Below are 72,089 nucleotides of genomic sequence, written 5' to 3' on the forward strand. Positions count from 1 at the left end.
AGAGTCCACGCGTATTAGCACTCGGCGCTTTCCACTGACTCCCCTTTGCACCAACAATCTGACTGGCATCATAGACCTGCAAGGATCATGGGAAGATGATCTGTTTGCTAAGCGTGTCGAGGCACTTGAGGCAGAGCAGGACTCGCTCATCAGGGACCTGCTGGAGGCCAGAGCGGCTTGGGTTGCCGACCCGAGCCTCATTAACCCTATGGCCTTGTCCACCACTATAACTCGTGCCTTTGGCACTCACAGAGTGCGTCGTGTCTTTCCGGATCTACCAGACCCAGTCCTGGCCGATATCTCGGTTGACGACTTCTTTGCTGGCAAACGCGGGTCCGTGACGCTGCCAGACATTGGGGAGGCCAAGGAAGGTCTTCGCGCGACCTTGTCGGCAGTGGCCACGCAGCGGGGTCTGGCAGTGACGTGGAAGGGAGATCAACTTGAGGTGGTCGGGACCTTCGACTTGTTTAAATGTATCAACGGTCCCACCGTTGACATACCAGACTTCCCGGCCGAGTGGGTACAGCAGACTCGACGTCATAGCGAGACTGTCGGAGTCTCGCGGTCGAGAGGAGCCCTAAGCCGCCGCCGCGGGCCCCATTCGTTTGGGACCCGTTGCTCCGGCTGGTGCAGACGGCGGGGAAACATCAGGAGGGGGGCTTCCCGATCCTGCCCTTGTCGTTCAATGTCAGGGATCTTGTCGTCAAAGATCATAACTCGCTCTCTCCGGCGGAGAGCCTCAAATTCCGAGGAGGCGAAGACGGTGAGGCCGCCTGGCTGGCTCTCCCGAAGAGCAGAAGGAGAAGTTTTCAAAGGCGTTTCCGATGGGCTATTCCCGGACGGCTGAGGAGGTGGCCCTAGCTGCCATGGCCTGCCTTAAGCGGATCGGGGGCAATATCATACCCCCCGATCTCCTCGTGCCTGTCACTCCTGGCCCAGCGGGGTGCTTGGTCCCTTCGTATGTCGGTGTGGACCAAGAGGGTCGGCGGATAGTCGGCCGGACACCGGGATGGGGTTGGGGGCGATGGCGCGGCCGCGCCGGTGTCTAGGTGAACGAAGGAAGTCGGGCCCAAGGTAGCCATACGTGGTGCGCGTCGGGCTGTCCGGGGGGCCTTGCTGAGAGGGGGTTCGCGGAGAGCAGGTTTAGCCTGGTGGCCTTCGTTGACCTAGCCAGAGGGGAGACTAACCGTCACGTGCCCGGGGCGTCCCCGGCCGTAGCACCCGCCGTTCATATAAAGCTAACGCTGCCTGGTCGGAGTTCGGGTGTGAAAGCCGGTGGCGCTTCGGCCGCATTCGGAGCCCCCCTATGTCCTTATCCATGGATGCGACCTCACGCCTTCAAAACTAAAAACCGGACATGATCTCAAGTTTCAAGTTAAGAACTTCCATTCATCCTACCCCTAAGGCTAGTCTATATAGAGCTATGACTTTCATCGCTATGGGCAGGAGCCAGCTGAGTTTGTATTGCTTGGAAGGTGGAGGGGTGATGTGCTAGGGAGCTAAACCCCGTCCCTGTCTCCCATATTGTCTGCTATAATAGTTTAAAATGTCACTCAGAGAGAAGCGGGAGGGCGAGGCAATTGCCCCCCTTGCCTTGCCCTCTTCTTCCGATGCCACTAATAGGGTATGCAAACTTGGGGATTCCCTGCCATAAATAAATGCAACCCCTTATGACTGCCACTGCATACAAAGGAAAAAAAGAGAGATGTGGTTCATTTTTCTCTTAGATGTTCATATCAGAGGGGATACAAACAGTCGTGGGTAGTTGCGGCTGAGTGAGCCAGCAGTGAGTGCTGCCTAAGTGTTCGATTCGGACTCTCGTTTAATCGGCAAGAAAACAAGTACCAGACAACTATTGGAACGTATCCTGTGAATGGCTCCTGGGATTTTCGCAAATGGTCTCTTGTCTTACAAATGAATGCACTCCTATTAACTAAGGGCACTTAGCGAGCTATATATCCGAGGGTAAAAGACTAAAAACAATGGAAAAGTAACAGAAACCAACAACACTTCTACTTGTTCATTGTTTTTGGCGCTTTTTCCCTCGGAAATATGGATCACCAACTAGCCCAAGTGCATACCCTTCTACACTTAGTGAGTTGCTTCCTCCCTTCTCATACTGCTGAGTCTACATTTAAGCATTCATTCTTCACAGGAGGACCGACACGACAGATTGACCTATCCGCTGATGCGAATTGACAAAGAGGACTCAAAGGCCATAACTGCGGTGTTGGAGAACCACTTACTTGAGGTGACGGACGGATTGGGCACTTCATTGATTTGAAGTACGATATAAAGTCTGCCTTGGCTTTGGATCTCATCACAAAGTAAGAAACTTGTTCACCAGAGGGAATATGTGTGCCATTTTTGCCTTTTTTTCCCATGTCCTAACATTAAAGTGTTGGCTTATTGAGCTCTATTCTACTTTTTTTATCCTTTCTATGCTGACTTTTCATGAAAACCTATGGCCTCCGAACAGGCTCATGCTCCCTCTTTTATGTCCTTTTTCAGCTGCACTTCCACATTTCCAATGCAACCCTCCCCTTGTGAACATATACATAGCTGCTTTTAGATTTTAGGGCTACTGTTCATTGCAAAGTGCTTGAGTTGTCTCAAGTTGTATGTAGCAGCTCCCATAATAAGGACAGAAGTACTATTCCACATTACAGAGAAATCAAGGGAGGTATTGAAATTTGATACAACAGCTGCAAAAATAAAAGTACAGTGGTCGCACTTCAACAGGCTAAAAATGCCACTTGCCAGTAGAGTTTTTTTTTGTTTCAGCAAACGTTTGACTAACAAGGAGCCAATTGTACACTTCCCTTCCCCTAATTCTGTTAGCAGGCATTTACGTTACTTTTTACTGGGTGATTTTACACTCAGCACATAACACTATACTTGAGCAGAGTTCGTGTGAACCCTTCCTGGAAAGTGTGCTTAACTGTTTAATACTGAGTTTAGGCAACACTTCCAAATGGGGTTGTACTTACTCTACAAAATTCTTTAGTGCGAGTAATTAAATCCCCACTTCAAGTGTTGCCTAACTCTGTATGAAAGAGTAAAGCAGTCTCCAGGAAGGGATCATATAAACTGCTAAGTTTGCTGTTATGTAATATTAATTCTTGCTATAGAGCACACTAAACTTTTTAATACGGAGTGCAGGCACCACTTCTAAGGTTACAATAACTCTTCCTGGAGAGCGTGCTTAACTCTTTAGTACAGAGTTCAGGCAACACTTTTTCTTACATACGACAGACTGGTTGTCGCTTAAACAATTGTATTTAGGAGCAAAAAAGGGCAGTTAAAATAATGCACCAAACTCTGAAATTCAAAACCTGCAGACAGTCCTGACTCTTGCAAAACCATTTGTGTGACTATAGAAAAGTTAAGTGAGCACTCGTATGGGAGAGTAAAACATACACTAGTCGTGGAAAGGTAACGATTACCTATCCCTAGCAGGGATAGGCGGTATTTCAAATACAAGTAATTGAAATATGTATTTCAAATACTTTGTGTATTTTGAATTTCTATTTAATTACAAATTGGGTAATGCATTTGACGTGTGTATTTAAATACTAAAAGGTGGGTATTTCAAATACAATTGTAATTAAATACAATTTTATGGGCGAAAATACATCCCTCAAATTTATTGGCACTGTCCAGAGCAGAAAGAAAACTACGTTCTGCACCGAATGCAGTGTCTCTTAATCAAGCACAAGCGTTTAGTGACTTTGTGATTACGGTGCTAGTCCAGGGCAAGAATAGTGATGAAATCGACGTTCACAGGCAGACTGGCTAAATAAGCGCCTGTGACAACTTGTGATGCTTTCCAGCCTGATTTCCATCCATAATTTTGCCTGGAACATTCTAAATGCGCGTGTCGTCCAGATTTTCGTTAACTGGTGCGAGTTGCAACAATAAAAAATTCTTTAGCTAGTGCTCCGTGTCTTGGTCGTCTCGGTTCTTTGTTGGTATATACCAACATGTAATCGACAAAAAAGCTGCTTGAGGCTCTGTACTTTTTCACCTATTACGTCCAAGCTGATTACATTTTTTGTGATTATATTTCTATTACGTTACTAGAGCCTCGCAAACTTACTCCAGAGTGTGCGTAGAGATACGTAGAAACCCGTTGCAGGTGCCCTGAAGTCGCTCTCGCAAATTTTGAGGAATGTATTTAGAAAAGTATTTGGAAGAGAACAAATACATTTGGTTGTATTTGTATCTTGTATTTAAATGCTTTTTGTAGCGTGAGCTACACTGGCCGAAATTGAGCAGTTTCGCGTGGCTGGCATAATGAGCCATGCTCCGTGCTGCGCAAGTGCGAGGAGCAGTGACGTCGCACGGCGCACAGCTGGCGGGGCGGAGGCCAAGTCGCCGCGGGATCCGCCGCCACCGCGCTCGCCTCGCCAGTCTTCGCATTCCAGAGGAGTGACGTCACAGCCACGGCAGACGCACTGGCGGCGCCGCGTGCCCAGCTATGTGAATCCGTTGCGCAGTAGCCAAGTCTGACGCTGCACCGGAGCTGCTTGATAGCACCTCTCATTTTATGCGCCTAAGCTCACGCTGCGTATATCCTGGCATAGCCGAGCTAAGCCACCGCAATTTTTTTAAATGTAATTAGACTCGTAATTAAATACATTTTTGACGAAGTATTTTTGTATTTGTATTTTGATACATATTTGCATGTATTTTTCATATTCCTGGTCCCTAGAGAGAGTATAGCTTGCGATAACCCGGATTCTCTCCAAAAAGAGTACTGTCAACACCCGTCCATTCCTTTTTTAATTATTTTTTTTAAGAGTGTAGAGTTAACATAATAATCCGAAACGAAAGGTCCCCTGCGTTTGGCCGCTTCGAAATGGCGGAACATAGAAGCGGAGATCGGCGGTCCCAGTTCGCGATTTCGATGAGCCCTATCGCTGCCGAGGCCTTTATATGCACCAAGATGCAGCCAAACATCACCAGTAAAGTCTTTACCTTGTTATTTTCTGTCTTTGCAGAAGAACACAGGAGTCGCGCAGTGATAAATTTAAATAAACCTGACAAGTGCTCGAGCAACTTCAACTTGTCGCGGCAAAACGAACACGCTTAACTTTTTGTTTGCTTTATTTCTCTGCCTTTTTTCGCTCTTTCTCTCGGGACTGGAGATGTTAGCGCCCAGGACTTGCCGTGTTCTACTCCTGTCTTTACCCGCCTGGTTGAGGTTGTGCCGGCGTGTCCGTTGGGAGCCATTCATAATGTCGGCAAACCGATTGCTCGAGCGTCGCCTTGTCCTGGTTCCTAATGATTTCCGGAATTCTAGAAAAAACAATATTGCTGGCCGTGGCTCCGTTGACACCAAGTTTTACGGCTAAAACAATCACAGAGCAACTGACTGTCTTCAACCTCGAGTGGGTGCACAAAGTACCATGCAGACAAGGCCCCAAAGGACACAAAACATAGGATAACAGCAATGAATGCCTCCAACATGGATTCCAGTGGGTTTTGATCAGATCCACAAAGAGGTAGCAGCATTGAACCATGGTATTGTGCAACAACCCTATGCTGGTAACAAGTTACTGCTCCGTTCTAATTTACAACCAACTGTCTTTGACACTTTCAATCCAATCCGAGATCCAATCCGCTGTCACTCCGTGCGTGTCGCCAGCATTGCTCGCCTTGGCTGCTCTGGTTTCTCACTTTCGCTTGTTCCTTCGATAGCTTCTTGCCAACCAGTCGTTCCACTACCACCTAGAGGTTAAAAACTAATTCGTAGTGTTCACAATGATCTACGGGTACATAAAGTACATGAAAGGCGGGAAACGGGCCATTTTGCCATTTTCTCTCATCCTAAGGTTCGCGCCGAAGTCGACCGAGGACCTCACTCCTACTTTTGTGAAAGCATACTAGTAAAAGCCAAGTGAAGAAAAGGAAGGCTAATAAGATGCCAATGTGATCCAACCTGGCAGTAAGTATAGGGTGACTGAAATAACCAGGCTCGATCTAAAATGGGCCATAAAAATTGGCGCCTGCACATAGCAATCTGAACTTTGTGTCAAAGGTATATTTCACAGGTTGGTTTTTGTAAAATTACAAAGCGTAGCTCCCTTTCTGCAAAACATAGGGCTAAAAAACTTGCAAGGGTAAACAACGGATGGCGACGTAAACGACCAAGTCGAGCGGCGAGGCGCGTTTGGCGTCCGGTTTTCCACAGCTCGCCAAGGCCTGGCTTCAAGACGCGCCCGCCGCAGCTCGCAAGACTCCCTGACTACTACAAGATCATCATCCGTGCACGTGGTGGCCTCAACCTAAGCTCGATGAGCACAGGCAAGCTGCAAGACTTCGTCTTTAACACTGCCCAGACCAATTACAACGTGGCACGCGATGATAAAATTCGAATCAATGCCATTCAAAACTATACTACTCAGCACCCCCTCTGAAGGGCGAAGAGAACTATTTTCTGGCCACATATATGGCAAATCCTGCGAAGATCTCACGCGGAATCATCTTTAATGTGCCAGATTACGGTCCACCGGAGAACATCAGCCAATACCTAATCGACTGCAATCACGACCCGACTATTCTCCTTGCCCGTCGGATGTCTCTCATCACCGCCCCTCTCTACGGCAAAAGGTCCAAACCCTACGGCAAAAGGTCCAAACTCTACGGCAAAAGGTCCAAACCCTCACACAATAAATCACTGCCGTTTAGAAGGAAAATGCAGACTTACGACCCCTCCTTAAACAGAAAGGTTACCCCTCCAGCGCCAACTCCTACCCCTCCAGCGCCCACTCCTACTCCTCCCCCACTACCCGTTGCAGTTGCCATATCCTCACCTGACAGCACCGCCCAGTCTGTCAAGCGTAGAGTAATCAATACTATGGCCTCAAAATCGTAGACAAATTACACCGACTCAGCGTCAATGACCGAAATGTCTCGCATTTTCAGTGCCAGACTGCAAACCTTAGAGCAAAACGTTACAGCCGTTGTACGGCGATAGAAAACGCTGTCTCAAAGTACTCCTCCAGATTGGCCCAACTCACCAGTCAAATAAACCAACTCACCAACATCTCATCCCAGTTGGGGTCCTAAACTCCTCCACCACCCCCACCATCCATACCCTACCTCTAACAGTGCATCCCTCAATATGGCTTTACCTCTCCCACGCCCGCCACGCCTCAGTAGGCACCAAACCACTATCTGGCAATGGAATTACCACAGCTTCCGACTGAAGCGTGGCTATCTTTAACACTGCCTCCAGTCCCTCCAAACTCCCCCCGATATCATATTGATTCAGAAAACCCGCCGCGCGGTCAAACTAGCCATCTATAGAGCCTTCCAAACTCCTGACAACGAGGAACCCAATACCGCCATCCTCACTCGTAGACATCTAACCGCTTCGTACAAAAATCTTGGCGGAGTCGACGTGGAGCACGACATCGTAGAGATCCTTCCCCAAAGGAAAGGCGGCCCATGTCTCTATATACTAAACATATTTAGCCTCCCGTCGGCTTGCAAACACCGCTTTGGCGTCCTCTTCTCCCGTGCCTTGAGGGAGGAGGGTCCTCGGTAGCAGAACCATCAAACGGCACTTGAATGCAACATAGAAGTACATTCGGACAGCATTGTAGACTTTGTCCAAACGGTGAGCTAAAAATACATATTTTTCGTGTATGGCTCGTCTAATTACTATTATTAGTATTACTATTATTATTATTACATTTATTATTATTTGACCGGGGCATTCAAGACCAACAAGCTGTGCGTTGTTTCGCCGTCAACGAGTCTGAGAGCGCTGTTTGTTACGAAGCTGGCGCCGGATATTATCTGCAAGGACGACTCTTCGCGCCTGTCCTCCGTTGGAATCGACAAAGTGGAGTGCCGTCACCTAAAGACCCGTTTCGACACTTACGGCTCCTTTCATGTGGCCGCGGCTGCGGAGGATTTTGAGAAACTTGCTGATCCAGCTGTGTGGCCTAAATCCAGCCTTTTTAAACCTTTCAGAGGAACCCTTCAGAGAGACATGCTCCACGCTTCAGAGGGACATCCCACAACCGCTGACAAGTGATGCCTGGCATAGATTTATTATATCAAAACGTCCGCGGCTTACGCACAAAAGCCGATTGCTTTTTTTTGTAACGTTACAGTGTCTAATTATGCAATCTTCTGTCTAACGGAAATTTGGTTGCGTCCTAACATCGGGTCCTCCGATTACTTTCCGCCTGGTTTTGTTGTGTACCGGCACGACCGTGACTTGTTTCAAGGAGCTGGAGCGGGAGGCGGTGTGTTGGTCGCGGTCGACAGCTCAAGGAGGCGTCAAGATTTAGAAAACTTTCCTGAGAGCTTGTTCGTCGAAATTGAGTATGCAAAGAGAGAACGTGTTCTTATTGGTCTGTTCTATCTCCCCCCAGAAAAGCCACCTGGTGATTTTCAGCGTTGTCTGGTTGGGTTAGAAAAACTCAACGAGCTACAGGCGTGCAACGTTTTGACTGATAACTTTTATTGAAAGGAGAAATGCAACCATCTTTTAGACTTCTCTTCTTTTTTGAATCTGAAGCGGCTCAACAATGTTCTTAATAAGCAAGGCAATGCTTTAGATTTATGTTTTTCAAATACGAACGGTGTACGTGTGACTTGGAGTGAAATGCCAATGGTGCCTGAGGATATGTACCACCCCGCGCTTGATGTAGTGATCTCTATTTTTAATTACCCAACTCGCAGTAACTCTGATGCCTCTCCGCCGCAAGCATTGTATAACTTTTCGGCAGGAGACTACGTCGGAATGTTGCCCCTCAGCTTGAGAGGTGGTGGTTCATTCCGACTTGAGGAACACAGAAGGGATGTGGTGAAGGCCACGCATGCCACGAGAAGCAAGTCTGAGCTTGTTGACCACAGCTGGACGACTGCGCATACGTTTGACTTGGACAATGCTGCTCGTGAGCAGAGGTGAGGCCCGAGGAAGTTCGTGGAATCGTGGTTTATCCGCCGAGACCCCGAGGCGTGCAAGACGAACCGGGGCCCCCCACCGGACGTTTACGGGGACTTGTAGATTAGAGTCGACTGGTTTTGACTCTCCCAACCACCGGGCCAGTTCACACTGATGATGCCACCCGGATAGGTGGCGAAACGTCTGTGTTGTTGTTAATTTTTTGTTGTTGTGTTAAGCCACTGTAAACTTATTCCGTTATGACTACCCTGGCTTTTGGAGCATATTTGCATTCAGGAGTCGCTTCAGCAAAGTTGCGTCTGTCGCCCCACAGTGCTTTTTTAGCTTTGATGCACACGTTGTTTATATGGGTATTCCATCTTAAGTCAAGATTAAATACTACATCTAGGTACTTAAATTCTTTAACTCTTAAAGCTCAGAACCATTCATGTCATAATTATAGGCCAGCAGATTTTTTGTTTTAGTTATAGACATAAATAATGATTTTTGATATGGTGTGGAAACCCCACGATTCGTCATTTGTCGCACCAATGCCTATTTTCTTTTTTTTTCTTTTTTTGTAAATTACGGTTTAATTTGATCTGATCATCTTTTGTTTTCATTTTATTATGAACCACACAATTGTCTTCAAAAAGTTTGATTTGAACTGAAACGTCATAGGGTAGATCGTTTATAAATATCGAAAATAAAAAGAGACCCAGAACACTTCCCTGAAGTTTCCAGACCAGATCAAAAACCGCACAAGGTTTACTCCCCCTGACCTCGATATAGACCTTTCCAGCGGCAGTCTCGAACGAAGCGATTTCCAGCGCGCATCCCTGGTTTTGAGACTGTACGTCAGTGTTGCCCGACTGCGCTGAGCTGTGGGTTTTCTCGTCAGTAGGCTGTGGCAGCCTGCGTAGGAGCAATTTTGAATGCTGGTGGCGGCAAAATCGCCTCACTTTATTTTTTCTTTTGTGTTCTGTGGCGATTATAACGGCACTATACACTCAGCCGTGTCAACCTTAACTGCCTAATATATTTGACCACACCAGAGGATAGCCGAACTGCATGGGTATTGCCCCCTCACTATATGAAATTCAACGAGTCTCATAAATCGAACAACATATATTGTACGCGTACCCCACGGTGCCGCGTTATCCGGACATGATTTGAGAAAGGTCTCAAATAACACAGCATATCCAAAATACAGTGTCGACGACAGTCACTTCACGACGATCGCACGGAATCCGGCTTGTCTTGGGGTACGTTTTGAAGAGTGATGTTTTTTATACACAGCACTAGTGCGAATGAACGAACGTGTCTATTTAGTTCCCATTCCCCGGACCCTATCAGCTACTTCTCGCCAAGACCGGGAACATATCCGCGAAGGCTTTTCGGAGATTATCTCAACGGAAATAATCCTCGAAGAACGTCGAACAGCCTGCGTCGCGGGCTGCTTGACGTTCGCTTTCTTCGCCCGTTCTCTTCGCTCGTTTCTTGCGAAGGTCCAGAAGGCTATAAGTCCTGGTATTCCCAAGTTCTCACAGTGGAAGATTACAAAAACACGCAAGCATCCTGAACAGGCAAATAGAGTAAACACTTAGAAGGAAAGCCGGCAAACTCCGAACACACGATGCAGGTGGGGAGTCGCGCTGATCGGGTTTCCACAGCTCAGGCGGGTGGCAGAAATTTTTGGCTAATAGGGGTCACTCGAGTCGCAAAATGGCGGCGGCCAGCGAGCTGTTTCTGCAAAGGTCTATACTGTCTCCGTGATAAAAGATAAGAGGAAAACCATATAATAACTTTAAAAAAGAAAGATATGTACTTGTCTGTGTTTCTGACCTCTTTGGGTTTATTCTTTATGTGTTTGTAAGTCTCTATAAACAAGCTCCCTAAATTTTAATTCAAGTTGTGTGAGCTTCATGTCCTGACTCAGTACGTCCGCCCGTCACCCTGTGTTCACTCCCCGCAACTTCTTTCAAACCGTCAGCTACATCTCAATAATTAACTTTCTGCGGCTCCGTCTACGCTCCCTGGGGCTTTGCTTGCAAAAAAACGTGGCCCACGCCTCCGTGGACTTTGTGCTGGGATTCCACTCCCATACTTGGTTGTCAAGCTACAGGATCATGCAGATTTCAAGAATAGAGATATCCCAGGAACTTCGACTCATGAGAATGACTCTCCCCGGCCACGACAGCACTCCTCGATACGTTTTACGCCACAGACCCTCGTTCCTCTTCCTCAGGAGTTCTGCAGTCGGGCTCTTGGAGGCCGCAGGGGTAAAAATCCTGGGGAGGTACGCAAGTCTTGCCAGAAGGCTTCGGACTTCAACTGAAACCCCCTGTTGTACTTTTGGACAAACAGCTTTCCCCGGACACGGTGGGACTTCTGTCTCACGGGCCCAAGTTCGCCCTAGACCTTCCAGCATCGAGGGTAGACCAACTGACATCCGTTTACAAGGTAGCAGCAAGTAACCCTGAAAAGGATCGTCAGAACTTCGTAGGGACAGCTGTGCATTCCGTTTGTGCCCACCTGCCTCCTCCAGGCAAGTCATATGTATACTCAACAGTAGAGGAGCTCCGCAACGCCCAGCTAAAGCTGCTAGAGTAAGAAAAGATGGTAGTTTTCGTTGTTATGAACGAGGACATCTAAGAGGAAAAGGTGGAAGCTGCGCTCGAAAAAAGAACTGCTTTACTCAAGGAAAGACCTTCAGGGTCTTTAAGGTCTGAGGCTAGGGAGATATGCTCTCAACTGAACCTCCCCGCTCTGAGAAAGAAATGCGTTAGCTTTGCCCGCACATCAGTTCATAAGAGTGCCTTTTTTTTCTGCAAAGACCCATGCAGAAAACGCCCCGCTCCGCGGCATTGTTTCGGAGAACGGGTGCTGGCAGAAGAATGGTCTCCAACGGCCAACTCTGCCAGCAACACCAGCGGTCGAACCAACGGGAGCCCCTGGGAGACAGACGGTCTCCAACACAACCATGGCAAATCGTCACCAATGACTTCTTCCATCTCCACAGTGTCACCTACCTACTTGTAGTGGACTACTTTAGCAAGTACATTGTGATAGAGCAAAAGGGGGACACCTCTGCTATCAAAGGATCGCAACCCTAAAAAAGGAGTTTGCTTGATTCGGCATTCTAGAAGGGGTCTGTGACAACGGCCTGCCATTCAACTCTGAAGCATTCAAAGGGTATCTCAAGTGCTTGGACATGACAAATAATCCAAGTTCTCCTGATTACCCACAGTCGAATGAACTTGCAGAGAGGTCAGTTCAAAGAATGAAAACAGCTTGACCAAGGCACCGAAGGAAGGCAACGACCTGTCTCTTGTCCTTATGGAGCTTAGGGACACACCGATGGATCAGCTCCTGTCCCCATTGGAACTGCTAATGGGCCGCAGGATCACAACCCTCAAGCCAGCTGCTCCGCGTTAACTTGAGCAGCACTACAACATCAGGGAGGTTCAAGCACGCCTTCAGTTCCGTCAAAAGTGTCAGCACCGACATGGTGACGCACACAGCAAACCACTACGTCCTCTGAGTCAAGGCGAGAGAGTCTATTTCCGTCGAAACCACAAATGGGAACCCGGAATTGTGGTCCAAGTCGGACAACAGCCACGATCATACCTAATCAGAGCGGAAGACGGGGGAGGGGAGGGGGGGGGGGGCATTACAGAAGAAATCGATTCCCCATCTGACCATTCGCTTGAAACAACAACGCGATCCCTGAGGACTACTACCAACTCACGTTCAACGACCAACCTCACCAATGTCCTGCCCAGTAGTCCCGCATACCCGAAACCACTCGATCAAGCCATCAAGTTGTTCAGCCAGCAAGGTATCGCCGAATCTGTGGACTCTGAACTCTTAAAATTCGCATAAACTTTCTTTTTGCAAAATAAAAGGGAAAAAAGGATCTGTTATGTATTTAGAAAACTATGGTTGGTGGTGCCCACTTCGCAGTTTCTCACAAATCGGCGTTGATACCCACACGTGCGACTCAGCTAGCCTTACACCACAAAACAGCTATGTGCCTGGCGTCGTTCCCGTTCTCGTAATAAAGTTTGTCAACCAAAAACATTTCAGTATGAACAACGTTATCCACAAACACGGCACGTGTCAGTTCCTGGATCTCCTGGATGTTTACCTCCACTCAACCACAGTGGAGTACGAGGGCAATGTTTATATAAAGAGAGCGGAGGTGTGCATCAGGTCATGCTTTGCAACAGTTATGAGTAAGGTATGTATTTACTCGCACAATGAACGCACTCGCGTAATGAACGCACCCCCCAAGTCCGCTTCCAAAATTTTGACTTTTTTTTTCACTTGCATATTAAACCCACCCCCAACTGGGAAGTCAAAACTTTGACCCCCTCCCCTTTCCCCACACGCGCGAAATGAACGCACTTTTCTATCCTGGTGCAGCGAGGTCGCAAATGCATGGGTAGCGTGGCCGAACAAAACGCCTTGCAAAAGGCCTTAAAAATAAAAAAAGACCCATTGGAATCGTTTATCGAAACTACAGTACGAAACCAGTGTCTCCCACTTAGACTTGGTTCTTTCTAATTTAACTTCTCTTGAATCACGTCGGACAGTCGCTCGCCTTACTCTTTTTCATAACTTTTATTACAACATGCAATCATTTATGCTCACTCACTGTAAGTCTGTCTCATACATTTCTTTGCGTCATGATCATTCCTTGAAAATTGCACCTATATTTGGTCGCACAAATAGATACAAATACTCTCTTCTTGCTCTGTCCATTAAAAATGGGAATTCTCTCCCAAACGACATAGTCACTGAATAGAATGATAAAAAATATTCCGCAAAAAATTTTTGGCTTTGGTACTATGTTTTCAGCGCCATGTCTGCTTGTGTTTCCTATAAATTGTGCACTGAGTCCCCAGTTCTGTTGTGCCCGGTTTCTGTAAACTTTGTTCTGAATTCTGTATAGTTTGTTTTTAGTTTTTGTTTGTTGTTAATTTTTAACCTTAGTTAGTTCTTTTATTTCCATTATATCATTGCATTTGTTTGTATTTTTCTACCCCCCCTCATGTAATACGTTTGAACGAACGTATTTGAGGCGAATAAAACTTGAAATTGAACTTGATTCGAGTCCATTGAGCTGCGAAGGCGAATACATCGGCCATCGGAAGATGCCTAAATGCTCGCTTTAGGGAACACCATTTAGATGTTACCAAGGCATCATCGGACTCGTTCCACCCAATAGTTCTGCATGCCCGTACCTGCCACGATTGCACCCCACACTTTGAAAACACCACTTAGCTAAGTTCACACATAGATAAATGTGGGCCCGAAACAATAGAAGCGTTTAAGGTCAGATATGCCGTGAGCAATGTCTCTGGGACATCTTTGGCTTTGTCGTCAAAAAAGCTGGAATTTCTAGCGTAAAAATTATCGTAAAAAGCTTGTTGTGATCAATTAATTTTGTCTTTTCCTTTCTTTTCTTATTTATTTTCCCCCCTTTTCAGGGGTTAATTTCCTGATTATAATGCAGTTAATGTAAAGGTACAAGCGAGCTGGACAAGAACCTAGCTGTGTTTGGAGATTTGTGTTTGTCCTTTGTCCCTCTTGTTCCCATTTTCCAGGATTATTTTCGTCATTAATTTCCTTTCTTTTTTTTCTTCCTTTCCCCCTTTTTCACGAAATTTCCTTAAGTTTTTCCCTATAATTTTTTTGCTATCATTTTAATTTGGTATTTTTAAAGTTTGTGAGTAAATTGGTTTTATATTAAATTTTGAATATTTTCGTTTTCTTTCAATTCTTTGTCGTTCAAGGTCGTAGCGTAATGGGCATCTCATAAATGTTCGCTGCTCATTGAAAGAACTGTGTGTGTCTGTGTTTGTCCCTTACGTGTTTTATTCTTTCAGTGCATTCTGTCAGTTCCTCAAGGCTCTTCTCACATCATGTGGTGACATTTGCGTCCAGTGTTATATAGCCCTGTCACATGGAAGAGGTGGAGGAGACCAGCTTACTAAAAAGTATATCAGCATCACTGGTATTTCCTTTCTCGTTGGAAATGACTTCTGCCCCTTTTGTTTAATGGGAGTCCTTTGCATGTTCTTTGCTTACTTTTCAAACGGTTCAAAAGTGTGATATGGGGTAGGCAGTTATGCGACAACGGTGCATGCCCAGTATATCACGGTAGCTTAAACAAGAGACTTTGGAAGTGAACATCAGGAGAATCTCCTGTTTCATCCTTTCTAATCCAGGGTGCCAATTTCGAAACATGTTGTACAATCTTTAAATAACTTTTAGCACAAGGAAGGAAAAAGGAGAGGAGGCATTATGTCAGTTCGCTATGCAATTCTAGAGATTTTACAACAGTACAGTACAGGACACCAAGCCGGTTGGAACCAGATCATTACATCTGTCAGTGTGGCTTCTAGGTACTTTAACTAGCTTATTAGTTCGCAAAAGAGCTCAATGAATTGTGGAGGCTAAGCCTCGTAAGACTTCTGCAGACTGACTGCACTGAGCAATAAAACGAAGAATTCAGCTGGATTGTGTAACGTAGAAAGATAAACCGGGAAAAGAGCATGGGCAAAACTGGGGAGCTAAACCACGCAAGGCATTTCGTGCTATGTCTCGTCTAAACTATTTTCTTTGTTGCTGCACTTTCTGTCATCTTTAGCAGGCAGTATGCACTGATTTCACTTACATATTGGGTGGATTCGACCATAAAGCTAGACGTTTGTATTAGAAAACCAAGCGTATGTTTTATCGGAGTAATGGCACATAGAATTTGCACTCTTTTTAAGAGGGATAATTTATCTAAGCCAATTGTTTCATACTAAATTGCCAAAGATTCTGCCCCAGTTTTCAAAAACAGACTGGCAAATGCTTTCATTTATTTAGTAACATTTGATCTGTTTATTTACAGGAAACACTGCCTCTATTGCTGTCATCAACAGCCAGCTGGCTGAAATCAAGCCACCACACAGCTCCACGAGACTCCCAAGGGCACTGAGCACACGCCTATTCTGGAAGGCTTCCGAATGGCGCCACTGGCTGCTGTACCACTCGCTTCCCTGCATGTACAGGGTCCTTCTGGACCAATACTGGCCGTACATAAAGAAGCTGGTGGAGGCCGTCCATGCACTTTTGAGGGACACCGTAACTCCAGCATCCATTGATGTTGCACGCGAGTTCTCCCCCTTCGGTTTCTTTGTGTCCTGCTTCGGGCCAGCTTTAATAATGTCATATTGTGCTTTCAGAGAAACTCCTCTGGACCTTTGTGGGCATGACAGGGAGGCTGTATGGAGCTCCAGCAATGACGTTCAGCCTGCACCAGTTACTCCACCTAGCGGAAGCAGTGCAGCAACTGGGGCCATTGTGGGGCCATTCTGCTTTTGAATTTGAAAGCGGTAACGGGCAGCTTGTGAAGCTGGTGAAAGGATCAAATGCTCTTCTGGAAAGGGTAGTGAAGTATCAGCAGTTGGGATCAAACTTTGGTGTCCTCGCTTCTAAGTGACAGCGTCAAAGTGATGTGCTGTGATATTCTGGGATACACTAAACACCAAAACTTCAAGTATGCAAACGAAGTGTGCCTGCTCGGTTCCTCTTCGAAGGCATCCTTGAGCAAAGAGGAACAGAGTTGTCTTTCCGCTGGATCTGGGGCCGCCTTTGATCAGGCTACAGAGTACAAGCACTTCGCATGGAAAGGGCAGATTTGTCACAGCCGAAACTATGCCAGGAGTAAAAAGACAGACTCCTAGGTCATTCAAATAAAGGATATGTGCGATTTCACCATTTTGAGAGTGTTGCCTTTGAAAGGTGAGGTAACACTTCTGTGCAGGGAAGTTGTCTTCACTTGGCAGGTGCTTTCCCGCAGCACATCAGGCTTTGTTTTCTTTCTCACGTGAACTTGCAGGCTGTTAAACCACAGCAGCTGAAGGCACCATGCCTTTTTCTCACTTTCAGGAAGCCCTCAGCATGCTATGTCTGTGATCTGTCAAACCTTCTTGAGCGCGATTGATGTAATGTAACCAGGCGTGCCGAAGTAAAGTGGCTGTTCCCTAGGAGTTGAAATATTCAAAACAAACATCCTGTGATAATTTGTCCCTGTTTTGCCTTTGTGTCAACAAGGGAAATCTATCGAGATTGTGCCTTTCACATCTTCAGACTTCTTGTTTTGCTCCTAAGGTGTTCCTTCAGGTAACTCTACATTCATAAGTGATTTTCTTTGTTTACAATTTGTTATACTTCGTGTGCTTGATTTGCTCTTCTGAGACTAGTCGGGCTAATTTGATTATCGACCTGTGGAAGATGGCTATTGTTTGAGTAAATCAATTCCATGTCTCAGCCTCCTAATGTGTCTTTCCCTAACCTTTCCGACAAAAATGTGTGAAGCTTCTAGGGGTAGCAGTAGGGTAGGCTTGTTTTTAACTGCAAGCAGGCAAATGAGAAAATCACTCTTTTGTTATTATAATGCAAGTTGAAAAGACTGAAATAGACTTAGACCTTTCGTTATTCTGTCTACATTGCATCATAATTGAATAGCTTCAAAAACCTTCTGTATTCGTGGACCACAAAATAGGCTTTTGTTAATAGCATTTCACATATGATTTGATTGATTTTGTTTTCATACTTCTCTGTTAATTTTGACTAGTTAATTGTTTTAGTAACTATAGGTTATGTATGAGGGTTATAAGTTCTTGGCTCTCTTAATTACTGTACTGTCATTCGATGATTTGTCTCTTAACACCTACAAGTACTTGTGAAAATCTTAAACTGGCACACGTAAAACTGAACAGCAAGATAGTTACTGATGCTTGTCTAGTGAGCTTTCAAACACAAATATTAAATAGAGCGTGCACATTAGAATGTATAGCAATGTATTTCTGGGGTGGAGTTGCCCTTTGAGGTTATTACTTGAAGTAAGCATTTGTGCAAGTTGGTTTAAATTTATGTAGTGTCTAATGGCCTTTCGGTGTCTTGGGGGTTCTAGTAATATTTTTTTTCTGAGATCAATCATAGTATAGAAATAAATGTAGAGCGGATGCAGAGGATGCTAACTGCTGTTAACGAATTCCAATAAGGTAGAAATGTTTGGCGACTTCATTATAAAAAACAATTACTTTTTTTTCATTTCAATGCTTCTAAAAATGCCTTCTGCACTTGATGGGCCAGCTGCATTCTTCAAGTTGTCATGAATCTGCCTAGAACGTGCCTTTTTTAGCTCGTCTTAGCAAGACATAATAGCAGTAGGTGATGCCACTAAAAAACCTGTGTCGACATTTAGCTAAGACAGCTCTATATCAATTTCACTATCCACTAGCTGGACTGAGCATTTTCAATTCTAGGCATACTGTAAGTTTTGGTTGGCAGGAATTCCATTTGTTCTATATTATTTCCAGTTTCCACAAACTCGTATATATGCTTTACAGAATAGGCAACTCTGCCACCAAATGTAATACCTATAACTTAAATTTCCATAGCTGTTTGCACTTTGTTGGGCCAGCCTAACAACTAAAAAAACATAAACGGCATACATATCCGAGATTTTTTGTTTCGCGAAATGTTTTACCTGGATGCCTGAGGGTTTTTCAGCGAATTTCTGCTAAGTGGGTCTTTTACAATACATTCAGGTTTCTAGGAACCACATTTTGTTTTCAATATTCATTTCAATTTGCACAAACTGGCTTTGGGGATAAGTTAACAGAACAGATCCCTGAATGGAGGTTCCAAGTATAGAGCCAGATACCTAGGTGGTTTTAAAAAAACCCAGTATGTGACCACTATAGTTTCACCTCCTGGATTTGTTTTCCCACAATATGTATCACATGGCGTAACTGGATATCAATTTTCAGGTGATGGTTCCACTAACTTCATTCTGGAACTGAAAACTTCCAGAGCAGAATTCAGATTCTTCATTCTGGAACTGAAAACTTCCAGAGCAGAATTCAGATTCTTCATTCTGGAACTGACTTTTCCAGAACCAAATCCAAATTCTCCAATTAGGAACTGACGTTTCCAGAACCGAATCCAGATTCTCCAATCTGGAACCGACATTTCCAGAATTGAATCAAGATTCTCCATTCTGGATTTCGGCTTTCCAATTAGCTTCCAGAAAAAAATCAAACTGGGTTCTCAGGTAGGGAAGTATTGTTACGTGTACACTCCAGTATGTGCCTGCGAAACTTTGTAACATATATTTATATTTCAGCTTGCTTTTGAAAGGGAACTTAGGTTTGAAACCGACATTGAAGAAGACGAAAGATGCCTCAAGAAGGTTCTCCTAGAAACAGCAGAGTTGGCCACCTTCCTTTGCTGTCCCCCAGCCCTTAACACTGTCTGCAACACCAACGAACCACGGAGTCGTCACAATCTTCTGCTTTCGCACCCACACCATCTGACAATGATGCACCATGCGTGAAGGGGATCATTTTTTCAAAGGAAGAACTGTGAACAGCCGTGTCTAAGATCAAGCCATCACAATGCCCTTGTCCAGATGGTGTGGCACCTGCCTTTTATAGGATGATAACGCAGTACAGTTTGATCCCTCCCTCAGCTGTCTACTTCAAAGTATTTTCGATGAGGGAGCTGTTCCTACCACCTGGCAACACGCCTTACTCACCCCTATTCACGAAAGGAAAGAGAAGCCTACAAGTGACGTCAAGCATTAGCGTCCAACCTCAATAACATTAATCATCTACCGCACATTAGGATGCATACTGAACAGTCAGTTCCTCGATTTTTAGAGAGCACTGGATACTTATTGCAGACACAGCACAGTTTTAGGCACGCCCGCAGCTGTGGGACGGTCCTGGCGACCCCGTGTCATTTTGTAAGCAACAATCTTGGCAGTCGCAAAAAGAAAGATTTTCTACGGCTTCATCTCAGTTACGCGTTCGATGGCCTCAACATCGATCTCCTGCTACATAAAATGTCAGGCGCCAGCGTTCATGGCTTCCTTCTCAAGTGGCTGCCAAACTAACTGAAGGGAAAAATCCCACAATTTGTTTACCAAGGTGTGCACTGAGCTACGATGAACGTCCCCTCCAGTGTGCCACAGTACCGGTTTCTTGTCAATGACATGCCTCAGGATGATAGATTTTCTTTCGTTCAGTACGCAGACCACACCTCGATGCTGGCTCCACCTGGCTGCCTCCTTCTCCAGGACTACATCAAAGACATAAAGTGCCGGGTGACTAACAACTGCTAGCGGCTGCACACCACGAAAAGTGCCGTGATGCGCTTTAGCAGGCCCCACAGGGTGGGCAAATCGAGCTATCATTTGCTCAGTGAGCCCCTACCATGTATGACTCTTTGTCATGCTTAGAAATTACATTCACACAAACATTAGATTTCACAGTGCACATAGGAAGTGTTGTACCAAAGGCTCGGCGAACCATGGGGGTTGTTTCTTGTATCTCCAGGTCATGGGGACCTTCGCCATAATCTCCGGTCATAAGGTGCATAAGACAGATTTCCAGAAAGATAAGGGAGGAGCCCCAAAAGACCAGTTCGACCACTTCGAAGTTTCCAAAACTTGCTTTTACGCAAAATGGTCCAACCAGCACCACAAAACCCTCTGCCATGGCCACTGATGCTTGTGTCATCGCCAAGTTTCAAATTGAGGGAAAACAAAGCATTTGTACATGACTTATTTTTCGTGGGCTCCATTTTTCGCGAATTCGACTGAAGCTGAAGAGCTGGAATAATTACTGGTACCCATTTTTGCAATCCGCAAGGACCTCACTACAGCTTTCTGTATGTTCACATTTTAGCCAAATAGTTTGTGAGACCTATTTTTTGCAAAATGTAGACGATTCGTGAAAATTAGGTCTTCGTGAAAATTAATTTATTTCCAGTATACAGTGGTACTAGTTTACTTAATTTCTCGTGACGGGCATGAAGGGGGCCAGATGGAAGGCGGATCATTATAATAAGGGTGACGAAGTTTATGCCACAATAGGCTGGGACACATCACAACAGATATAGTAGTCGGTAAGTCAGAGTCATATAGGATCACAAGGACACTCATTGTTATCTCTGTCTCTTGTGCTCCGAAGGAAAGAGCTAGATTTTCGTCACCCAATACTGCAAGCTTAGTGGCAGTGCAGCAGCCGCCCGTCGCCCCGCCCGCCGCCTGCCTCCCCCCCCCCCCCATCCGCCGAGGGGGGGTCACGTTTCAGCTGCAAGACCGCAACTTTATGATAATGCTAAAAGCTCTGCTAGTTAATATTCGTTGTATATGATGAGTGCAAAAACAGCATAAGAGGTATATAAGGTAAAATTGTACAAAATCAGAATAGGAAGACCAGGATAAGACGGAGCGCTCTGTCCTATTCTTGCCCTGCCTTGTGGGTGAAAACGATTCAATGCAGTGGGAAAAATGAAATATTACTGCTAAAGTCAGACGTCATGTAACATCTGCTTTGTTCACACTTCATTTTGATTTCTTTTGTCTAATTTCCACGACTTACAGATCCCAATCTTTAGGTTTGAGGCTTATGCTAATTGGATTCGAATAGGTTTGGTGATCAGTTCGAAGTGCAGTTTTTTAGCTGTCTCTCATCAATGATGCTTATATTAACAGTGCCTGAACGAGGGCAGGCTGCTACAGTCGCTGCTGCTGCAGTCACTGCTGTTCCAGTCAGTGAGCCGCAGCTGTTTGAAGTCACTGATGGCAAGGTAAATTAGGAACTTTTTTTCACAAGATTAGCAATTCTAATGTTGCGATGGCAATAGTGTAGATCAACAAAAAAAAATATGAAAGACGTTTACAATTCTCTGTAATGTAAAATTAGAGCGCAGCTCTTGAGGAGGGGAGGGGAGGGTATGTCCCTGCTCCCCCTCCATACCCTTTCCTCCTCCTCTCCTGCTTCCCTCCCATTAATCAGGAAATTTCCGCTCAATTTCCCCCTAAATTAAGCGAAAATTTACCGGCTAAATAAAGCCGGGAAATATTCTTCTTAAATTCAGCGGGAAATTTACCGAAACTCTCCCGCTAAATTCAGCAGGGAAACTGAATTGGTGTTGAGGCCACGTGATGTCGATTTCCCCGTTAAATTTAGCAGAAAAATTTCCGTTACATTTTTTCTGCTAAATTGAGCTAGACTTCAAGTGTGACGTCATTACGGGAAAGGTCTCATAATGCAACACGCGTTTACGCCAATGCCGACGCCGCTCAACCCGGAAACGGGCGTCTAAAAGCTGCACTTTAAAAAAGTTACCCAAGCTTGACTATCCTGTCAAAGCCTTAGAAGCACAAAATGTGTCAAGCTCTACCATACACATGATGTGCGTGCTGTGCATATGGGGATTGCTGGGCACAATGTTCATGGCTGCTCAGCCTCATCTTCTGCCTGCCTCTTGCTTCGTGCATTCTTCACTCCCATCCGCTAAGGAAGAGTAAGAACGCATACCTACTTAAGCCTTGCACGCTCCATTTATTTCTAATCTTACGTGACATGCGATACGTAACCTTACACTACAGTAAAACCTCGTTATAACAAAATGGGATATAACAAACTAATGGATATAACAAAGCAATCATAATTCCCCTTGCTTGCTAATAGTATGGAGAAATGGACATTGGCTATAACAAACTAATGGTTATAACGAAATAACTACGACCGCTCCTTCAACTTTGTTATAACGAGGTTTTACTGTATTGGTTATCATTTTGTAATCATGCTGGCCTACTTAGCACTTGCATGATTTAATTAGGCCTGAACTTAGGTGACACATGATCCCGTAATCTCCGTGATTAGGTAACTTATGTGGTCATATAATGTTACGTGATCATGTGCCATATTCAGAAATTTGGCAGTGCTGCTAGTGCTCCCCTGAAAAAGAAAACCGTGGATATAAAACCCCGCTCTTGGAAGCGGCTATGAACTCTTGCCGATGGCAGAGTGGTTAAAGCACCGCGCTCCAAACTGTGGGCACATGGGTTTGAATTCAGTCGAGAGCTACCAATAATTTTAGTTCCAATTTATATTCAATTTAAAGGGGCATTGTGTGTAAATGGGAGGAGAAGGCTGAAAGGGGGACATGGCTGCTGGTCCCTGTGGACGGAACCTAAAGCGATATGACCGACACACTCTGCAATGGCCTCCGGTCGGTGTTGATGCAATGTGATCTCTGCCCAGTGCTCTGAATGTCAACGTGAGGAGATTCATCAAAGCGCGAATAAACGGCGGGAGTAACTATGACTCTCTTGGTGCCCCTTGTTTACGTACCGCCATACCAGGTATGGCACTGCATAGATTGTTGGCACTGGGCACGTCATCGCATCCTGCGTGCGCCGTGGCCTTGCAGCTGCCGCACATGGTCGACTTGAAAGATTGACTAGAACGGTCGTTCATCTTTAAGGGCAAGGTGCTTCGATCTAGGGGTGCTGTATCCAGGTTTTGGGCGAGAGAGTGGCACAAGAGTGCAGACGGTGCTGCCCTGAAGGAGTGCTCACGTGTACCGTCTTCGCAGGTGTGGGTTGGAAAAGGTACACGTCCGATGAATGGAAAGAGGTTCATTGATTTGGTAAAGACGAGGGCAAATGCGCTTCCTCACATGACTAGGACTAAAAGGGGTCGGGACGTCTTGACTCGTCGGGCCGGTTGTGACTCCGCGGAGTCACTGGGACACATTACGCAAAATTGCTTCTGCACGCACAGTGCCAGAATCAAACGACATGATAGTTTAGTGCAGTATGCTCCTGGTCATCTGAAAGAAAAGGGATGGGAGGTGCTGGTAGAACCCGAGTGCCACACCGCAACACAGAAATATGTGCCAGACCTCGTTATTGCAGGAGGTAGTCAGATGACTGTGGTTGATACACAGGTGGTGGGTACGTATTCCACCCCAGATGCCGCACATGAGCGGAAAGTGCAAACTATAGTGTTCCAGAGCTTCTGGATATTATTAAAGGGGCCAATAGTGTTGCACCGGTTGTGACTAGTTTGACTATCACATATATATCAAGTGTTTGGTCGCCAAAAAGTGCTGCAGCTCTTACCAATCTTGGGTTTGGTAGACAGGATTTTAAGGTATTGACTATACTTTGCCTTCGGGGGGGGTCAGGTGCTTTCGTCGGCATCAGCAGATGACCTCCGTGGTGCACGGGCGATGAAGCGCCCCGGCGGTTGTGTGTTGCCATGGGGCTATTGGTGGGTCCCTCTCCCTTGGAGAGGATAAGGACTTCCAGACTTCATGCCAAAGATCAGCCTGATGCCTCTGCGAAGGGGTGGGCGAGGAAACGATTTTTGTGCACAAGTCCTACTCGTTAAAAAAAAAAAAAAAAAAAAGCCAAATGCCTTGGGTATTTTGTGGGTAAACAGAAAGTCAGCTTCGTTTCGGCTGCGTTTGGTTAGCGAGCCGAGTTCCCGGCGATCGCGCCTTTGGCCAGGTCCGCACGCCTCCACGACTATTGCGTGCTCCCGGACACCGCCGGGTACCCCCCGCTGCTCTTGGAAGATTCTCAAGTCCGCCAGCGCAGTTTCAGCACCTCTCCAAACGTGTGAGCAGCCGGCCGCTGAGGCTTTCTTCACCCCTTAACGGTCACTCGTTTTTTGGCTGCTGGAGTTAGTGCTAGGCGCTAGTGGACCGCTGGTTCCTACACTAAACATTTTTTTTTTCAGTCTCCGTGCGTCGAACCACGCACAAAAGTCCCTGGTCCCACTGCCATCCTTTTTTTTTCTCGTGGCAGCTCTGCCGGTTTCCAGTTCGAACTTTGCACGCGAACTGGGAGCGCATGCAACTTTGTTTAGTTGCGCCGGCCATCAACAGAGGGCAATACGTTCCACCCGTGGATTTCACCACCTCTGTTAGACTAGCAGCAGAGAAAAACGTCTTTTCACTTTTCTTTTCTTTCTTTTAGCAACATTTGTAGGTTTTTTGTTCGTAATCAAGCGCAGTTCGGCACTTTGGCGCAATAAACATGGTTTTTGGGTTGTTTTTTTTTTGTGCTTCGGCATGCAGCCCTGTGGATCGGATCTACGCTTTGGGGCTACGCAGGGCACCACTAGCTGGTTTTCACTACATGTAGTGGCGTAGTCTGCAGGACTAGTATAATCTAGTGCTCTAGGGAACTTTGTACCTTTTGAACAAGTTACTGTGGCCTGTACAGCACAGGCCACATTACCAGGCTCTCCCTCTCGGCCTCACAGCCTACACTTAAATACAAATACCCTGTGTCGCAAGCGGCTGGGGGAATAGTGCTTCATATTTTTTTTCCTATTTATTTCAGCATGTAAGGGACTCATCCATCACCTAGCGTGTTAGCAAACCTTTGAGAGGCTGTATCCCTCAGAGGAGATTGTCTGCCACCTGTGCGACAAACGACTAACTTCTCGCATCTCTCTGGGGGGCACTACGAACATGTTCATAGTTGTCACTTCGTACGGAGGTGCTTCTATTGCCTCGCCAAAGCGTACACCAAGAGCACCTCCATGTCGTCTCATTACACAAGGTGTCGGAAGAAACCATTAGTATCGCCCACTTCAACCGTAGTGACGAACGCCGACTCACACAGTGTGGCCAGCAACGAGCTTCCGCAGGCTTCCACTCCTTCCCCTGCAAGTCACACCGAGGAGAAGGAGCACCCAGAGTTCTCCCGGGACTCCAAGAGGGCAGACATGTCGATGCCCTTCACAACCAGCACCCCTGCTTTGCGTCTCCCACCAGCAGGTGACTGGACCACGGAGGACGTCAGGACTTTGGCGGTCCAAGAATTGTCGATGCCCGCCAAGATGAAGTTTACCAACAAAGAACTCGCCAAGGGGTACGCAGGGGTACCTTGGCAAACCATCAAGGGCATCAGGGGGCGGAAGTTGTACAGGGACTTGCTACAGCAAGAACAGCTGCGGAGCAGGTTACCTCGGCCGGACTCCAGGGTTCCTGCACATGGTGAGCCCCCCACTGCCACTCCAGGGGGACCACTGCCATCAGTGCAAGATTCCTCCGGCCTGCAGACGGACATACCCTCATCACCCCTCACCACGCCAAGACCACAGCGGTGAAGCGAGAAGTCCATACATCATTCTCCAACCCCGGTCACCCCCCGAGATATCCCCCCTACACCGGAGGCAAGGCCCTGGACAGAGAGGGACACTCATGCACTCGTGCTGTGCAAGCTCCAGGCTTCTCTGTGCATGCGTAGTGACGAAGAGCTCGCTGCATTGATGCCAAGAAGAACATGGCAGAGCGTCCGGGACTACCGTCTGATGCCCCAGTGCGCAGAGGCGATGCGCAGGGAGCTCGGCACGCGACGGGGAAAGGATGTCTCACCCTTACTCCGAACTTCATCCCTTTGTGGCCCCTCGCCAGACACCCCGCCAACTGTCATCGTTCCTGGTCCCTTTGCTAAATCCATCATCGCAGAGGTCACACGTACATTGGCACCGCAAACTCTCTTCCACCAGCAGAGTTCAACGCGCGGTGGACCGTCTCGGAACTGACGGCACTGGCCAGGGCAGAGATCACCTGCAAGGACCACCCTCATATGAACCTTGCTTTTGCCAGGGTATTCACCACCCAGTCCTCACAGGGAATCACAGGGCAGCGAAATACACGCCATTACAAGGAGATCCTGGAGACCTTCAAGGCGGCGGCACACAAGCAGCCGGTTCCTATTCAACCGGTCCGCGTTCACGACGCCGGATCTGCCTGGGTGCGTCTGCAGCCCGCACCAGGAACCCCTGTCACCATCGCTCAAGGGTTGCTGGACCCCATCAAGATAGGAGAGGACCTGGGGAGAGGGGAGGCACCGAGGGCAGCAAGAAAAAGAAGCGTCGTCTAGCCAAGAACCGTAACCAGCGCCGTAACGAACGCTATGCAGAACATCAACGGCTGTACAGTCTGGGGCCTAAGGTGCTCGTCGACGAGTTGGGGCTGGACTGGGCTGACCCAGCAGTCCTCTTCTCGGAGCTCCACCGGGTCTACGACCTTCTCATGTCTACACCATCAAGACCGGTTGACCGGTTCATAACATCCGAACAAGTACTCAACGTAGAGGTGGAGCCGTTCACCGAAGGAGAGCTCCAAAGAGTGCTCAAGAACACCGACGCAAAGACTGCCCCTGGCCCGGACGGCCTTACCCTGAACGAGGTTTCCAGATTCCACCAGCCATTCTTGCCATCATTTTCACCAACTGGTTGGCCTTCGCTATGCTTCCCGAGGACCTCAAGGTGGCCAAGAGTTTTCATACCCAAGTCCCGCTCGGCCACTACTGGCGGAGACTTCAGGCCCATCACCATCTCATCCATCCTACTGCGCATCTACACAGGGGCGCTGCTCCGACGGTTCGCGCAAGATCACGTCTTCCACGACCTCCAGGGTGGATTCGGCGACGACAGGAGAGCTTCATCCAACATCAGTCTTCAGGCCCTCATGAAGGCGAGGAAGCAGGCTCGACAGAGCTTCTACAGCCTGAGCCTCGATGCCTGCTGTGCCCCGTCTGCGGAGTGCCGGAACTGCACCACCCCATCCACCTGGCGGGCGCCTTGCACCAAGCTCGCGTCGCCGCGGACTGGGCTCGCCGAGCCGCACCACCTCCTGCTGCACCTCCGGCAGCTCCCCGCCCGTTGAAAGTCGCGGAGGCCATCCGGGTGCTCCGCCGATTCCGCCCGGATCTGCTCCGCGACCCGGCCCACGAGGAGGCCATCTTAGACCTCGACCTCTAAGGGGGAGAGGTGTGGGGCGCTCGGCCCGCCACACGGCGGCCAAACCGGCGACTAGCGGGGGGGCGGCTCCCGGTGCCCATTGCATACGCACGGGCTTAAAAGGGGTGGCCAGTGCGGCCGACAGGAGTTGCTGTCCCGAGTCTTGGCCAGGTCGGGATCCAGGAGTCATGGTAATAAACCCCGCTTGACCCCAAGGAAAGAGTCGTCTGATTGATCACCTGCGGCGGACGGCGGAAGTCGAACGCTACAACACTCCAGAAATAGTGCCACAAAGAGTGCCGCAATGATTACGAGTATTTTACCTACTTTTCCTTCGTTCAGCACGTTCCAAATGAAAGTGTAGCTTTTCAACAATTATTTTTCACAATGGCATGTTTTTTAACAAAGGAAAGTGGTACACGCATTTATTATGGGCATGTAACTGAAAATCAAAGCAGAATACTAATTATGGTCTTTATTTCCAAAAAGACAAGATACTCTGGGTGCCTTGCAAGACTAGGCAGGTAGACGGGTCCGTATGGAGGAGCGTTTGCCAGCCAGCCAGGGCAAACACTACAGCGTACCGAAAACACAAAATCGCTACATTGCGCGAATAAACTTTAAACATTAATTCATAGACGTTGCAACATCCATGAAACACATACAGGCCGTGGTAATGAACCACTAAGGTTGAAACCAGCTACGCTTCGAACGGGCTCGCCGCCGGCAGAAGTGGTCCGGGATGGAACGCCAGTGCCACCTGATAGATTCTACACAAAGTGCCTCACATGGAGGCCGCCGCTTTTTCCACTACCCGCCTTATTCTGGTTCGCTATAGCTCGTCTGCTCACTGTGCGATGACGTAAAGGCGGGCCCTGCAGAAATCACAGGCTTGAGGAGAGCGGAGGCCGGCGCAGCTTTGAAACCGGCTGCCGTGGCCCGTGTCTGCCCTCGGGCAGAGTGTCGGGGGCCTCCAGCCTTCTAGTTCACCATGGCTGACAGCCAGGAATGCGCAGATTCAGATTCCTCACCCCCTCGGGCTGCCAAGAGGACAGACTATTGGAGCTGGGAGATCCGCGGCATCTCTAGCATCGGAATCGTTGGGTGGGTGTCCGACTCCTCTCGGTTCTAGGCGCAAATGTTACGGGCATGGTGGAAATCGATATAAGTAAAGCTCCCCGCCCCCCCCCCCCCCAACCTGCGTTCACGCCGCTTCACAGCGACAGTGTGTGGCTGCTAAGTGCAAAAGCATTAACCCACTTGGCACCCCCCCCTCCGTACACGCCGCGTTGCGGCGTCCAGCTGACAACCCAAGCCCTGCTTTCCTTCATTGCACATCCGGAAAGGAAGTCTTATACCCTTTAGTTCAGCAAAATTTTGTTGGCAACATTTTTTTTTTCAAGTGTTAATCATAAAAAAGAAATGTAGTAAATATCGACAAAATAAAATGTTCAAGAAAAAAGAGAAAAAAAAAGTAAGTCCACACTGCAGACCGAACCGGGGTCCGCTGCGTATGAGGCAGACACCTTGCCACTTAGCTACGCTACCGCTTCGGAAATTCGTTCTAACCATTCGTTTTATACGAGTTTCAAAACGTCGTGTGCATAGCAATTTCCAGTCAACGTGCACGCGCCCGTGCATATAATTTTACTCAATCAATGTATGCTCAAAGATCCGCCTGCCTCCAAGGGTGACGGACATGACGAGCGAACGGCACATTCAATGCCCATGTCCACATGCCCGAGGGCTCGAACCGTTGCGCTGACTGGGGTTTATTCAAGCCCTTCAGAGCTGTTCTTCAAGATGATTTGCTCAAAGTATCTCGGTAAGTGGCCAAAAACCACTGCAGAAAACACTGATGAGTAAGACTAGGCTGTCTTATCAAAACATTTTGTGGTCTTCGGACGAAGGCCGAGTGTTTCTTTTCTCGTGTTACTGTATCTAACTATTCTTTTATGTGCTTGCTTGAAAACCTGGTTGCGTCCCACCATTAGCTCTGAAGATAACTTTCCGCCCTATTTTGAAATTTTTTTCATCGCGATCGTGACTTTTTTTTGCGAGGTAGCATAGGAGGTGGTGTGATGATTGCAGTTGACAGGCGGTACAATTCAAAAAGACGCGAGGATTTAGAGGGGTCCCCTGAGTGTCTATCGGTTGAAATCGAGTGCACAAAGCGGGTGTTTTATTCGGATTGTTTTATCTCCCTCCTCAAACTACACCTCATCAGGTGTCTTGTAACATTGAGAATATAGTGAAAGAGTTGTATAGGTGCAACCTTTTGATAATGGGGGACTTTAACGCTCCAGGTATTAACTGGACAAATTTAAATGTTCACACTGACAACTTTTATTGCAAGCAGAAATGCAGCCGTCTACTGAACTTCGTATCGTTTTTAGATCTCAGACAGCACAATTATGCTCTTAAAGGGGTGCTCTGGCGATTTCTTTATGGTCCCCGATTGGCTTGAAATTTTGCTAAACTCGCCAAACAACATCGCCAAAATAGTATCCCAAATATTAGGTCAAAATAATTTTTTTTCACGAAGTTATAGAATTTACAATTTTGGTCCTCACCGTGTTTCTCAAACTGAAAGTCTCTACTGGCAACAACGAAAAAGTGACGTCAGTTAAAGTGCAGGGGTTCACTCTTTGGACTGTAGAATTTGTTCCCAACTGATTCGGAGCAGTTTCATGGTGTCAAATGAATGCTTTGGATGCTCGCTCCAATCCCCGTGCTCCAGCACGGAACAAATGATTGGCATATTCTATTTTTTAGACTGCTCGCTCGACTGGCAAGCCTGCCCGCCACTGACGTCACGGCACTGAAAAGTGCGCGTATGTTTGAATGTTGGTTGTTGCACCATTTTCATTTGCCCCATTGGCAATAACTATTATGAATTTCGTGATACTAAATAGCATACCGGAAAGGGTAAAGGCCGGGGAGTCAGGAAATATACCCTACTGAAAAAACCTGTACAAATGTATACCGGCCTATACCGGTTCACACCGGAGTCCTGTATTCTCATATCGGTAACCGGTAGCTCTGTACCGGAGACCTGTAACCACGTACTGGCGAAGCCGATACGCCGTACCGGCTGCCCATACCATGTACAGGCGGCCGGTAAACGCGTACGGGAACAGCCGGTAGGCCACACCGGTAACCGGTAACCACGTACCGGCGAAGCCAATACGCCGTATGGGTTGCCCATATCAAATACAGGCGGCGAGTGAACACGTGCAGGCGAAGCCGGTACGCCACACTCGTGGGCCGTAATAACGTACCGGTGGCCAGTAATCGATGCGCGGCTAACAGCAACCACGTATCGGAGCGACCGGTAACGCCTTACCGGCGCCGCACTTAAACCGGCGGTCGGTAACCTTGTACAGGCTCTAGCGGTATACACAATAGACCGATCTCACTAAGCGTTGGGCGCATGCGTAAAGCCGCCATAACTTTAGTTCACAGGAGGCAGACGGCCGTGCACGCGAGGGCTCGTGCCTTCTCGTGCTCTGCACGCGAAGAGCTCCAGCGAGGTTGTCGCACGTGCCCAAAGACTAAAGTTCCCTCGCTGCATTGCGGCAGCGGTGGCGTAGTCAAACTGGCCGGTGAGATCGGTCTATTTAACGCGACCAGAAATTATCAGACCTCGACGGGAACGCGCTCACCGCGAAACTAAACTGTGATATTTTTTCAATAAAGAATTTTAATCAGAAAATCACATATTAGGTCATTTCAGTTTAACAGTTTCAGCTATCAAACTCAACCATTTTATGACATGCATATTTAAAGTCATAAAATGAGAAAACCAAATCCATGGGAAGCGAGGCCGAGATAAACGAGAGTTTGCTTCATAGCTTTGAGCCCTGTACCGCGGTAGTTTCGGTTTCGGTTTATTGACGTCGGATTGGATTGGATTTCGTAGCTGCAAGCTAGAGCGCAGAAAAACCAACGACGGACAAACAATGTTTTCCTTAACAATAAATAAACTTAACATGGTAAGTTTCTATGCTTTTAAATGTTCTAAAACTATTTTGAGTAATAATAGTATTAATATAAACTAAGGCAGATTATTTATTTAATCCAATCCAATCCCTACATACCAGCGCCGCTGGCTAGCCGGCCAGTGCGAGCCAGTGCTGTGAACCAAAGCCGCATTGACGTTAGGGCTATCTCGATCGGTGTGTATCGGTGTCGATATGTACTAAGCGTACGTGATTTATATTGATGGCGCGAAGGCAATAGTCAGCGTGGTGAACCGTATCAAGAAGTTCAAACCGGCGAGCGTTGGCGACTTCGACCCCGACGTGCCGAAAAGCGTCTACTGGGAGGCTGTTGGAGCGTGCGCCGGGGAATGGTAAGTTGTTGTCTACGCATCAGGGGCTCGAAGCACAACGTATACTGCAAACCGTTAATGGAGAGTTTTCGTTGATCGTTTTCGCTGTCCCGCAACGCCCTCCGCAACTCGCTATATACCCGGAACTCTACAGTCAAGACTATCGGCGGGCACGCGCATCTTCGTTGCAGAGGGGGAAACGCGGTCTCCGAACACTCCCTAATGTTCGCCAGCCCCCGATGTTTTGCAAATTCCACGCGTCCAAAAATTAGCGAAATTTAAGGACACGTGGAAAGCGGAAATTTCGTGGGCCCCCGTTCCGGCGTCTAAAATTCGCGAAATGTGGTGGGCACGAATATGTCCTTGCGCCCGATTCGGTCCTTGCGCCCGATTTGTGAAGAACTGGGCGGCAAGAGCGAAGGGTTTTACGTTGTTTAACTACAGGGCGCTCCAGATGGTAGCGACGACACTCAAAATAAATCGCAACAAATCGGCTTTGTAAGCTCGACAAATTTACCACATAAGTTCGACTAGGTGGTGCATTTAATGTGTAAAAATATCGAAAAAAATAATTTTTGAAACAAGGGTTATAGCGCAGGCTGGCTGGTGAACGGTCATATTTGTAAACCCCGATACAAGAAGGGAAAGGGAGACAAACACGACGACTTTGAGATGTAATTCAGTGTGCATGTTTTGTTTTACAGAGACACGAGCTGAGCTGGTTGCTGCTTTGAAAAAGAAGCACGTGGCCATCCCTATGGTATTGAACTCAAGGTTCGAGGTTTATGTGTGCCTTTAGGCTGTTTTTCTTACCTCATCTTCGGCTCTGTTCAGAAGGAGGGGGTTCGTCTTTTGTTTCCCTTTTTCAAATCAGCAGCATACTTCACTTCCGTTACCAGTGGGCAGTAATCGTGGGTAAATTTGAACGGTTAGGCTAAAGAATATCTTGCATTTTGTTCGCTTTATGAGTAATTGTGTCCATTCATTATGGCTGGTCAGGACTATTTGTACAGACACTTTTTAAATTGCTTGCTATTCTGGTACACAGATCCGGTGGGTAGAACGCTCTATGAAAGTGGACCACAAGCCGCACATTAACACACAAAGTGCCGCAGCTTGGCCACTCCTGGTCTCGACTGTGCTGTAGCTGCAGTTGTCCCTCTTCAATTTCAAGAGACACTCTCCTGCTCGTTTCTCGACCGCATTAAATCTGAATTCGACACTCTTCAGTCTTACGAGATGTGCTCACCTGCTCTAAGTCAAGTCAAAATCTCGCTGTACACGAAGTTACATCTCTTCTCCACTATCGCAAGACGTCCTCATTTGTTTGGCGTCCTGCTTGCGTTGCAGCCGAAGTTTCCTCTCTTTAATCTTTTCATCCGCTTCAATGGTCCTCTTGTTGCTACTTGCCTCTCCAGCTTTCAACAAACATGTTTTATGTTGTTCCGAAGTACCCTAGGCACTTTGCTTTCACTGTGCCTCAGCACGCTTGCGTAATGTTCCTCTGGTGAGACCTGCTTTCGTATACCGAAAACGAAAGATGATACTCAAGTCTGGTTCACAGAGCTCTCCTCAGATGTGGCTATGTGCGACTGCGACCAGATGCGGCGCACATTGCTATGGCAACAACGGCGTTGAGTCACTCTCACGTGCATCAACGCAGCTCTTGCCTGCAACCAGTAGCTCTTTCGCAAATGCTTACCCATGTATGCTGGTAGTGAAGCGGATACGATGCCCGGCTTAGACTTCAACAGTTGTGGGTTTGAGGCGCAGTGCCGGCGGCATGTTTTTCTTTTCTGAATTATAATGTGCCGGCACATGCTCTTTTCAAAAGCAGTTACAAATCCTCGGACCAACAGACGCCTAAAGTGCATATGCTTTGCTTATAGATGCTATCGTATTTAAAAGCACTGAATTGCAAGTACAAAGCAACTGAGAGTTTACGTTCCTCATAGAAAGTACACTGGGTGCAAAGTAGTATTATCATATTTTACTTTCTAACTAACTTAGAAGTACCTTTTAACACAATATTTTATCATACTATTTCGTTTACCTACACAGTGTTTTCTGACAACAGGTATCGTCCTTTACAAACTAGAGTATGTAAAGGACGATATACCAATTATTTCCTGTACTGACAGTGAATACCGGATATCTTGTCAGGGGCGTCTGGAAGCATTTCTTCAGGGAGGGGGCTATCACAGGTATAGGGCTGAAACCTGCACCCAAAAAATAAAGGGGGGGAGAGCAATTTAATGTGAACTATGTGTGTCCCAATTATGTGTTGGAGTTTATATTAAATAAATATTACAACACCTGGACCTTTTTCTTTTCCAGATTTTGATGTCGCCATCCCCTGCAGTGGGTGGCAAGTACAAGAAAAAAAAAAAAAAAGACAGAGGACAGGACGTCCGCTGTGTCGCTTGGGAAGCATGCCCGGCTGGTTGAAAAGCTGAGGTCGGCAAAGCAGAGGGTGCTGAACCTGGAGCAGGAGCCCCAGATAGAGAGGACGCTATCAAGAAGCAGCTGCTGGCACTACTAGGTAAGCGTGGAGGCACTTTCAGTTGCTTACCTCACACACTACACATTATGTGCTCACACTTTATCTGAGAAATCAAAAGTAATTTTAATTTTTTTTTGTCGCAAACAGAAGTAAGCATGTACTACAGGGGTGCTTCAATGTATCAATGAGTTTAAGAGGTGTCTATAATTCTCTTTTCGTCTCTTAGGGTGCAAATGGAGCTTTGAGAGTTTGTTTCTTGTTGCTGATGGCGATGAGCCCGTTTTGCTCGGCAGCACTTTTGCTTTGATTGAAGAAATATTTTTCTGGTTCTGCAGTATGTCAAACAATTACGTCATACCAAGACACCATGGTCTGTGCGCATAGATGAGGCTTGAAGTGAAAGTTTGTTCTGTCAGTCAAAACATTTTAAATATGCGCTTTCTGATGAGGCCGGCCAGCACACATCCTTTCGTCATTGGGGACAAAGGAGTTCTTTTTGTTGAGGAGGAGGGAGTGAGGAAGCTGGTCGTAGGCATGACCACAGCACCAACAAGGCTGAACTTTAATCGGGCGGCAGATTGTGTCTAGCGACGCAACTGTGCAACTGGTTAAAAGGTGAGCAGACGATCTGCTACAGCATTGAATTTCGTCAGAAAGATTGAGCTTATATCTCGCAAACCGTTGGAAATGCTTGGCATGAATATTCATTAGCTATTCACCGGTATTTTTTGTGTAAACTAAACAACCTCTCTGCCGCCCACTGCCGGCGAACTTGAGCGCATTTCTTTTCTTCCTCTTTTTCTTCTTTGGTTTTGTTTCTCATCCTTTTGTTTTGTGTCCTGCTTGCGCTACTTTTCCAGTCCCGGTGTGTTACGGAAAAACAAATAAGCACACTGCCGGTAGTCTTCTGTGGCATGAAGTACTATGAAGCCCTCATGCCATCAACGAACCAGGAAAGTGCTGAAGTCCGAATAATCAAGCTTGTCTGAATTTTTGGCGTCCGAAAAATCGGTTGACTCCTGAACTGTGTCTTGTTTCTAAAGAGTGTTTTATTATGTTGCAGTGGACAATGTCCCGTCTGGCAGGGTTGGGTCAGCTCCTCCAGCTTGCCCAGCAGTGGTTCCTGCAGCTGGCGCTCCTGCTTCAGTTCACGTAGTGCGAGCTGGTGTGGATCACGCTCGACCTGTACCGGCCGCTGATGCTGCTGTTCCAGCAGCGGATCTTGTAGCAGGCCCGCCGGAGGCATTTCCCGAGTGTGTGCCAGTGCTTGCAGAGGCTGATGACGAGGTAAGTTCAGAATTTCATGGAATATTCATTCCAGATATTGGGCAAGTGACTAAATTTTATTGTTTCCACAGCTCCTTGAATGAGGTTATTTATATGCTTCCTTAAATTGAACCATCGGGCTGCTTCAGAATGCTGGTGAATGTAAAGAGTAGGGCCGGGCATTGATAAGATATTTCTTTCCCAATTAATTGGCACTTTTCTGAAACGTTTTCTATCTAGTGTCCTTGTCTTATTTCGAGGTTTTTCATAAATCATGTACCAAGTAGCCCAATTAAAATTGTGTTATAATTGGTACCCTTCTTTCGCTTTCTCTCTTTACTCTGAACTCACTTAAACGGACACTTAACCCCCCAATAAAAGTTTTCATTTTTTGCCAGCCGATTTTTAATAGTGTCGAAAGACTACCAAATTAATATTTTGCAACAGTCACATATATTTTATTAAAGGGAAGCTACGGAGCTTCTTGGAAAAAATGAGTTAGAAGTGAATTCTAGTGTATTTTTACCCCGTGAACCCGAATACCCAAATCATTTGCTGCGTAAGTATTGTTAAACGCGAGAAAAACTCGAAAGACAGTCGCTGTCCATGACGTCATCGACGGCTCTTTTCGCTGCCCAAGGCTAGGGGGGCGGGGCTTCAGCCATATTTTGAAATTGCTCTTGTAACTCTCCGGCGCGTCGCATTGAAATATAATTTTGATATCTGTTATTCTAAAGGCCAAATGAACGCAATTCAAGCGTTTTTTCTCAAATGTAGAAGTGCCCCATCTTCCCTTTAAAGCCAAAAAACGCAACTGCTCAGAACTGAAACTGAAACCCGCGCACGGAGGTCGGAGAAGTGGAGAGGAGAGAGTGAGTGGGCGGAAGTCACGTGGCTACACCCGACCGTGAGCTTTTTTGTTTTCCCCTCCGTGTTTTTTTTTTTGTGTGCATAGCAGACGACATGCGTGGCTGGAACTGTTTGCTATGCGATTCTTTTGCAGTTATGTTTGTTCCACTCTCTGTTCTGTACTTCAAGATGAGGTGTTCTTTACATTGAGAAGTTGGAGACGAGTAGTGAGTGCCCGTGGTGAATTTCTGTGATTGGCTTTGAAAAGAATACGCCCAAGATGTTGCATGAAGAGCTGCCTTGCATGTCCTGCGTCCGAAAAAAGTGGCATTGTGCGGCAGACGTCTACACAAGTTTCCGAAAGATCAATGAGATCGGGACCAATGGCTGGCTGCATTTCCTGTAGAGCATTTCTATCTATTTCTAGGTTCACCTTTGCCATGGTGTCTTGGTGGAAAAGGACAAACTGTTCTACGTGAGGGGAGCCCGGGGAGACTCCATGTTCGTTAAAGAGGCCACGAAGTTGATCTTCGGCAGGGAGAAGCTGCATGGGCGGAGTGTGACTGGGGTGCTATGCCGGCGCTTCAAGGGCGCTTTCGCCGAGAGGGCCCTGACTCCAGTCAAGTTGGCAGCAGTAAGTGCCCACTTCTCACAGATGTCTCATACTTGGTGAGTCACTCAAACCTTATGGCTTCTGAAGTTGCAACCTGCTACGACAAAATTAATGTGATAAAATATTCCAAGGCTTTCGGAACTTTCAGTGTTATAGGCTGTTGAAAGGTCACGGTTCGACTAGTTCGAGCTTTAGGAACGTGAAGCTCTGAGCGCAAAACCGAAATGAAGAAGCCCTATCTCCCTCTTTGTTTTTAATATATGAAGAAAAGTAAAGTGACCTTGTCACGGTCATCTAGGTCCCTTGGTGCTTTCTGATGTATTCACACTGAGGAGGTTTTACAGTAACATGCTCCGCATTGCAAATATCTGCTAATCCCTGCAAGTTTTGGGGGAGGTCCATGATATCAGTGGCCTGCTTGCAGGACCTTCTGCTGAGGCACTTATTTTTTCTTTTGAACGAAAAGCTGGCACTAGCAGAGTTGTGAAAGTGAGTCTGTTTGTTCACTAGAACTGCTACAACCGAACTATGTTTGGCTCTGTCCTTTGAGTACTGCCCATTTTTTCTGAACCGCCTTCTGACCGTGGGTGTTCCTTCTTTCTAGTGCTCAGTTTTCTTACCAGGGAACTATCTCGTATGAATAGACCATTCAAGGGTCGTAACACGGATATTAAATTAGTTAAATGGTTCTTGATATCAAATCTGTGTTGTCAATTTATATACATGCCCAGAACAACAATTGCAAGTCAAAATCTTTCTTTTGCACTAAAACTGCCGGTCGAGAATTGTGTGTTCAGTGTTCATTTTACTTGTTCCCATGGTGACATTGTTGGGCATGAAATAAGTTAGAGGTTGTGGGCAATCAGAGGCCCATGTTCATAATTGAAAATACATATTTAGCTTTATTGAACATACTTTTACTTAAGTTAACAGGCAGGCGAGCTGGTTAAGGATAGACGTGGTTACCCAGGAACGTGGGGAAAAAAAGGGACAGACAGACACGAAGCTCTGGAGCTTCGTGTCTTTCCGTTCCTTTTTGTCCCCTGCTCCAAGGTCTATAATTTTCATAAACACTGAAATGCAAGGAACACATTGTTGCAAGCAAACTTTAAGTGCATAGTTGTGGAAAGTCACACTAGGTCTTTTCGATTTGCTTGAACTGGCTGATCTAGTTCAAATAGTGTAAGAACTGACTCATTAGATTCAACCGGAAGTTGCATGGACGCTGAACTGGCCTGTTCGATTTATTCCAGTGCTGCACGAGCTCAGCCTCAGTTCCACAGAATCTTGCGCTGGCCGAAGTCAGTTCAGCGTTCATGCAGTAACAGATGGCAACTCTTCGGTCTTTCGGAAACCAATTACAGGGTCGTTTGTAACGCTGCAGCTTAAGTTCACGCAGCCGCAGCCCGACTTGCGCACTGCTTCTGCACTCCTCTGAACTCGGTCTGAACTGGTTCAAAACTTTCGGGCCGAATCATGCATGCCTGCTGTTTTAAGCAGACTGTGTAATCGTAAGAAGTTGCTCTTGGGGTCTACATGGTATCACAAGATATTAACAAAGCATAAATTGTAGCGGAAATTGCTTACTTATAATTGCAGGAAGTAAAATATTAAATTTTTCAGGGAACTGTAGATATACATGACTTATTGTTGTATTCTTTTCCCCTGCAGATGCCTTCAACGAGTACCTATGGAGGCATCCTCGAGAGGCCTCTCCAGGGAAGAGGATAGCTCGGGTGAATCTACTGCAGTATGCAAATTTGTTAATATCCTACTGCAGGATATTAACTAGAAGTTTGACTTCTAAGCTTGCTTAGAGGTTAAGCTTCTTGTTGGTGTTCTGCAGATGCCAATTTGCGTTCACTAAATACACGTATAACCTGAAATGACCTGGCTCATGCTCATTCTTTGCATGACAAATGCATGTGAATTGTTAAACCTGCAAAGATCCGTCCATCCGTTTGCAAACGTTGGACACCATGTTGATTCCTATTACTGCGTCAGAAGGGATAAACCTTTAAAGATATAGGTTTCTCTATCTGAACAGATGAACATGCATAAATATTGGTTCCTATATCTAAATGAGTCAACCTGTAAGGTACGGGTTCCTATATCTAAACGGGTCGACCCGTAAGGCACGCTTTCCCTTACCTAAACGGGTGAACCCGTACAGGTGCGGGCCCCGTATCTAAACGGGTTCCTGTATCTGAATGGGTCAACCTGTACAGGTACGGGTTCCCAGTATCATACGGGAGACCCGTATCCCATAACACCGTATGAGATATACGGGTCAACCAGTATGAATTTTTATACGGGTTTTTTCAGTAGGGTAGTTAGTTGAGGCAGCTAAAAAAATCGCCAGAGTACCCCTTTAACAACCAGGAGAATTCTTTAGATTCATGTTTCTCTAGTATGGAACGCGTTTCCATCGTTCGGAGTCAATCCCCATTGGTCCCTGAAGATATATATCACCCTGCACTTGATGTAGTGTTCTCCCGTATTTCACCAGTTTGCACTCCTCCTTCCTAAAGATGCCTTCCTCACACCTCGTATAGTAATTTCTCGGCAGGCGACTACATTTAAATGCACTATTATTTTACGGATGTCAACTGGGCATCTGTTCTTAAGCCTATCAATGTGAATGAGCAAGTCACTTGCCCCACGAAGAATTGTTCTGGGGGCTATAGAGATATTGTCACGGGTGGTGACCAGAATGACAATAAATAAACAGGAAGAAATAAACGTTTAATGTGGCGAACTTGTGCCGAAAACAAAAAGGAGAATAGAAAATAATAACAAAGCGTCGCGAGCGTCGAGGTCGGCGAGACAGCGGAGTTGAGCGCTGGGGCGAAACTGACTCGACAAGGTCGCGGGCGGCCTCTTATCTAGAGTGAGTCACTATCTCGAAGATTCGGCGGAGAAGGTTCGAGCGTAGCGCGCTCGGGGCGAGAATGAACAAGCACTTTCTAGAACAACAAAAACAAGGATGAACGATAGTTATGTCCAAAGCAAGAATGAACGAGAACTTTCTACAAGTCCGTGACCCTGCGCGCGGCATTATCCCCCCCCCTTTAAAAAGTGCATCGTCCCGATGCAGCACAAAACGAAGAACAACAAACAAAAACAAATCCAAAACAAAGAGGCAGCAGAATCGCGAGTCGCAGTTCACAGTTCACAGTTCACCCGTCGACGAGAGTGGAAAGTTCTATCGTTCGTAATACGGCTTCAGCCTAACGACGTGCACCACCTCGGGTCGCGGCTGACGTCTTGCAGATGGGCGCGTTCCGTCGGGCAGAACTTCGTAGTTCAGATCGCCGAGGCGTCGGATGATCTTGTAGGGTCCGAAATAGCGTTTCAGAAGTTTTTCGCTGAGACCGCTTCGACGTATTGGTGTCCAAACCCATACCCGGTCTCCGGGTTGAAAGTGGACGTCCCGGCGACGAAGGTTATACCGGCGTGCGTCGACTCGCTGTTGGTCTTGAATCTTGACTCTTGCCAGTTGACGAGCTTCCTCCGCGCGCTGGGAGATGAGTTGAGCGTCGTCGTTGACATCACCGGTTGGCACGTGAGGCAGCATGGCGTCGAGCGTCGTGGTAACCGTTCGGCCGTGTACCAGTTGGAACGGTGTCATTCCCGTGGTTTCTTGAACCGCTGTGTTGTACGCAAACGTGACGTACGGCAGCACCTCGTCCCATGTCTTGTGCTCTACGTCGACGTACATGGAAATCATGTCGGCGATGGTTTTGTTGAGTCTCTCCGTCAGCCCGTTGGTCTGCGGGTGGTACGCCGTGGTGCGACGATGGCTGGTGTGGCTGAGACGAAGGACTTCTTGCGTCAGCTGGGCCATGAAGGATGACCCGCGATCTGTAATCAGTACTTCAGGTGCGCCGTGTCGAAGGAGAATGGACTCGACGCAAAATTTGGCGACTTCCACGGCTGTTCCCGATGGCAGGGCTTTCGTCTCGGCGTATCGTGTAAGATAATCGGTCGCGACGATAATCCACCGATTTCCTTGCGTCGATGTTGGGAACGGCCCAAGCAAATCCATTCCGACTTGCTGGAAAGGCCTAGTTGGGGCAGGTATCGGCTGCAGGAGTCCTGCTGGCTTCGTCGGAGGCCTCTTACGTCGTTGGCACTCATGGCACGACCTTGTGTACAGATGGACTGTTTTCGGGAGTCTCAGCCAGTAGTACTTGTTACGAATCCGGGCGAGCGTCCGGCTATAGCCAAGGTGTCCAGCCGTCGGGTCGTCGTGGCATGCTTGAAAGATTTCTTCTCGCAGGCTGGCCGGAACAACCAGCAGCCAAGCAGGGTTGCTCGTTCCGAAGTTCTTCTTGAAGAGCACACCTCGCCGCAGAACGAAGCTTGACAAGTCTCGGGCCAAGACTCTCGGAACTGAACTTCCCTGGCCTTCGAGGTGTTCGATCACGGCGCGAAGTTCCGGGTCGTCTCGTTGAAGTGCTCCCATGTCGGCATCTGTCACTGCACCGAGAAAACAGGCGTCGTCGTCGTCGTCAGTGCTTTCGGGAGGAGATTCGACTGGGGCCCTAGACAAACAGTCGGCGTCGTTATGCTTGCGGCCAGACTTATGCACAATGGCCACGTCGAATTCTTGCAGTCGCAGACTCCAGCGAGCGAGGCGTCCTGACGGGTCCTTGAGGTTGGCGAGCCAACAGAGAGCGTGGTGGTCCGTGACAACGCGAAACGGGATCCCGTACAGGTACGGGCGGAACTTGGTTAACGCCCAGATGACAGCGAGACATTCCTTGTCGGTCGTCGAGTAATTTTTCTCTGCCTTAGACAGTGCCCGGCTTGCGTAAGCGATCACCCTCTCTGCTCCGTCTTGTCTTTGGGCGAGTACTGCGCCGAGTCCGGCGTTGCTGGCGTCCGTGTGAACTTCCGTTTCCGCTGATGGATCGAAGTGTCTGAGGATAGGGGGCGACTGGAGTCTTTCCCTCAGTTCGTTGAACGCTTGTTCTTGCTCCTCCCCCCAATGGAAGTTCACGTCGTCCTTGGTCAAATGCGTGAGCGGTGCAGAAATCTTGGCGAAATCGCGAACAAAACGCCTGTAGTAAGCGCACAGTCCAAGAAATCTTCTTACGGCTTTCTTGTCTGATGACTTGGGAAATTCTGCAACAGCAGATGTCTTGGAAGGATCAGGGCTTACACCCTGAGCACTCACGACATGGCCCAGGAACTTGAGCTCGCCGTAAGCGAACCGACATTTTGACGGCTTTAGTGTCAGTCCAGCATTCTGAATAGCCTGTAGTACGGCTCGCAAACGTCTCAGGTGCTCGTCGAAGTCGCTTGCGAATACCACGACGTCGTCGAGATAGACGAGGCAGCTTTGCCATTTCAAGCCGGAAAGAACGGTGTCCATTACGCGCTGGAACGTCGCCGGTGCTGTGCACAGTCCGAACGGCATCACTTTAAATTCGTACAGTCCGTCCGGCGTGACGAAGGCAGTCTTCTCACGATCCCGTTCGTCGACCTCGATCTGCCAGTACCCAGTCTTCAGGTCCATCGACGAAAAGTATCGGGCATGGCGCAGCCGGTCCAGAGTGTCGTCGATGCGTGGCAGCGGGTAGACGTCCTTTTTCGTTACGGCGTTTAGTCGGCGATAGTCCACGCAGAACCGAAGAGTCCCGTCTTTCTTTTTCACCAGGACTACCGGTGAAGCCCACGGGCTGCTTGAGGGCTGGACAATGTCGTCATCGAGCATTTCTTGGACCTGCTTCTGGATGACTTCTCTTTCTTTCACGGAAACACGGTACGGCGACCGATGCACAGGAAGCGCGTTGTCTTCAGTGACAATTCGATGTTTCGCAACGGTCGTTTGGCGCACCTTTGACGACGTGGAGAAGCACTCAGTGAACTCGGCGAGAAGGTCACTGAGTTGTCGTCGTTGTGGGGTAGGCAGGGTTGGGTCGATGTCAAACTGCGAAGGCGGCGTTGTCTTAGGTGGCCACGAAGAGAGGTCTTCTGATATTCCGGCGATTGCGGCTGCGTCCGGGAGTTCCTCGGCGTGGCCCACGGCGGTGCCTCTCGTAAGGTGCTGGGCCTCCTGTCGGAAGTTCGTTACGAGTGCGACAGTAGTGCGTCCGTCTTGGAGCTCCGTGACGCCTCTTGCGATGCCGATCCCTCTTCCTAGAAGCAACTGGAGGCTTCCTTCGAGCAAAACGTCGCCACAGAAAGTCTCATCGACCCCGACAGGTACGAAAACACTTGACTGCGGCGGTAGGTTCACATGGTTTGCGAGGACTCGTACCGCGGATGATGTCATTTTGGGGTCCTCATGTGGTGGAGCAGGTTTTCGAAGCGTCAGCCGGTTTGCTCCGAGGTCGATGACGGCGCCATACTCGCAGAGAAAGTCCATTCCGAGGATAACGTCCCTCGAACAGTCTTGCAGAACGACGAACTTGACAGGGCACGTCTCACCGTGGATCTCGACGCGAGCAGTGCCTCTCCCGACCGGTGTGATGAGGTGCCCTCCGGCGGTTCGTATCTGAGGTCCATCCCACGGCGTCGTGACTTTCCGAAGGCGGCGGGAGAGCCTCCCACAAAAGACTGAGTAGTCTGCTCCAGTGTCCACGAGCGCTGATGCGTCGTGGCCGTCGATGACGACGTTTAGGTTACTGGACACCGTTGCAGGGGCGTGGTTTCGATCTCTGGTAGCGTTCGAGTGGGGGCCCTCCGACGTTCGTGGAGGATCTTGGCGTCGGTCGTCTTCGGCAACTCCACCTCCAGGGGTTGCCGCGCCTAGTTTCCCCGGCGAGGAGCGAGGGGCGACAGGCTTTCACGTCGGGGTCGGTGCATCGGCGAAGCTGGACGTAGTGGCGACGGCGACCGGAACTCTCGGCGGGACGTAGGCTCGGGGGACTGAGGTCGTCGCAGGTACTCGTCGATCTCCCGAGGGCGTTCACCATAACGGGGTCGCGGGTCGTTCGGGTGGAACCCGCGAAGCCCGAGTCGTCGGTATGGGCATCGGCGGTAGGTGTGGTCCGCTTCCCCGCAATGGAAGCACAGAGGGCGTCGGTCGGGCGTACGCCACACGTCGGTCTTGCGGGGTGCGCGAGGCTCCGGGCAGGCGTACTGGACCTGGTCGTCCTGGTGTCGGTCGTGCTGCGGCGCAGGAGACTGACGTCGGGGCGGCGCGACATAGGCGCGACGAGGAGGAGGCGGTGGCCGTCGAGCCACTGCGGCGTAAGTCAACGTGGGCTCCTCGGGGGCTGCCACGACGACGGGAGCCTCTTTCTGGAAGGTTCTCTGGACTTCTTGCCGCACAACCTCGGCGATGGAGAGTGAGGCCGGGCGTACTGCAGCGGGCAGGAGCTTCTTGAGTTCCTCCTGGACGACTTCACGGATAATTTCATGGATGCCGGGGAGGGTGGTGCCAAGGTCGGATCCGGATGTCGCCAGAGTGGTTACGCCGGGGTGTCGCTGGTAGTGTCTGGCGCGTGCTTGTAGGGCCCGTTCCATATTCGTCGCCTCCGTGACGAACCCGTCGACGGTTGTCGGGGGATAGCGAATGAGGCCGCCGAATATCTCACTTTTCACACCCCTCATCAAGTGGTGCAGCTTCTTCTCCTCGGTAGCCTGAGGATCGGCGCGGGCGCTCAGGCGGAGAACATCCTCAACGAAGCTGGTGACGCTCTCATGTAGGTCTTGGGTCCTTGTTCGCAGGAGATCTTCGGCCCTCTCACGTCGGTGTTGGCAGGCAAACGTCTTCTTTAATTCTTGCTTGCACACCTCCCATGACGTCAAAGAAGCCTCGTGGTTTTCCAACCAGTGCCTCGCAGTTCCTTCCATCGAAAAGTAAAGATTCTGCAAGCAGTGCTCGGCTGACCACCCGTTATGGCGGGCCACCCGTTCATAGTGTTGCAGCCAGTCCTCGATGTCCTCGTGTGCGTCTCCGTGGAACGGCGTCGGAGTTTTGGGTGCGACGGGCAGGTATACGACGGCAGGAGCAGCCGGGGCCTGCGCCTGGTCGGCCATCGTCGTCTTCTTCGGCTTGGGCTTGTCCAGTAACAAACCGTATTCAGGATCCTCTCCCTTGATGCGCCGGCTGGTCCGAGTTTCGGGTTCCGCGGGGAGTGGTCTTCTCACTGGGCTTGGTACCGGACTTGCACTGCGGGATCTTGGAGGGGAACGCTGTACAGGCATGCGGTACCCCGCACCTCCACCAAAATGTCACGGGTGGTGACCAGAATGACAATAAATAAACAGGAAGAAATAAACGTTTAATGTGGCGAACTTCTGCCGAAAACAAAAAGGAGAATAGAAAATAATAACAAAGCGTCGCGAGCGTCGAGGTCGGCGAGACAGCGGAGTCGAGCGCTGGGGCGAAACTGACTCGACAAGGTCGCGGGCGGCCTCTTATCTAGAGTGAGTCACTATCTCGAAGATTCGGCGGAGAAGGTTCGAGCGTAGCGCGCTCGGGGCGAGAATGAACAAGCACTTTCTAGAACAACAAAAACAAGGATGAACGATAGTTATGTCCAAAGCAAGAATGAACGAGAACTTTCTACAAGTCCGTGACCCTGCGCGCGGCAATATGCATTGCATTAAAGGGACACTGACACCCCCCCAAAAAAAATTTTTATTTTTTGCCAGGCGCTTCATTATGGTGTCGGAGGACTACCCAATTAATATTTTGCAACAGAGTAGCGTATTTTTTTAATAAAGCCAAAAGACGCAACTCCTCGAAACCGAAACCGAAACCCGACGGAGGTCGGAGAAGTGGAGAGAAGAGAGTGAGTGGCGGAAGTCACGTGGCTACACCCGACCGTGTGTTTTTTTTTTTTTCTCCTCTCCGGTAGCAGACGACAGGACATGCAGCGTGCGATGGGGCGTGCGGGAACTGCTCGCCGTGCGATTGTTTTGCAGTTATGTTTGTTCCGCTCGTTGTTCTGTACTCCAAGATGAGTTGTTTTGTACATTGAGGAGTTGGAGATGAGTAGTGAGTGCCCGTGGTGAATTTCCATGATCGGCTCCGAAAAGAATACACCCAAGATGTTGCGTGACGAGCTGGCTCACATTTCCTGAATCCGAAAAAAAGTGGCATTGTGCGACAGAGTTTCCGAAAGATCAATGGGATCGGGACCAACGGCTGGCTGCAATTCCTGTAGAACATATACGGGCACCTCGGAAAGCGGACGTTACCTGATTTATATGCTCCTTGCATTTTGTGGAAAGTGATTACATTGAGCTCGCAGGTGTCAAAACGGAAATCCCATACCATTTAAATCAGCGAAGTATCGTCCACAACATTAGTTTGTTTCTTCAGTGATGATTGTAAAAAAATATATATATATATGTAAACATCAGAAATTGTTTGAAGAAAAAAAAATAAAGTTTCACGGGGGATCGAACCCGGTCCTACCGCGTGTGAACCGGACGTCTTTCCCACTGAGCTACTGGGGCATCACTTTTCTGGTGGATCTCTTTCCTTAGTAACAATTCAGCCGGTAAACTGTAAGTTGGAAAGTTTGCTGTCGATTTTTCTCTAGCAAAAGCACTCCTGGGTCGAAGTCGGGATGCACCGCGCATTGGTGACATTCTCACGTAGTAAAGAAATCGTACGCGTGCATACTCAACTCGAAGTAGACACGTCGTGCTTGACGTTTGCGCGAGCGATGTCTTCAGCCACGAGAAGGGAGCGACGGCTCGGCGACGTTTTCGTGCAAATCGGCTTGGTGGCCGGGCGTGTCGTACGGGATGAATACCAATTCTCTTGATCAGTCCCAAATTTCTCTTTTAACGGTAGACAGAATTCGCCGGTACCGCGAACGACAGTTCTGAAATAGAGGTCCCACGCCCGTCGTCCGCTGCCATCGCCGTCCCCGCGAGTCCCACGATACGCGAAACGACGAACACACAGAATGCTTCCGGTTGTCTGTGGAACTTTTTTTAGAGCGCAGCTCTTAGGGGCCCGTTCCCGGCTTGAGCGGCGTCGCCGTCGGCGTCGGCGTCGCCGTCGCCGTCGGCGTCGACGTCGGCGTCGGCGTCGGCGTCGGCGTAACCGCAACCCTCGTAACCCTCGTGAGGGTTTCGAGGGTTACGAGGGTTAATCTCATGAGGGTTACCCTCACGAGGATCACGAGGGCCACGAGGGTTACTTACCCTCGTAACCCTCACGAGGGTTACGAGGGTTAGTTACCCTCAAAAGGGTTACCTTCACGAGGGTTACCCTCACGAGGGTTAACCCTCGTAACCCTCGTGAGGGTTACGAGGGTTACGAGGGTTAGTAACCCTCGTGACCCTCGTGAGGGTTACTAACCCTCACGAGGGTTAGTAACCCTCGTGAGGGTAACCTTCACGAGGGCTACCCTCACGAGGGTCACGAGGGTTATGAGAGTTACCCTCACGAGGGTTACTTACCCTCGTAACTCTCACGAGGGTTACGAGGGTTAGTAACCCTCGTGAGGGTAACCTTCACGAGGGTTACCCTCACGAGGGTCACGAGGGTTATGAGAGTTACCCTTACGAGGGTCACGAGAGTTACCCTCACGAGGGTCACGAGAGTTACCCTCACGAGGGTCACGAGAGTTGCCCTCACAAGGGTTACTAGGGTTACCCTCACGAGGGTCACGATGGTTACCCAGGTCAAGTGACCCCCCCTGGGGTCACGTGACCTGGGGATACCCCCGAGGTCACGTGACCCCCCGTTGACGTCATAGCCACTGATGACGTCATCAGTGACGTCACTGATGATGTCACCGGCATCCGCGTCGTCATCATCATCATCACTGATGACGTCATTAGTGACGTCACCGGCATCCGCATCGTCATCATCATCACTGATGGCGTCATCAGTGACGCTACTGATGACGTCATCGGTATCGTCACGTGGCCCCAGGTCACGTGACCCCCGCGACGTCATGTGACGCCCCAAGGTCACGTGACCCCCAAGGTCACGTGACCCCCCGCCCCCGAGGTCACTTGACCCACCCCCCAGTACCCTTCCCTCCTCCTCCTCAAGAGCTGCGCTCTAATTCGGCGTTACAGGGAGTTGTAAACGGCTTTTTTTCAATCAACGTATTTACAGCTTTTTAGAAGCCACAAAAATGGGTTTCATATTTTTTTCTATTTTTAATAATGAGTGTGTGCCTTCAGCGACGCACGACTTTGATTAAATTTGGTGGTCGCATCGATACCTTAGAAAACGGCCCGTGACCGCGAAAAAGAGAGTGAGCGAGACTCGAACCGGCCAGTTCTTGATCGGCGGTTTTCGGGCGGAAAGAAACCGAATTTCGAGCCGCAAATTCTGTTCTGAGTAGTTGAGCTCTCATATGTCACGTACAACTAAAAACCTCGGCGAGCATAAATACCCTGTCAGTGTCCCTTTAAGAACGTCAAAAAATTCTCACTTTCCTAACTGGTTATCCTTAGAACTAAAATCTCTCTTGGTCAAAAAAGACTTCTTGCATAGAAAAAAAAACAAAAAAACTGCCTCTCAAAGTGGGAAGCAGAATTAAGAGCGGTAGAAAACAATTCAACCGTTTTTTAACTGTGATCAAAAACTTCACCGCGAGTCTGTAGAATAGGATCTTGTGAAATATCCAAAGAGATTCTGGAGGTACGCCAGTAAGATCGGAGATAGCTTCCGAATTTCATGGAGGCGATGCGGTGAGTGTACGTAGTTGTTTACAGCTCATCTTGGTTTAGTCTATAAAAACAGCTCCGACTCGACGTCTCCTACGTTGTTTCATTTGACTGGGTTCGGCAACCTACTCAGTAGCATTCATGTCGATAAAGAATGTGTTGCGTTATGTATTAAGAAAATGAGAGCCACATTATCTGCTGGAGCGCCAGAATACCCTCAGAAATACTAAATCTTATCCATTTTGTGCACTGTACTTAATAACTTCCTGAGGTCGGGGATATTTCCAGAAAAATGAAGAATAGCTGTTGTGGTTCCAATATTAAAGACAGAAAATAGGGCTGATGTCCTTAACTATAGACCTATCTCTCTCTTGTTCCTTCATTTTCCAAGCACTTTGAAATGGTCATACGTCAATTCTCGTCTCTTAAGTTTCGCAACATAGCCATCCCTAACACACACGGTTTAATGTCCGGCCGGTCAACTGCTACAAACCTCGCAACATTAATGTCCACCCCTTCTCAGGTCGTTTGTAATAAAGGTCAGCTGGACGTTATCCGCTTTGACTTGAGCAAGGCCTTCGACATTGTTAACCACACTATTCTCTTAGCGAAGCGTTCCGCCTATGGAGTGTGTGGCTCACTTCTGGACTGGATTAAAGACCACCTGACAAAAAGAATCGCGTACATCCGGGTTAACAACATAGCCTCTTCATTCTACAGGGCTTCCTCTGAAATTTCTCAGGGATCTGTTTTAGGTCCCCTCGGGTTCTCTGCTTTCGTAAACAGCGCTTCCCCCCTGTTTTCTAAGCCTTTATTTCTGCAGTATTCAGATGACATAAAACTCTACAAACAAATAATTCGCAGTGATGATTGCATTGAGCTTCAAGAGGATGCATGTTCCTTTTAGAACTGGTGCTCGGTTAATGATATTTGTCTTAACCAATCGAAAACCATGGTTAAGACATTTTCACGGAAAACATTGAATACCATTTTCGCGTACAGCATCCGCAGTGAGTTCTTAACGCTTGTATTTGAGATGAGGGACCAGTGAGTTACGTTTGATTCAAGCTTACGATTCGGTGATCCCATAAAAACAGTTATGAACTCGTCTCTCAGCACATTAGCACCACATATATCATAACAAAAGAATTTAAAATTCCGTTTACGTTTCCGACACTGCACCATTCGTTCGCGAGATCACAACTTGGGTATGCCTCAGTTGCATTGAACAGCATTTCTAAAACTCCTTGGCACTCGACAAAGTTCAAAAGTTCATTTCCATCTTAGAACATCACTACGTTAAGAGTGGTCCACATAACTTCAATTATGAAACTGATTTTGAACTTGTGAACTTGCTGAGCCTGCATCAGTGCCGGGCTAAGGTAAACATGTTGCTCTTATTCAGAGCTCTTCACGATTTTATTAACTCTCCCCGCCTTTTGTTAGAAGTGAGCCTTAGAGTGTCACGTGCGCTTACACGACATCAATCATTCTTTTATACCTCTCGTCATTGTAATCGATTAAGCCCTATTCTTAGATTGACCGAGTTCTACAACATGTACTCTGATGCACTCTATTTTTTGTTTGTGCTGCAGAACTTTTGGTCATTCTGTTTGCAGGCAGTTAATGCTTGAAAAGGGTTGATAAGTACTTGTGTGTCACTACAATATCATGTACTTGCATTTGTTTAGAATATGCAAGCTTTGTTGTAGCTTCTACGTTGTTCATCTGCTTGTTCTGACTTCTCCAACTGTCTTCTAATTTGCGACTTTCCTGATGTCACACTGGTATTAATATAGCAATACTAATATATTTAATATTAGAACACAGCTCTAAGGTGCCCGTTTCCATGTTTTGCGATATCAGCATAACCGCGCTAAATTTAGCGGGAAAACTGATGTCACATGACCTTAACACCGATTCAATTCCCCGCTACATCTAGCGGAGCAATTGAATTTCTTCATAGGTGCAAGTTATTTTTCCTTGCTAAAGTTAGCAAGGAAACTGACTTGGAGGAGGACGGGAGAGGAGGGGATAGAGGAAGAGGGGCATACCCTCCCCTCCGTACCCTTCCCCTTCCTCCTCAAGAGCTGCACTCCAATTTTGCGTTAGAGATTCGTAAACATCTTATTTTTTTCAGTTGAATGTAAGACTGTACATGTCAGGACTCAGTACATTTAAGACTGGTGAACTCCATTCCACCATTGCCCTGGTGTTTCCATTTTAATTTCCTTTTTTTTGTCTCACAAGTGTGCCAGAGCTAAGACTCAAGGGGTTGTTCCTGGACACTCAAACACTAATTGATTGATTGATTGTCATTGACTGCTTGTCAGCGATTGATTGATTTATTGACATACTGACTGTGCGTGGATGCTATCTCCGCAACGGTCTTTCTGCTCGGCACGGTGTCCAGCTAGCGGTGAGGTGGCTCATTCACCGAAAGTGGAACCAGCGGGGGGAGCAGGCGGCACTGCCCAGTCGAGGCCGGGGCCGTTCGCATCCGATTGCCTCCGACCTCGGCCGCGCAATGAGTATGCAAGAGCGCAGGAGCCAGTGGACTATTTTGTTGCACCGGCGCCCACAACCATTGACTGTTCCTGTCAGGGGTAAAGCTAGCTGACCAACTACAGTTGTTTCTTTTTTTGTTTTTTTGTTGGCTTTGTTTTTATTTGTGTTTCTCACAGGGGCACAACCAGCTGGCCCACCTCATTGTCTTTGGCTATTGTTTTTTTTATACATTCATTTTTGTATCGTGATGCAGCGTGACAAACTTCGGAATGTTCTGTGTGCTCCAAGGCCCTTTTGAGGAACGGCAGGATGATAAGGTGCGCCTTCTGCTTAGCCTCCTGCCACATCGGGAAGATGTGCTCGAGGATCACAGAAGGCTGAGGATGGGTGAGGCAAAGAGCCATTAATATCATTCTGCAGGGAAAACGACACCAGGAACACCGAATGTGACGCATGGCCGTCACAGCTCTCTTCCATTTTGAAAGAGCTCCTGATGATGAGGGCTAGCATATAGACTCGCTCCAGCAGCTTCCTTGAAAGTGGACATCCTTTTGGCATTAAGGCGCGTCGTCAAGCAGATGAAAGACAATCAGTGGAGTCCAGGCCTCAATGGAATTGTTTTCTGCCCAGTACAACACACTTTTGGCAGCGGTCACGGCTAATGACCAGGTCATTAACGAGGTCAGGGCTGAGGTGATGGAGCTGAGAGGCCATATGCATGAGCAGGCCAAAGAGATCTAGGCTCTCAAAGAAGAGCTTAACACCAACGAGCAGTATGGCCGCCTCCCTAATCTGGAGATTCAATGCCTGCCTCAGTGACCTCAAGAACACCTTGGGGAAATCATTGCAGACATTGCGCGAAGAGCGGGCGTCTCAAATTTCCGGCCGTTCAGGTGCTTGCCATACACCGCCTCCCGAGTGGAAAAAGCGGACCCCACCAGTTTTGGTGAGGTTCCAACCGGTTGGCGGCAAGAAAAAGTGGATGACGGCTTGCGGTAGGTTGCACGCACTAAGCAAGGGGTCATCGCTGCAGCGTCTGTATTTCAATGGCAACCTCACTAGGCTCTACCGAGAGCTCTTCTGGATGGCCCATTCCCACGCCAGAGAAATGCACTTGAAGTTTGTGTAGGTAAGGGACGTCAATGTCTTTGCAAAGATGGACAAGAAAGGCCGTCCCATCTGAATTTACTGACACGCTGACCTGGAAGAAATAGTGTAACTTGATGACTTCGTCTCAGGTTTTTTTTTTTAGGCTGACTATCGGATTTTTTGAGCCTTATGAGTAACTTGGCACTGGACGGCGGCATCATATATACTGTGAGCCGCCTCGGTGGCTCCGAGGCGAGAGCGCCGGCCTACGGATCCCCAGGTGGCGGGTTCGAATCCCGACCGAGGTGCCCGCAATATGACGGAGGCTTATTGCGGAGAAGGCGCCGTGTAACCGAGCTTTCGGTTGCACGTCAAAAGATCCCCAGGTGGTCGAAATTAATCCTCAGTCCTCCGCTGGGGCGTGCCAGATGCCCGTCGTAGGTTTGGCACGTAAAACCCCCAAATTTGATATATACTGTGGTACACGTAAATATTCGGATCATTAGAAAATATTGGGACCAGTTCTGTTTTTTTGGTAAGAGGTGTCATCGCCAACGTTATTGTGTTTGTACTATCGGAGACCAACGCTCATGAGTGAGCAACTAAATGTTATCATCTGGATGGTTTCAGTAAGTTTTGTTTCACACGACAAAGCAGAAGAGGGGAAGGTACAGCCGTATTCATAAAAAATGGGCGGCATGCAGAATGTCAGGATCACACACACACCCGAGACAATATACCCAAGGAGCAAGAGGCAATATCTATGAATCGAGACGAGAGCCACAGGCACATAAAAACATCGAGGAAGTTTTCCCTTTCCTCCGGCATCAGTCAGCGAAATGGTTCACCGTCTCCGATTTCCAGTGACGACTTTCCAATCACGTTTCAAGAGAGTCAGAACGATCCTGCAACGCCGGAGGCAGGCCCTCCAAACTCGCCTGCCACGCCGCTTAGTTGCACACGGGACCAAGACACGGGGGGCATTCCACCTCTTCTCAGAAGATCAACACAGATGCGCCAGCCACCTACGCGGCTGGGCATTTGAAAACTTGTTTTTTTTTTAAAGGGATATTTTGCCGTTAGAGGCACTCGACTTCCACCAGATGGTGGAAGTCGAGTGCCTCTAACTTCCACCATCTGGAAATCGATTCGAAAGCTGTAGATCTATGTGGAGGGACAGTGGTTAAATGTAAAAGAAATGTGGGCTTCCTGCTTTAAGAGTGAGCTAACTGTTAGAACTAATACAGAAGCCCAAAACAAGATGCTCAAAGAGCACTACTTAAAATGCCACAGTGGACGAAAGAGCCTGATAAGTCTGCTGCAGATGATGAAGACATTTCTGGGTGACAGGGAGAAACATTTCTCAAAAGACAACTTGCACTTCTCCTCAGGCCACAGAGTTTATCACTAGTCTGTACCAACATTCCTGCACAACAGGCCACGTGCCGTGGTCAAGCACATAATGGCAAGTCTACATGCTGCCGGGGACATTGATGCGGACCACATAATCACAGATGAGCCTAGTGGCATATTTCATGTTCAAAGTGCTGCATCGGCAAATGCTTCTTACCTTGCACAGTTCACCACAACAAGCTGCAGTTGCCCTGATTTTCAGAAGACGAGACTGCCCTGCAAACACTTTGGTGCCATAATTTTGAATATCCAAGGTTGGTGCTTCGACAGGCTGCCTGCCTCTTATAGGAATGGCCCATTAATGAGCCTTGACAGCTTAACTGTCTCGGATCTTGCAGTAGCCACCCCATCGGAAAGGTGTGGACATCTTGCGGCTAATGTGAGTAAAGATTGCAGAGCCACAGACACCACACTCCCAGACTTGAAACATCGGGAAAAGTTGGGAATAAGAGTGCTGAAAGCAAAAGTCCCAGCTGAATTTGAAAGGGGAAAAAGCTTTTCCTACTACTGCACCAGCCAAGATAACCTGAGTGCTAGAACTGCTTAGAGAGTGCAGCTCCATGCTTCAGGAAGGGACACCATCTGTTGGCGGTCTGGGTCTGTGCGGCTCACCCACAAAGGGGCACTCCGGTCAGTGCAAAAGACAATCGGGCAACTGCAGCCTATCCAATGTTTCTGGGGTGAAACGACACTGCCCTCTTCATCAAGAGCATTGGCGTGCACGGGGACGTGTTTTGGAAAAGGCAGCCATACTACGGAAAACATACAATGTTGCACCAACATGAGTAAAAATTCAAGAAGGGGGAAAGGATTCCAAGATCTAAATTTTTTAAATAGAATTCGATTTTAACATGTTCCAAATTGTAATATAGTACATTCTGTGGGACGTGGTTGTCCGTGAATGTTCCCTTAGAACCACCTTCAACCCTCGCTTTGTTTGTGTCCGTTTGGTTTGAATGAATGATTGACATGTTTCCAATTTTTATGACACTATTATGTACTCCTTGTATTGTACACTTTCTAGTACTCTCATCACACTGCAGAAGTGTACAGTATCCTGTACGATTTTTTGGTCCAAACACAACATTCATGCTTTGTTTCACTTTACTCATACGGATTAGCACTAGAAAACAGATTTTACCATTTAAGTGGAGGCCCAACTGGCCCACACTAGCTCATTCCATTACGTAGTATCTTGGGTGAGAACTATTCAGGTGTGAAAAAAAAACACAAAAAATTTGGCAACTGCAGATTTGTGTAAGCTGTGTCAAATTCTCTACCTATGAAGACACCACCTGAAGTGCACCAGACGTGTTGATTATTCAGTTTCCTCACCTACCTATTTTTTTCCATAAATCATCAGAACTTTCTGTGGTGCCTCAGTGAAAGATATGGGGTACACGTACATAGCATTGCAATTTCTTTAGCGATGCAATGACAATTTTTTTTTAATTTTGAGGTTTATTTTATACTAGGAAGTTTAACCAAATGAGAAACATAATGAACAACCATGCACTTGCATACAAGTACCAAACACAGTACTGTACAAACTTGATACACCTCCATATTTTGTGTAAATAAAAAATTGTTTCACGTGGAACACTGTTCACTGCAAAAAAACCTGTCAATAAGTGCAGTTCAAGCGTGCCTAACGACACCTTCCCTAGTTAAACTGGACTTTCCCTTTAGCGCAGCTCGTCCTCTCTTAAAACAACATAGTCATGCCCTACAATGACCGATAGCCCATAAGTGCAATAACGACAGATATCTTTGCAATTTCAAGATATGTTTATGTAACGTAGAAACTTGAGATATTGAAATAAAGAATAACTAACCAATACTTCGTCTCATCCTAACATCAACTAGCCTGTGAGGTTACAAGCGCGAGCTACTTGCATTGAATCATACTACCTCGGCTGCACGAGCGCACGTTCACCGGGAGTACCACAGCTACTCGTTCACGATTGTAGGCTTTGCAGTTAGTCCATCTCAGGATGAAAAGAAGTGTAGAAGAAAGTACATTCAAGTCGACACACTTGCGAGAGCAGCTGCTTAACCACACAACACAGATATAATAAATAATGTACAATGACACAAATCTCAATTGACTCCTGAGTGCAATGTGTTGCCTCTGCTACACTGTACTTGTACCACTTGTACGCCAAGAGGGGCGGTTACTGTGCAGCGCCAAAGAAAATGTGTTTCTGGAGCAATTTCTTGATTTTGTATGCGTCAACAAATATATACATTGTTAATGAGTGGTGACTTCAATATAGACCTGTCCACTGTATCTGCTTCGCAAACTCTATTTACCTCTATTCTCGAATCAAATGGTTTTAACAATTTAATCGAATGTCTAACATTTGACCTCTTCATAACAAATAATGATAATGAACATGGGTATTCTGGCGTAATACTCAGTGATGTCAGCGACCCTTTCACCATTTTTTTTTTCATTTATTAGAAAATTTCGCAGTAAAACATCAATACCACTACAGGAACCAATATTTGCTCAACAAATGAATGCCCAAAGATTGGACATGTTTTTTAATGCCATAGGTAATACTGACTGGAGCTTAGTATACATAAAGAAACAGCAGATGAATCTCATAACATTTTCTTGTCTTCTTTAACTAGGATTCATGAAAATTGTTTTTCATATAACAAATAGGGAAAAGCAAAAAGTCGAGAACGCCATGGGTCACACCTGAACCAGTTCGTAAAATAAACATACCGTAAAAAAAATATTTTTAAAAAATTTATTAAAAACAGGGATCCAAGTCAATTATGTGATTATAAATCTTTCCGTAACAAACTGAATTCCGTACTGAAACATGCTAAATTGAAATACTACAGTTGAACCTCGATGTAACGAAGTCGGTAAAATTCGCAATTTACTTCGTTACATTGAAATTTCGCTAAATCGAAATTTGGCTTTAGCATGCGAAAAAAAATTCCGAAACATTTTACGGGTATGAAAACTCACCGAAAATGACATTTATTTAGGGGCGAAGTAGTCCGCGAGTTTTGCTTGCGCCTTGTCCGACAGTAGCAGCGGCGTCATACGGCGTTCGAGCGCCCAGAGCGCTTGCACGGCATCCTGCTGCCCATGCGACGCCGTGTACCTCCTCAGTACGTCCATTGCGTCGAGCACTTCCCGAGTGCTCGTGATCTCGGCAGTTTCTTCAGGATGGCGTCCAAAACGTTTGCTTTCTCATCCAAAGAAAGAACTTTACGTTTCCTTATGGCAGCAAGCACGTAAGTGAACCGCCCGGTTAAAAAATAAAGCTGTTTAGTTTAGGCAGTTTAGGCGGTGCCAATGTTTCCAACCTACACAGCACTCTTCACCGCACAGTTTACTTGCCCCCTTGCCACCCTTGCGCCCACAGTGATGCTTGCGCCGCTTGCGCCCACGCTCGCAAGACGATAATCGGTCTTTTCGGTCTTCTCCTAGATGGCACTGCCCGTGCGGTCGCGCCATCACGTCGCTCCCCCGCTGAAGTTGGCTCCCGCGCTACCCGCGGTGCAGTGGAGTGGACTATGGTTATCAGTGAATGTCAGTGGTGATGCTGGTATGCCGTGTTAACTTTTTGCTCGGCATTTTCTGGCCAACCTCGCGGAATCCGCTTTGCCGCATGCCTCGCCGGTGCTACCGGCGCCGCATCCTCGGGCAGCCTGGGAACGTTGGAAGGCCTGTCCCCGTTAAGTAACCTATCAAGCGCTCGCGTTTGCGCATAATTTTTTTTTTTAACCACAATTTTTTTGCGAAGTTGTTTTTTAGAGTTGATTTATTTATTGCCTTCTATGGCAATGGCACTTCGTTATAGACTTAGACTTCGTTATATAGAGACTAAAAATACATGGGGTCTATGGGCAAGAAATTATGAAAAATAAAATACTTCGTTAAATCGAAGATTTCGTTACATTGAAGTTCGTTATATCGAGGTTCGACTGTATAACAATCTGTTCAATAATACCGTAAGACAAAAGGGAGATATTTTATGGAAACTCAAATTTTATAAAACCAGTTGAAAAATGTTCTCGTTATAATGTTGAACTAGATGGAAGCAAACTGCCCGACTTACAGGTTGCTACCACTTTTAATGATTACTTCGTAAATTTGGTACAACCAGCAAATTATAGCATAGATCCGTCGGTAACATCGCGATATGTTCCTAATGAATCTACGTTTTTTCCTACTACAATAAGTGAAGTGATTAGCATGTTCCTAAATCTTAAAAACTGCTGATCCCAGAACATAAGTGGATTGCAAATTAAACCCATCAAATATGCCATTGATATATTTGCTCCTCCACTCACGTACATTTTTAACCTCGTTTTAACAACCAGTGTTTTTCCAAAAGTGCAAAAGGCAGAAGTAACGGAGCTGCACAAAGGTGGTGACAAAAACAACCTCACTAACTATAGGTCGATATCAATTTTACCGATACTGTCTAAGGGTCTTGAGAAAATAATTCATTCAAGACTAACCAACTTGCTTAGCCCTTAAAAGCCCAAAGGGAATATGCTTCCCACTTCGAAAAAGGCGCCATAAACAACTGATGCAAATTTTTTATTTTTTCTGTATTGTGGCGCCATCTAGCCACATGCCTAACAAACTACACAAAATTATTTTGAAGGTTTTCGGTGCATCCACTAGGCGGCGAGAATGGTTTTTTCCCGGCAAGGTGGCATGGCTTCGGCTCTTTGTGCTCGTACAATTTGCCGAAGAAACTTTAGCCTGAGGACGGCAAAAAACAACTTCTAAAGGTGCATATATTTAATTAATGTCTCTACGGCATCTCGTGTATCGATTTTAACCACTTATAAGCATGTTCATTGCGTTCATTAGATGCTGTAATGGTTTTTCCCGACCATAGGTGGTGGGAATATATTTCCCTATGGGCCTTTAGCAGAACATTATACCTGCGCTTGTTTCTCCACATATGTCGAAGTTCTTGTCAGTGGACGAGGCACTGGATGTCTTTTTCTCCCTGCCTGATGACCCAAATTAGTCAAGTGACAGCGAGGAAGAAGAAGACGGCGACGATGTTCCGTCGGGTGCGGTAACCCGTTCGGAAGTCCAGCCGAGTAGCACAGCGTCACAAGGAGCAGCACAGGTGAGTGCGTATGATGTGCACTCAAGTGATGACGCCAGTGATGATGAAGAGACTGCAAGTGAGTGGACAATACGTTCGCTTCCCCACCGAAGCAACATTCCCGATTATTGCTGCCAAACACCTGCAACTCCTAAGCTTCCTCCAACGCACACGCCAATAATGATCTTTGATGCCCTGTTCGGAGGTGCTTTGACCATACTCGTTGAGCAAACGAACATATACGCCAAAGAAACCAAAACGAAAGCTTGGCAGGATACCGCAGCTGAAGAAATGAAAGGATTCCTAGATATTCTCATCAGAATGGGCATTCTTCAACTTCAAAACAGACGGGACTACTGGTCCACGGACAGCGACCTCGGAGTGGCATCAGTTAGCCCAGTGATGCCAAGAGCACGACTTTTTCAGCTTCTTCGATCACTGCATGCCAACGACAACAAGACAGCGACTAGAAAAGGAGACGTCGGCCATGTCCCTTTGCACAAACTTCGACCTCTTATCACAGAGCTCTCCGAAACATTCAGAGCTAGCTACCAGCCATCTGCATACCACTCAATTGATGAGAGTATGATTCTGTTCAAAGGAAGGAAGTCATTCAAACAGTACATGCCCATGAAGCCTATCAAATGTGGGTTCAAAGTATGGGTGCTTGCTGATGCTACAACTGGCTCTATTAACCAGTTCGAAGTCTACACGGGCAAAGAGGGCGATGGCGGTGGGCTCGGCTACAGGGTAATCCAGAAATTCACTGAGGAACTTGTCGGGACGGAGTGTCTGGTAGTGTTCGACAACTTTTTTAGTTCACCCGAACTCATGCAAAACCTGTTTGACCACGGGATATATGCCGTGGGAACTGTCCGTGCACAAAGAAAAGGTCTTCCTGATGTTGTGAAGAACAAAAGGAAAATCAATGAAGGCGACCACAACTACAAGGTGAAGGGAAATGTTGCTGCGATCCAGTGGCAAGACAAGCGGCTAGCCAACGTAGTAACAACAGACCACGATCCTTCAGAGACGGTAACAGTGGAAAAGAAAAATAAGGACGCGTCAAAGAGAAGCATCAAGTGTCCACTAGCAATTGTGCAGTACACGGGGGTGGAACTCATGAAATGTACTTGGGAGCAGCCACGGGAGCAGCTGAAACAGCCGTTTTAGAGCATGTTGGGAGCAGCTAAAACTACATTCTGGAGAAGGCTAGGAGCAGCTCAGATCAGTTTGCATTGCACTTCAGCTTGTGTCTTAGATAAGCACGGGAACAATTTCAATTTTGCTGAGGAGCAGAGATGAACATCAGTGGTTAGGGACCCAGGCAGATGGGATAACAGTGTAATAGATGCGAAAACTTGAAACTTTGTGAGCCTTAATGAGAATCAAAAAGCTAGTACCTGATGTTTCTGAAGATAGCGTCCTTAATATTTTCTTAGTGGCTTTCGGCTGCTCAAAATGCAAACCAGCACTACTTATCGCACAAGCCGCACGTGATTGACATAGTAATTATATGTGCGAACCACGTGACGAGCGTAAACAACGGACATGCAGTTGCACGGAGGAGCAAAGCAACAAATTTCGAGTTTATCCCATTGTGCAACTCGATATCGAAGCAGCAGGCTACGATTAACGAAGTTATCGTATTTGAAGCGATAAGCAGGAGCAAGGTTAAAGTACGCCGAGCAGATAAGTAGAGCTGCTGGCCGGCAAGGTAAGAGCTGCTGGCCGGAGAGGTTTCGGATCGGACCGCGTTTCAGTTCTATCGAATCACGATTTATCTTACGAGAATGCGGTTCCAACTCCTAAGGATGAAGTACTAAAAGGAATCTTTTGCTCATTTGCTTTCGACTGGATGGCGTCCGGATCCCGAGCCGCAGAGCCTCATGCAATCTGGTGCTTAACGACTCGACCTCACCTCGGCCGACTTGCCCTACCGCTTATGGTTGAAGAATAACAATCCAGTCGCAGGTCGTGTAGCGCTTAGAATCCGAGTTTTTTTCGCGCGCTTCCGACTCGGGATAGACAGGGGGAATAAACACAACAAAGGATTACAAGGCCGACCAGGCTAATCGCCCTCATTATTGCCAATCGAGTCGATAGAAACCGAAACTAAGACGAAATAAAGAGTTTTTTGGCGCACGTTTTGCGATTTGGCGCATAATGGCGCGAGGTATTGGCTGTGGCGCAGTTTCTGCAACATGGCGCAGGATGGCGCAGACACATGCGTCTGGCGCAAAATGGCGCAAATGGCGCAGCCGTTCCACGCCTGAGTACACGAAGCACATGCGGGGAGTAGACCGCTTTGATCAGCTGCGAGAGTATCACACCGTTACTCGTAAGTCAAGAAAATGGTGGATGCGAATCTTCTACTTTCTTCTGGACTGTGCTCTTGTGAATAACTTCATCCTTTACCAGCTGTCAGAGGGGGAGGCGAACCACCAGAGTTTTCTCCTAATACTTGCACGCCAGTTGGCCAACGGCTATAATGGAAGGAAAAGGTCAGCCACGACCGCTTTTCGACGCGTCTTGCAGCAAGCAAGTACCAACAAAAACCTTGGCGTGCCAGATGAGGTGCACCTGTCCAACGGGCCACATTACCCACAGGGCAAAGCAGCCTACAAGAGGTGTAGGTACTGCTCCACGGCCAAAAATGACAAAAGATCAAAGATCACATGCACAACTTGCAAAGTACACCTTTGTGTGGTGCCCTGTTTTGCCAAGTGTCACCAAGAGTATGTGTGGCACTGAAGGCCCAGAGGGAAGAATATTCCCATGCCCTAATTAATGGCTTTAAATTAGTATTTTCATACCTTTTATTATTTGTGCTTGTGCAGCAATAAACATTATTTCTAGCGAGTTTCATGTTCCTATCACTGATAGAAACATTATGGGCTTTTAAGAGTTAACAAACATAATATTCTATCTAACTCACAATTTGGTTTTCGTAAACACAGGTCGACAGAAACCACACTATTAACACAAAAAGAATGAATTGTTGAAGCATTTAAGAAGAAAGAACTCATACCTCGAATATTTATTGACCTTAATAAGGTGTTTGACGACATAAATCATGATATACTACACCTTAAGCTTCACGCTTATGGTATTAGAGGAAGCGCAGCATTATTAATTCAATCTTATTTACAGCCTCGGTCTCAATCTGTTTGTATAAACTTTTCTTTATCTCCACTTGACACTATTACAACAGGTGTGACCCAGGGCAGCACATTAGGCCCTCTTCTCTTCATGCTTTACATTGACATTATCAACATAATGACATCAGCAAAAATAATAGCCTATGCCGATGATATGACTTCTTTTTACTGGTACTGACCCGACTGATATAGCTTCAGAAGCAAATAGCTCTTTTAGAAATTTGCAAAGATACATCATTGCAAACTGTCTGCAAATAAACCCTTATAAAACTAGAGCGATTTTCTATAGACCCAGAAACAAATTAACTTGTAGGCCAACATATCTTCATTTAGACAACCAGAAAATAGAAGTTGTAAGTGAAATGAAATCCTTGGGTGTTCATTTTACAGAACACCTCACATGGGACTATCATACCATTAATCACATCCGTACAAAGCCGAATGGCTGGTAAATAAATGGGCTGGTAATAATGCCGAATGCCGAACAAAGCCGAATGGCTGGTAAAAAATGGGCTGGTAAATAAACATAGATACAGCCTACCATGCAATATTAAGAAAATGTTATACAATGGCTCATTTTGTTCCTCACCTAACATATTCTAATCTCCATATGAGGTACAACTAATAAACATAACACACATATCCTCCTTCGTGCACAGAAAAAGTCAATTAGAATAATAGCAAATCTCGCATAGAATGAGAGCACTGCTAATTATTCGCAGCAGTTAAACATCCTAAATATATCTTTCCTATACAAACTAAGACTCACGTGCCTTTACAGATCTGCCCTACTCGCAAATAACACCTTCATAATTGAATTTTTTAATCTAAACAAGCATCTCACAAGCCATAATACACGACATGCAGAACCATGGTTTGTGCCGACATCTCAAACAACATATGGACATGAATCAAAAAGGCACAATCTAGCTTACTTACTAAACAAATTGATTCAATATCACGTCATACCTGAGGTTGTCACCAAGCCCCACGTGATATCCCTGTTTATGACGCTTACTGACACTCACTAACAAAATCTCACGTCTTTTGTTGACTACTGCTCCAATTTTATTGTATGTGTGTAGTTTTGTATTTGTTATTTCATTTGGTTTGTAAATGAGTGATTAGGAAACATTGTCATCACTGCTCTCTCTGCCGTTTCAATCGGGGCAGGGACCTCGTCAAGTAGCTGAATGCAGCTTTTTGTCCTTGCCCCTCCGCTCCCTGGAGAGGAAATAAAAAGTATCATATATTTTTTCAATACTCTTATGTGCATGTGTTTATTTTTAGGTTTAGAGTGGCTATGCTATGCTATGCTTGACTTTTTAACTGCAGGGTGGCATCACACAAGCACCTTATTTGCTTTGATGTGCCCGTTTTCTTAAAGAGAGCCGATGTCTGTGGTAATGAATTTATTAGTAGTTGTTGCGGCCGGAAGCGGGAACCTTGGCCAGAGCCGCCAGCCTTCTTCCGGCAAAGCAACAACAATCGTCGAGCGCAACGCCATCACGCCGACTAGGGTCGGACGTCAGTAACCTGTACTCTAACAATGTATTCACGTTTCTCGTCACCTATAAAGAACCCGAGTTACAAAACGTTGTGTTTCCTGACGCGCTAACAATGACGACGAGGATGGGATAAGGAGAGGACAACCGAACGCCAGTACATGAACGTTAAGTGGTGTTAGTCGGTGTGACGGTGGGGCCCGGGAACAAAGGAGAAGCGGTGGCCGCCATGGCGCAAGCTCAAGCCCTCTACGCCGCGCCGATCCAGTATGACCCGGCGGTGGAGAATCGGACAAACTACGTGGAGCGACTGGAGGCATACTTCGACGCCAGCAGGGTGAGGGACAACGGTAGGAAACGTTCGATCCTAATATCCGCTTTTAGCCCGGAAGTTATGCATGACTGCGAAGCTTGGTGGCGCCAAACAAACCGCGAGACGAAACCTTCGACACGATCATGAAAGCGCTTACGCAGCACCTCAGTCCGGAACCGTCCGAGATCTATGAGACGTTCAGGTTCCAGTCACTAAAGCAAAATGAGGGGGAAAGCGTCGCGGACTACCTGGCCGAATTACGGAGAATCGCAGACCACTGCGGTTTTGGGGACGCTCTAGACAACAACCTAAGGGACCGATTTGTCATCGGACGGCGCGAGAAGACGGTGCAGAGGATCCTCCTGGCAAAACCAAAGAAACTTACGCTCAAAGAGGCGCTGGACACAGCGTTGGCTGCGGAGTTAGCAATGCGGAACGCCGACCGGCTTCCTGGCTCAAGTTCGCTACGCACTACTGCAGGGGACGTGAATGCCTTGCGGTTTAAGAAGCACAAGGGACGTCAGCAGGAAACGTCTCGGACGAAGACTGCGCAGCCCTGCATTCGTTGCGGAGACAGCTCTCATGACCAGCCAAACTGTCCACACAAGAAAACGACGTGCTTCACGTGTAACAAGCAGGGAGATTTGGCGAGCCGGTGCTTTCGCACTCAGTCGACACCGGCGGTCAACCGAAAGAAGCAGCAGGCCAACCTGCTCACGGAAGAAGCACAGCTAGGACAGGCAGAGGAGGCTTTCCACTAGTTCACAGTGCACACTCCAAAAGCTACGGTTGATTCAGTCAACGAAGTGCTCAAGTGGGGAACAGTAGAAGTGACCATGCAGGTTGACACTGGCTCCCCCGTGTGCATGATTTCTAGGGACACATACTCCAAGAATGATAAGGTCTGGCCACCCCTACAGGAAACTACCAAGGAGCTCCACTGCTACCTGGGGAAACTACCAGTGCTGGGAGTCCTGGCGATGCCAGTAAGGTATGGAAACAAACAAGTGCAAGGACAACTGTACATTGTGGATTGTACGGGTCTATCCTTGTGTGGTCGAGACGTCATCTAAGCATTGAACCTCCTGGAAGAGCATCTAATTGGGAGCATGCAAACAAGTGACAACCAAGTGCAGGACACGGTCAAGAAGCTGAAAGAAGACTTCAAGGATCTCTTCTAGCCGGGGACGGGGTTGATGAAGGGACCTGTGGCCTACATCAACTTAAAGAAAGAGGTAAACCCCAAGTTCTGCAAGGCCTGGTCTCTTCCCTATGCCCTACGTGACAGGGTAGGAGAAGAACTGGCCTGAATGTGCAAAGAGGGGATATTGTCTCTGGTATTCCACAGTGAGTGGGCAACGCCAGTAGTGCCAGTGACCAAGGCCAATGGAGGTCTCAGGATCTGTGGGGACTTTAAAGTAACCCTGAACATGGCATGCGACATCGAACAATACCCACTTCCCAAAGTGGAGGACATCTTTGCACCTCTGAAGGATGGCCATTGGTTCTCGAAATTGGATCTTCGGGAAGCCTACTGCCACGTGGCCTTAGATGAAAAATCCAGACAGGCAGCAGTGCTCAACACCCACAAGGGTCTCTTCTGCTACAACCGGCTGCCATGCGGCATCGCTTCAGCACCAGCGATCTTCCAAAGGAAAATGGAGGCGTTGTTGAAGGACATTCTGGGAACGCAGGTTTTCTTGGATGATGTCTTGGTGGCAGAAGGCAAAGACGAATTTGGGCAGACGCTGCGGAAGGTTCTGCAGAGATTCAGGAAAAATGGCATCCGACTGCGGGAAGAGAAATGTGTGTTTGGTGAAGGTTACCTACCTCGGACATTGGATCGACCGACGTGGGCTGCATCCATCAGAAAAGAAAGTGGACGCCATCGTGAAGGCTCCTGCACCTCGCAACCTCCAAGAAATTCGGTCCTTTTTATGACTCATCACATACTAAAGGAGTTTCCTGCCTAGGATGTCTACACTTCTGGCTCCGCTCCACAACCTGCTGAGGAGTGAGGTGAAATGGAAATGGGGAACAGAAGAACAGGCTGCATTCGACGGGGCGAAAACAACCTTGCAGAAGTCCAACCTTCTTGTGCACTATGACCCAAGTAGGGAACTCATTTTGGAGTGTGATGAGTCACCAGAAGGCCTAGGAGCAGTGCTGTCTCACTGCGTGAATGGCATCGACAGGCCTATCGCCTTCCAGTCAGGATCCCTTACCAAGGCTGAGAAGAACTATTAGCAGCTGGAGAAGGAAGCGCTTGCGCTCATTTTTGGGGTAACGAAGTTTAGGGATTACCTTCTCTGCAGGAGCTTCACCCTAAAGACAGAGGACAGACCACCAACCTTTGGTGGGATTGTTCAAAGAAAGCAAATCGATTCCAAGCATGGCTGCGGCACGCATCTTGAGGTGGGCACTAACGCTTGGAGCGTGTAAGTATGTGATCAAGTACAAGCCTGGGTCACAAAACCTGAACGCAGACACTCGGTCGTCTGCCGATGGCAACTGCCCCAGATGGAGCAGAAACCGAAGAAGCCCAAGATATGGGGGTCTTCACAGCGGACATGTTGGACGCCAGCCCAATGTCCAGACGACAGCTAGAAGACCTGACGGGGAAGGACCCAATTATGCAAAGCCTACAAGACACGATCAGCAGAGGTTGACCAAAAAGACTTTTGGACAGTTGCCTTCAGCCATACTGGCATCATCGTAATGCACTCACGCTGGAAGGGGCCCTCATCTGCATGGCTGGAAGAGTGGTGATTCCAGAATGTGCACGGAGGGCATTTCTATTGGAGCTTCATGATACTCACAAGGGAGTCAATGCAACTAAGGCACTGGCACGCAAGCTGGTGTGGTGGCCAGGCATTGACCGTGAGGTGGAAGAGTTGCTTCACCGGTACACAGTGTGCCAACGGGCGGCTCCCATGCCACCGAGTAGGGAGCCACTGGCATGGCCAGCAACTAAACAGCCGAGGTCAGGCTGTTTGTGCAAGGGACTTTGGTAATGAACCCCGCTGGCTGAGTGGAACCATCACGTAAGAACTTGGAAACCGCATGGCGCTGGTGCAAACACCTGGTGGGATGATCCGCAGACATCATGACCAGCTACGCCTGAGGCTTGAGGTCAACACACCTGACCCTCTGCACCAACCCAGTGAGCGCAATGAGGATTTAACGTTAGAATGGGGCCAATCCTCAGTGGCTCCAGAGACTTCAAGGGCCACCGTGGAGCCAAGCAAGGAGCAGCGTCCAGTGCAACAACACCGACCGCCCGAGCGGCTGGACTTGTAGTTCCACCATTCCACCAAGTGTGGGGGAAGTGTTGCGGCCGGAAGCGGCAACACTGGCCAGAGCCGCCAGCCTTCTTCCGGCAAAGCAACAACTGTTGTCGAGCGCGACGCCATCACGCCGACTAGGGTCGGACGTCTGTAACCTGTACCCTAACAATGTATTCACGTTTCTCGTCTCTTATAAAAAACCCGAGTTACAAAGCGCTGTATTTCCTGACGCGCTAACAGTAGTAGTAATCTTATTATCAGTAATAGTAGTAGTATTATTGCTCCCAGCAAGGACAGATGCTGTTAATATTATTATTATTATTATTATTATTATTATTATTTTTATTATTATTATTATTAATAATTGTCGGCTTAGACGGACCCGTCATTTGACATACCGAAAGCGTTGTGTGAATAAAAAGATTATTATTATTATTATTATTATTGCGCACAGCAAAGGACGCATGCTGAATCTGCTCCCGCTGCTTCTATGGAATACTGCTGTTTCTACACTGTTCAGGGTGCCAGCTATGTGCCCACACCAAGTATACCTGCTGGACGGAAAATAAGACCACCTTTCTGCAATCTGGGGTAAGCTCCTTAATCTGCAAGAGTTGCAAAACATCAGCGGGGCTGCTAGTCCTAACAGCAGAAGCCAGGCCGGATTTGACGGAAGCGTCGTTCAGCCACCACTCCGCACCGCCCTCCCCCACTGCTTCCACTCGTTCGGAGAAACCTTCCTCTTCCCCAGGCGGTCCTCATGCAGACATGAAATCCTTACAAGCCCTCCTCCTCAACTCCCTCGAGGGGATCTCGTTCCTCACACACGAGGTCGCTGCTCTTTCATGACGAGAACGCGCAGCTCTGCCAAGGGTATAGGTATACCTCCCAGCTGCACGCAAGTGCCATACTGTCTTAGCGGACTGAGCTCGGAGCTGTGCGTAACACTCGGAACCAATGGAACCGGCCGGCAGGAAACAGCTGCCTTTTTCCTAAACTGCGGCGATGAGCCGCCACCATCCCCTTCCTTTGGTGACCCTGTCCAACCTTCAGGGCATCCATGCCATCAAGCTCCATCAAACTTCAATGGGGCTGGGTTCCGCAAGGAGGGGCCAAAGGTCCCCAGGGCAAGACGGCCGTTGTTGAGGGCAAGTGTGTCAGCCAGCTGTACACCTGTGGCACTGCCACCCTCTCCACCACGTCGCCAACACGCTGTGCACATGACGCATTTCGGCCCATCTTGCGATCCTCCGAGCCTTTAAACCCACATTAGGAAGCAGGGCCCTCTTCGCGAGCTTGCGTGCACCCGACTGAAGACACGGCATGAAAGCTACTCGTCCTTACGAGTGATGGCTGCAAATGAAGAAATAGAGAAACTTTTTGATCCCCTTCTCTGGCCAGAGGGAAGCCTTTTCAACGAGTTGACAGGTCAGCTGAATGAGAGCCACACATAGCAAGCGGTATTCGAAGCGCCTCTCTTCCATAATGCCGGAACAGATACGTAACCTAGACATTTACTATCAGAATGTCCAAGGTGTTCCCACAAAAGCTAACTTTTTTTCTAATGTAACCCTAACTGATGAGTCTATTATTGCGCTAAACGAGACCTGGCCTTGTTCTAACATTTATTTATCCAATGTCTTCCCACCTAATTTTGCAGTACTTAGACGTGATCGTGTATTCTCTACTAGGAAAAAGACGTTGGGAGGAGTGCTGAGAGAAATTGATGCGTCCTTACAACGTGTTAGGCGTCCGGATCTTGAGACATTGTTTGAGTCAGTGTGGATAGAGCTGCCATGTGCGAATGGCGAGCATATCCTCCTGGGCGCTTATTACTTGCCCTCTGACACGTCTCCAGATGGTTTTCGCCAATGTCTACTGGGCATTGAGTGTACAACCAAGGCCCTGAATAAATTCAAATTTATAGTTCTTGGAGATTTTAATGTCTGTAACATATGCTGGAAAGCAGCCTCAGTGTCCTCTAGAAGTTACTATATTATTCAGAAATCTAATTTCTTGCTGAATTTTTCATCATTTACAAATTTAAAACAATACAACTGTATCTCAAACACCCAGGGCAACATGCTTGATCTATGTTTCGCAAATCTAGACTGTACAGATATAACAGAGGGTATGTCAAGCTTGGTTTCCTTGCTCCTCTCCTCTCTCTCTCCCCCCCCCCCTCCCTCCCTCCCTCCCTTTCCTCCCCTCCCCCTCCTCCTCCTCCTCCTCCTCCTCCTCCTCCTCCTCCTCCTCCTCCTCCTCCCTCCTTCCTCCCTCCCTCCCTCCCCCCCCCCGGACGGACATCATGCCCCACTGGAGATCAGTATACCTATCTGACATGGCATGAGATGTTATTCACGGAGACATCCTGAAGTGAATAGACACAATCTTTCCGCTGGAGATTACGTTAGTTTGTACAATCATTTCTCCAATTACGACTGGTCCTCAATCACTCCGTGCTCCCGACGTTGCCCAAAAGGTTCACGATTTCGCTCGCATCGTTCAAGAACGAATGAATCAATTCATCCCGTTACAGGGGGGGGGAACACCGACGGCCGCCGTAGAGGCAAAGTGTGTTTCTGATGAGCTCTGTGTTGCACACCCAAAAGTTCAAAAAAATCATATTCTGCACAAATTAGTGATTACCACCATATTCTATTAAGCAAAAGGCACATGAAGACACCAGTTTTTCGCCGGTGAGTGCAATTGTGGTGAAATTAGGAAGACTTTCCCGAGCGGGAAGGCTAAGCCTTCTGTTAGCGTTGTAGGCCTAGCTAATAATACGGCGATGAATCAGGCCCCGCCCGGTGGAACCGATGCGGGCTGCACGGCTGTCACGTATGCCTCGGAAATCAGCTTGGATATAAATAAAAATAATTTCATCTACCGAAAAGATGCAAGTGCAGCAGATAACCAGGATTACCCATCGTCGGGAACGAAGAAAACAAGGCAACTCTGGATCAACGTAGTCTTGAAGGCACAGCGTCGACGAGCTCGGCAACAGCTAAACCTAACTCAAAAGCAAGTCACGCTGCCACCTTCGCTTTCGTCGCCGAGGCAGCTGAGAAGAGCTACGACCCGCAGACCTGCTCCCACGCCCACAACCTTTCCCCTGAAAGAGTTTAAGCGAATTTTGCGACCATGCAACGGACTCAACGTAGGCCGGCTCCAAGCGTCCTCACTGCTCTAGCCCAGCTTCAGGGCACCAGCACAATGGGGCAACAAGCCAACAGGTGCCTGCAGATCAACCAGAGCCAAAACACTGCAATAGTGAGCATCCCATCTAAAGTTGCGAAACTATTACTTCACATAACCCAAACCAAGATTGGCAAAGCAGAGCACACAGTGGAGGTCTGCGGACTTGCGCCAAACGATGCAGTAAGGAGTTTTACAAGAAGTCCAAGCCCAGTTTTCGATTCAAGAAATCATGAAAAATATAGACCAAGATGAACTTTACCTGAAAGACGCAAGGAGTGCAGCAAAGCACACCCGGAAGAGAAGCACTCAGGAGAGACATACTGCGCAAACTGCCACATCAGGCAAAATGACACAGGGTGACACCTTTCTAGCCAAGAAGAATGCAAATGCGTGTCTCCAGAAGAGACCAAAGGATCCGACGATGCAAGGAAGGTTGCAACACAACCGCACAACAACGAAGCGTGAGGAGGCCGAAACAAATAAAACAGATTCTCACCGCGTTAAAGATTTCCCTCCGCTAAGCAATTATCACACGGGGCACACCAGGTAAGCAGACGTACAAACAAGCCCTTAGAGCAAAAGGCGAAACAGCACGACCCCGAAATGGGAAAGCAGCATCCATGTCAAGCATCCAAGACGCTGCCAGTCAAGCCCAATGTGGCTTAGGCAGGTCTGACTTCAACCTCGCTTTGTTCATATGCAATAAATTATTATTATGTCCTCGTTTATGGCTTCATGGACAAAGACATTCAGCTGGCTCCAGGCCAAGCCCACCATAGCATTCTATCCAAAGCAACAAGCCCAAACGTCAGCTCGCAAAAAGTATAAGAGTCGATGAGACACGATTCATGGGGCAGCAATGTTGACCAGGCGGAAGCAGAAACCAGGACCTTTAGACAATGCCGCAGCTTCATCTTCTCTTGAAACGCAATATCAAACAAAGAAATGGCTGCATGCATCACTCACCTTGCAGACATCTACGTAGCCGCTTCCGTTGCAGTCTTACCTCATTCCTGATCTAGACTGCAGAGACAGCAGATGCCGTTCAGCGAACACGCTGCCGCTCGAATCAAGCCAAGTTCTGCGGGATGCACCAGACAAAATATGCTCGTGAGCTTGTATCATTAACACAATCACATTTCATATGCCAGAATATCCTACCTTAAGATGACAAGTGCTGCTAAAATGTAAATGAAGACACAGCCTACTGTACGTAAATTTTCTGGATGTTGCACCATTTTGGCATACCTTACAATAATAATAATAATGCTTTATTTGAATCATGCCCCAGAACGACCACTAGGTCATGTGTGGTGGCACATAAAATGGTAGTACATGACTTAACACAATGTACCCCATTTGTAAAAAAGAAAAGACTAACATGCAATCAGGAATTGAAAAGATAAAAAATTAGCTCCCTTCTAAACACTGATATATCTGAAAAGATATTAACATGAGAGGACAGTTCATTACCACAAATCTGCATCCTTACCATCGGTGACAATTTCGATTGAATGGAGGGGTAAAATATACTAAATTCTCTAACAACACTGTTACAAAAGCAAGAAAGAAAAACTTCACTTATTTAAGCCACCAGCAGACATCCAGAAAAAACCACCTTGGGACCTCGCGATACTGCTCACACGCCAGTCTTTCTCGGCAAATTACCATGTGCAGTCTCCACATTAACAGTGCGCACGTTCCGACAGTGTACAAACAAAAAATAGGCAACGACAATAGCGAGAGGAAAATGGGAGCTCGTTCGTGGTGCCGTGCCTCGCATCTCCCCTGTAGACCAAACGGAC

The 72,089-nt window shown here is 47.5% G+C and overlaps 2 long non-coding RNA genes across 2 annotated transcripts; one reads left to right on the forward strand and one right to left on the reverse strand.

The window, feature by feature from the left end:
• Nucleotides 1-2,272: 2,272 nt before the first annotated feature.
• LOC120841282 lies at nt 2,273-16,330 on the forward strand. Its single transcript, XR_005715725.3, has 3 exons — nt 2,273-2,327; nt 14,803-14,913; nt 15,816-16,330. It is a non-coding gene; the product is annotated as an uncharacterized LOC120841282 (long non-coding RNA).
• Nucleotides 16,331-25,587: 9,257 nt separating this feature from the next.
• Nucleotides 25,588-26,589, reverse strand: LOC121834240. The gene is made up of 3 exons (XR_006077139.1): nt 26,168-26,589; nt 25,757-25,845; nt 25,588-25,675 (listed from the first exon to the last, which is right to left on the reverse strand). It is a non-coding gene; the product is annotated as an uncharacterized LOC121834240 (long non-coding RNA).
• Nucleotides 26,590-72,089: the final 45,500 nt, after the last annotated feature.

This window comes from Ixodes scapularis, unplaced genomic scaffold (assembly GCF_016920785.2).
Source record: "Ixodes scapularis isolate PalLabHiFi unplaced genomic scaffold, ASM1692078v2 ptg000827l_1___fragment_3__unscaffolded, whole genome shotgun sequence".
NCBI classification, from domain to species: domain Eukaryota; kingdom Metazoa; phylum Arthropoda; class Arachnida; order Ixodida; family Ixodidae; genus Ixodes; species Ixodes scapularis.